This window comes from Amblyomma maculatum, chromosome 8 (assembly GCF_055883805.1).
Source record: "Amblyomma maculatum isolate TAMU_Amacu chromosome 8, ASM5588380v1, whole genome shotgun sequence".
Classification (NCBI taxonomy): Eukaryota; Metazoa; Arthropoda; class Arachnida; order Ixodida; family Ixodidae; genus Amblyomma; species Amblyomma maculatum.
In genome coordinates, this window is record NC_139351.1 from 95,681,389 (window position 1) to 95,742,336 (window position 60,948).

Genomic DNA, 60,948 nt, shown 5'->3' on the forward strand with positions numbered 1-60,948 from the left:
AGAACGACCCAGCATATGCTCTTTTCTGCTTTCTTTTAATCACTAATAATTTAATTTGTGCCTGTAATATGTCTCATACATATTTAATAGGATGCAGCCTTAAGCTACCACAATAAAATAATTACCACCCGACATAAAGCCCCACGTTAACGAAGCCGTACGCAATTGTCTGCATGGTCTAGAAGTATATAGCGTGTCTGAATCGGGATCGAGTGGTTCCGGAGGGTTCTATTGTAATCTCACCCTCCTACCCCAAAGGAGCTATTTGAAGTGGCAGCTCCTGCCAGCGCGGCCGTATCTAGTGCTCTTATGACGTCACAGAACAAGCCGACCAATCAGTGCTCGCAGTCTTGTCACCTTGAAACTACCAGCTGCCAGAGACGTATGACCATTATCTCGAAACAAAAGCTGTGGCGCGTTTTGCGTACGCCGCAGTTTGACTTTCAGCCGACCTTGCGGCCAAAGGCTTGCGGTTTGCTCGCCGCTCGCCTCTACAACTTCACACGTGTGGTGCACGTAGCGGTAGGCGCTCGATTCTTCATTTATGCGAAGCATATTGCTAGAGGTAAACCACAACCCTTCGTGACGGTTACACGCCGTGCAAAGAACGTGGAATGCTACGTCACACCACGTGATACGCTGACGTCACGACATAAGAGAGACGGGGGTCCAGCTCGCGCCGTCGGCTGCAGTTGCACGCCGTGCGGACCACGTGGTATGGTGACGTCACACCACGTGATACGCTGACGTCACGACAGAGGAGAGACGGGGGACCGGCTCGCGCCGTCGGCTGCGGTTGCACGCCGTGCGGACCACGTGGTATGGTGACGTCACACCACGTGATACGCTGACGTCACGACAGAGGAGAGACAGGGGTCCAGCTCGCGCCGTCGGCTGCGGTTGCACGCCGTGCGGACCACGTGGTATGGTGACGTCACACCACGTGATACGCTGACGTCACGACAGAGGAGAGACGGGGGACCGGCTCGCGCCGTCGGCTGCGCTTGCACGCCGTTCGGACCACGTGGTATGGTGACGTCATACCACGTGATACGCTTACGTCACGACAGAGGAGAGACGAGTTTAGCAATCAATATATGCTTCGCATCTGACCAGGCTTAACCGAGCTAAGCCTCAGCCATTTTTCTGCTGCTTCGCTTCTTCTTCTTCTACATTCCACACATCCTTTTTCACACACCTGGCAAACTTCATTCCACCGGTATCCACGGAGTGTCGCACGCGACGTCAACACCTAGCTATGTGCCTCACTGCGCATGAGCGGTGGCGTCACCGCAGCCTGGGTAGCCTCTCGAGCGCTCGCTAAGCCTAATTTGCTCATCCTGCCGACATCGCTCACCGTGAGGAAGCGACGCGTGGAGGAGAAGGTGCGGTAAGAACTACAGAGAAAGCAGTCGGTCTCGCCCACAACTCCTCTGCTTTCGCTTAGTATATCTTGGCATTGCTCAGTTAAACCATTCCGCCTATTTCACAAGGCCGCTCTGCGCATGCGCGCCTCCCCCCTGGTTGAAAACAAACCACCAAACCCAGCTGCGCGAGCGCATTTCTTGGCCTTCGCGATCTCGAAGGCCATGTGTAGTTAATATCCGTGACAGGCGTATGCGATAAGTGGCGTTAGCTGTAAAGAGCACTCACCGTCATTTCGCTGGCGCCAAGGGCGTTTTCAACCAGTAGCAGACGAATTTTCAACCATTCCCAGAGGGCGCCACATTTTGTGAAAAAGGCGGTTTTTCACTCACGACGCCCGCAACGCGGACGTCGGATTTTCCGGAGAATCGGGCCTTTATACATGGTATCGTGTTAAAAAACCAACGGAGTGAGTTCTTGGCAATAAACAGTAGTAAACTGCAAGCGTCCCGATGGAGGACCTGCTGACATTTTGCCTTTTACTCCAAAACGCTTCAAGGCTTTTAAGTTACGGCCTCATGGTGGGCGAATGACATGCGTGCATAAGAAAACCTGTCTAAAAAGTACGCTTGTCAAGCATTCCTTGTATATTGGAGAAGTACAGCGGTGTGGCTCATATGCTGAGAGGGAAAAAACAGCTTATATCGAACAGAGAATATAGCTGCCGCAATGAGAGAGAGCCGCTGTATCACTGGCCTCTCCTTGCCGCTCTATCACCGAGCGGGAAGCCACTTGAAGCCCGTTCATATCTGCCGTATGATATGGCCCATGCCGCAGCCCAATACAGATTGCTGATGGTTTTACGGTTCTTAGTTTGTTTGTCACGCCACGGTGAAAACGAAAGAAGGCGAAAGAATGCCGAGCTAGAGAAAATATCCCACAGGTCAGTGAAGCACTCGGTCTGGTCTTTCGGAAGTACGGCGTGCAAGTTGCCCACGTTCCAACGAGCAAGTTTAGGCACGGGCTCGTCAATGGGAAAGACCCGCTTCCTCTTAATACATATCCTGGGGTCGTGTACAAGATTCCGTGCGCAGATTGCGACCGCAGTTATGTCGGAGAATCAGGAAACTGGTGCGAATGGGTCCACAAAAATGACGTGGCGAAAGGGCACAGTGCTGCTAACGCTCTGGCCGAACACGGGCAAGAAACTGGACACGCCATCAAATGGGACGGGGCACGTGTGCTTGCCAGAGAACGGATCGCTTCTAGACGCTTGTATCTAGAGTCTGATGATTCAGACCACTCACGGCACACTTAATCGGATGCAAGGGATTCTACCATCTGATTACGCAAGGTCATTACGATGTATTTTGAAGTAGCTATAAACGCATGCTTTTTGTCTGGTGTCCCCCATTGTGAGCAAGGAAGCCGTAGGGCTTCTAAACGTCATTAAGTTTTCATTTAACTTTTGCGTACGCTATATTTCTTATCATTTTCAAGGACCTATAGGCTCATTCTGCACCGCTTGTTCGGCCAAAAATCTGTCGCACTTGCGTCGTCGTAACCCGAATTGAGAAATACGATGTCGAAGAAAATGTGCATGTGTTTCTTATCAGAACTGTGACGTAAGGCTTCTTATGCGGAGTTCAGAGTGGTGTCGTTCTATTTCGCTCCTCATTTAGCATCCATCTTATAGTCAAGATTGAGGCTAGTTTACGATAGGGATTCGAACCAGTGACATATATGTATACCTCTGACAAGTGTGGGGGTCCACTGAGCGATGAAATACTGCGCCTTCATTTCCACAACCAATGTTTTCACGAGAATGGGAAGCCAGAAGGCTGTTTTGACGATGGTTTAACCCAGAGATCATACAACAACGATTTTGTTTTGCCCCTGCCTTTAAACACGATGGAAAAGCTGGGAATTTTAGCCACACGCGCTCGAGGCTGTCACGAGCCGAGTGACAATGCCCCTTCATTTTTTTTATGATAGGCTCTAAAATTTATTTAAAGTAAGGCTGAGTTAGCACAGCACGACACTGACATCTCATTGTTTCGTCAAGATAACTACAGTGCTCCTAAGGTTAACATTGTAAAAAAGGAGTGAAAGAAATACCAACATTAGAGTGCAAATCCTATCTCGGTCAGTTTCACAGATGAGAGAAAGATGAAAAGAATGCACAAATATTAGGGGCCGCCTAAGTATTCTTAAGAGCTGATGGAACAGCTTTGCTGCACGGAGACTAATTGTTGCTGGTAAGTAATGGCCTTAATTAGTGGTGCGAATTAGTAGTGCTAAGTAATATTGTTACTGTGTAGTGCTACGTAGTAGTGCGATGTAGTAGAGGTCAGGAGAATAACTTAGTATTGCTTATTAACAGTGCTAATTAGTGGTCCTTAACTTTAGCCAAGTGCTACTATAAAATTATATGTATAGTTGCTACTGTGAGATTCTGTTGAGGCGCTGCCCGCACAGAACACGTAAACTATCACACGGAACGAACGCACCCCAAGTGTCACGACCGCTCAATGAATGACCTTAATTAGTGGCGTCAATTAGTGGTGCTGTGTTGTAATGCTACTTGCTAGTGCGATGTGCTAGAGGTAAGCAGACGTGCAACATAGTAGTGCTTATTAACAGTGCTAGTTATTGGTCTTTATTTTAGCCAAGTGCTGCTGTAAAATTATGTGATTGCTGTTCACTCTAAGACATGATGTAGTCTTACCGAGCCTCTAAACAATCGCATTGAACGACCATTCCTCACAGGCAGGGCCGTTCGATGAAAACGTACCTTGAGCTTTGCATCAGAGGCGTATACAGGTATACCACGACTGGCTTGCGACTGAAAGACCCATAATTCAATTCCCGCTCGACCACTTTTCCTTAAGGTGTTTCCTTAGGGGTTTTCTTAAGGAGTGTTTTTCTTAAGGTGCACTCCATATAGGGGATTGAAGTACATCCGGACATGGCATATCATATATTAATTGACTAATAAAGAATTGTTGTGACTGCGGGGTTTTCCGTGAACTTGTGCCTTAACGCTTGCGCGTTACAAACTCACCTTAACACGAGCAACGCACGGAAATTACATTTTAATTACAGTGTGTTCTTGTACGTAAATGTCAACACCCCTGTTGTTCTTTGTGTGCGTGTGTGGGTTGCTGTGCGCAGCAATGATTAAAGGCGTGGCCGGTTCGCTGGCAAGGAGGTCCACCGTCGTTGCTCTCCCCCACCAATGAAAACAGAAGACTTCCGCCGCCAAGACGAATACAGAGAGCGTGCAGCCGAACACGTAGGCGAGCAGGTAGTCCCTCAGCGACATGTCGAACGTGGCGACGCTTCTCTTGGGTTGCCGTGGAAACATGCGCCATACGTTTACCTCAAACAGCCCCGACTCTGCTATGGCCAAAATGAGACGCCGGTGCTGATGCCTGTGGGTCGTAAAAACAGATCGTTTCGGAAGCATTAGAAAACTGTCGATATCGCTGCTTGGGCAATCTCCAGCTTATTTGCGTAAAATACATTGTTCGCCTGACTTTTATACATACTGTTCATAAGCTACACATATTGCTTTTACTGCACTCATTATTACGGTGACAGCGCATCGCGGCTTTGTTCTTCATGTTTCGATTCTTTTTTTGTTAACGTTTCAGTTGTGTTGAATTTTTCTTCGTGTTTAGAGGACATCTGTCAGCACATCCTGAATTTCCAGGCTCAACAAGTGAATGCTTCCATTACTTTTTAACGATTAATTCCTTGACCCTGCTGCACATTCCCTGACAGTCTGGTAGGGTATTAGCAGCATGTTTAAATAAAAATGTTATAAATTAGCCTATAATTGTAAATTCGTACCCCTGAGCGCAGCCGCCACATTTGCTGCATAAAATTATAATCCTGTTCAGAAATCTTGACTATGAAGATAAATTATTTCTGATCCAGGTATGGCACCTGGCGTCATTAAACTTCACTATATATAATATCTGTAATTAATTAATTATTTATCGTATAGAATAAACATCCTAAAGTGAGACTAAACGTAAAGGGCAGAAATGCAGCCAAAGATGTGTTAAAATGCAATGCCCAACAATAGCAAAAAGGACACTTCATCCCAAAAAAGCATTAGGGAGCAATCCCGATATAGCTATGCTTATAATAGTCTACACATGCACATGGCATGACGGTTTTTGATATTTTTATTCTATAATTATCTCTTTTGCTGGAACACCGTCATCCTGCCCACTAAGACAGAATTTAAGAATCTTCCACACTTTGCGCTCCAGCCGCGGCTCTCCGGTTAAAACCTTTTCAATAAGATTAAAGTAGACAACCCTAGTTTACTGTGCGCAGCAGGGTTTACTCATACTTTCCCGACTGCGAAGCTGGGAACTCATAGTCGACTAGTGTCAGCACAGGGCTCTATGACACAAAATAGACACAATGTCTAAGACGCATAAGGAGGAGATAGATTGAAATCATGATTTTAGTCGCTAGTCCCTTTTGCTGCGTCTGTTGGCTGCTTTGCCAGTTAAAAAATTATCAAGTACAAAAATTCTATCTCTGCCGTCATATACATGGTAAGAACAAGTTGATTTTAAGCTTGAAGTAATTCGTCCCACCTGAGTGGAAATCTGCTGTGTGCTGCGGACCACGAAAAAGTTGTCAAGAAGCGATCTTCTCCAGCCATCAAATGTTCTTCAACCACACTCGATAGCAGGGGCTTAGTGCACATCATTACACCGACATGTGTACCACGCATAACTCTGGGCGTACAGTGCTGCCGAGGTTTATAGGTCGTACACTCTTTCCCGCATCTACGCAGGGCCCTACTGATCGACTCCAAATGGGGTACGTTCCACGCTGTCCTGAGTATCAACTGGGCCACGTAGTCCATCATGCACGGCAATATTTTGCCACTGTCGAGTTTCTCGGCGAAATCATCCAAGTGTCGTATTTCTGCCGTGTAATCCGGAACGCTTCGCGAAGCTGTAATTTCGGTCTGCAGGAAGTTTACCAGGAAAAATGCGCCAATCATCCAGGTGCCCAGAAGTACACACATGAATGCAGAGCTTGATTGTAATCCTGTTGATGGACTGCGGCCTAGAAGCGTGCTCACAAAGAAATCACCGGCAGCAGTCAAGCTGAAAGCTTCTTCGGGAAAGAGGCGGCGCTGTACGAAGAGTAGAAAAATGACCGCTACGGCCAAAGGTGACAAAGTTGCAGACAACTTGAAGAAAGCGTACCAATTCCTGGCAAATGAAGGACGCAACGGGCGCCTGCGACGAAGTGTCAGACAGTAAGAAATCGGCGGGTAGTTCGCATAAGCATAGTAGGAACAATATGGGAGGCAACTCGGAGGCACTTGGCCCAGGACGATATCCACGTGCCGGTCCAGAAGAAGCGAATCACTGCCGCCATAAGTTTTGCATAGTCGAGTCATTGAGTTGTTGAGCGCACGATAGGCCTCCAACGCAGATGTAGGAAACTGAAGGGTATTCACAACGCACTCGTTCATCGGCTTATCGTAAATGGCGTATCGGATTTTTTCATTCTTAGGGTACCGCAAGGAAGGTAACGCTTTCACTTCCAGAAACTCTTCAGCTGTTTTCAACGACCTCCTTTCATTGCAGCGCTTGTAGTCATCAAAAGGCGCGTTAATTTCGCGTTCGTTCACAGTGATAACGTGACACAGGGAATTGGACAGCTTAGACAGAACACCTGCATGGTCCCTGACGGCAAATAGCCACATGACGTTCGAATGGTTCCTCTGAAGATCAGCCACTGCGCGAACTAGTTGGTTCGATACAGAATCTTCTCTAGGCACAAGTACGATACTTGGCCTTGGGAAAAGGACCCCCTGCGTGAAGAATCGAGTGAGATTCTCGTAGCAATTTCTCCGTGTCAAGCAGGTCCACATCGTGATAGGAACTGGGAATACCGCCATCAGTGCGTTCGATTCGTTCGCCGTCTTTGTAGAACCAAGGACACCGACATGGGATTCCGGCACGTCCATTGCTTTTACCAGCTCCGTAATCAAAGGACTCACCGGGGCCGACATGACTGAGGCAAACAGATGGAGAAATATTGTAGCCTGGCAGCGTAGTCTCATTATCTGCTGCATTACTACGCTCTACAAGACCTATTTTCGCACAGCTATGAATACAATGCCCATCGTAGCCACAAACAGAAGTGGTTTCAGATGCTCTCATGCATGGAATGGCGTTAATCGCGGACTACATGTTCGAAAGACGCCGTGAAGTTCGTTTTTATTTTTGTTCGCTCTTACGTACGCGTGTTCTACTGTAATTTATTGCTTCAGGTGGCCTTATCGTGTGCACACCTACCAAGACGCCATAAGCGAATTGTCGTTGGCGGTTTAAACGACTCCCACGCCTGGGCGAACGACCAACATGTCGAGTCTTTATCTCTGATGGCACAGTGCTGATGGCTTTATTTCGTGATGCATTAACCGGAGTGCTATTTTTGTTTCAGTGTCAATAAAACTTGCGTGCTGGCTAGTTGGTTGCACGATTCTCTTATCTGCTGGTGTTGCATTGTTCATTACATACACAACAGAATCCACAGAAAGTCTTCCACAATGGCGAAGCGTACACTAAAAGGAGATTTATTTTCAGTATGCTGAAGTAAGAAGGAAACTTTCTACGACTACAGAAACAAAGGGAGGGCCAGAAAAAAAAACTTGAAGCAAAAGATGAGGGAAATATAAAAATAAAAACAAAATCTTGAGAAAACAAGAAAACTAGACAAAAACTTAACTATATAAAACACTCCCATCTGTATTTTCTTGGAGAAGCAGCTGCGCCTGCTGATGACTTCCGATGGCACACTAACGCGATCTCATCTTTTTTTTTTTTGTCGATATTTATTGCCTCAGTTCTCATTTCTGATCCGACGCCATTCTTAAAGTTCGATAATCTTTCTTTTCAGAGTATCCTGTGATCTAGCTAGCGCCGTGTATTCCTCGAACCTGGCCGCGCAAAGCTTGACAGATGAAGTTTTTCTGTGTAATCGTCACCGCAGCAGGAGTAATGATTCCTGCTGCGGTATCTTGAAAACCCATTGATCCCTATGCAGGAAGGAAGACACGTGAAACTGCTGGTGGTTTGGCTGCAGTTTAACCTAGTGTGCAGCGATAGTTTAATGCTCTCCACTGCGGCACGTCTTTATACCTATTTTCACTCCGATCTTCCTCCTTTTCGTTACGGCTTGGGTACGGTGAGGATAATTGTTGAAGGAAGATGGGAGTGCGGGTTCTTGTCCACGGAAAACAAGTGAGACAGTTACCCCGCCTTTCCATTCCTATAAATAAATCAGTTTTTTTAATCAGTTTAATTGTGGCAGATACTGCGTCTTTTCTTTCCTGTAAACCAATCTGAAACGCCGCTGATGCCTGCTGGACTCAGTCTGCTTATATATACGGTGTGGTGCAGCGTTCGAGGAAGCGCCAAATGAATGGCGTCGCACGGACGCCTGGATCGAACGCACCCGCAGGGTTCATGATGATGATAATGATGATGATGACAAAAACTTTACTCCAACAGATAAGGAGGCCTCCTTATCTGTTGCTGTGGAACAGGGACTTCGCTCCGCAGCAGGGCTTCCTAGGTGTCTCTACACTGTATATTAATGCGAAAGCATTACTTTGCTATGTTCACTGATTTATGTTTGCAGAACTTGCCCGCAAAAATAGTGTCCGCAGCAGTTGTAAGAATCGAAAAGTGGTGGAGGTTAGTGATTGGTGTCAGTCGATAAAGGGTGACGTAATGTTGTGTCCGAAAAAATAATTAGTACAATGTATGTATGTATGTATGTATGCATGTATGTATGTATGTATGTATGTATGTATGTATGTATGTATGTATGTATGTATGTATGTATGTATGTATGTATGTATGTATGTATGTATGTATGTATGTATGTATGTATGTATGTATGTATGTATGTATGTATGTATGTATGTATGTATGTATGTATGTATGTATGTATGTATGTATGTATGTATGTATGAACTTTATTGAGATGCCGGCAAACGTCGGTTTAATGCGTCGTGACGCTGGGCAAGCGTCGACTCAGGGTAATGTCATGCTATGCATTACCTCATTTTGACCCGTTTGTGGTGGGCCGTGAGGCTTGTGCTTTTCTAGTGCACCGCGGGCCTGCTGGACGGCCCATAGTTGAATGTCCTTGTCTGTGCTTTGTACAGCCCTTTGAAGTTCGGGCGGGTATGTCTCGGATGTAGCTTCGGTCGGAAACCTGGCACCGTCCCACATGATGTGTCATTGGCCCGCTGGACCCATTTGACATACACTGCACATGCACTGCACTGGCAACAAAGCAGTTTACAAAGCTTGATTTACAAAGCGTATTCGACAGTCAAACCACTCAACCATATTAGTACAAGCATCAAGACTCAGCATGAGGGTAGCGAGCTACAGTTACATCCAAGACTTCTCGACCAACCGCACAGCGGAACTGCACGCCGGAGACCTTAAGCTCCCCGAACAGAAGCATGGTAGCACGGGTACTCCGCAAGGTTCGGCCATCTCTCAATTGCTCTTCAACCTCGTCATGGTCGGAGTCCGCCATACGATCTACATCAATGGCATTACCCTGTGGGCGGCAGGCGGCAAAGGCGCCAGTATTGAGCAGCAGCTCCAAGAGGATGTTACTGCCATCAAGCAGCACCTTGACAGCACAGGCCTAGTGTGCTCGACTGCCAAATCCTAGCTGATAGTCCTCACACCATTACGACCGGGACGGAAACGCGCTCCTCCTCGGGAGTGCGATCACATAAAGATCGTGACTGCAACGGGGCAGCGAATCGCCGAAGTTCCCAAGATCAGGGTCCTGGGCCTGCTGCTAAACAAGAACGGCCGCAACGACGAGACCATCGACGTAAAACCGAATGGGGTATGACCACATTGCTCTGACCAGGCCACTGAGAAAGCCATACTTGGCAAACATCCTTTTTGTGTTAGCGTCAGTTCCTAAGAAGACGGTAGTTCAGGCGGTAGGGTTCGATATCGGAGCGTCCAGTAAAAACAAAACAGGGCAATCCCAGAGTGCATGAGATATGCCGCCTCGCTTTAGAGTCGTGCAGTGGGGGCACGTAATCATTTCATTCCCCGGGAGCTCCTTGCTTCCCGTCACCGGCAAGAGCGAATCACTGATATGAATGACAGATGCACTGACTTTTCAATTACTAACGAATTTGCCTCTATGGCCTGTGTGTGCCATGACAATCTTTCCCTTTAAGACGCTTATGCCTGCCATCTACCTTAAGGTACCCCTCTTCAAGCTGAACTCCTCGCGATTTGGGGAGCCTTTTCAGGTTTGCATTGCATCCGGAACTGATTCAATACGCATTCTTACTGATTCATATGAAACCGACAAGGAGATCGCTACTCCGGATTTGCAAGACGCAACTGCTACGGCCATACAGCGCCTCCTCCCACCAACCCGCGACCAGAACTGTCGTCGTTCAGTGGACTCCAGGTCACACGGACGAATCAGGGGGCAATGCGGTGGCCCACGCCGCGGCTGCCTTGGCAGGTGGTACGGCCACATTTATTTCCCCACCCCACTTGCTTCATCCTTACTCGACCTTGGGCGGGCAACACTTCCCTTCTCTTGCCCTTATGCACTATAATGGACCAGTCTTCGTAGCCTCAGTCAGCATCGAATGCAGGTGGCCATACCAGACCCACCATTTACGCGTAAGACCCATCTCACCTGATATCGGTAACTTACATGAAAATTCCGCCAATCACACACATGACGCCGTGAACACTTGTTAGATTCCTACAATGTGCAATCGTTATTTATTTCGAACACCTACTTAAGCTTCGCCATATACATAAAATAAATTCCAAGTTACGCAACAAAATGTAACCGCATTGTTTTCTTTTAAAACCATAAAAGAAGTTTTTTTTTTCTGGTGCACTTATGGTATTGCTTGTGTTAGTGCTATTTTATAGTGTACAGATAATAATGCCTCGTATTATTGTTGCTGTATTTACACTGTCACCACACTGCACTGCTTTTAATTATTGTTCCTGCCCTACCATAAATACTGTTTAACTAATTAGTGTAAGCTGCCCTGCAATGTCAAGTATAGAGGGGATATGAGAGCTCTTCCAAGCTTCTTTTGAGCAGCTTTCACTCCCAAACACTTCGAACATGTATGTAAGTATGATTGTTTGAAAATGAGAATGACTTCAAATTAATTTAATATTCACTGAAGACAACCGTTTGGCCAATCAATATGATGCATTTAAAGTCTTCCGTATGTACAGACCACAGACATAAAAGATGCGATGTGCGCAGTCGCTAGTTGTAATCACTGCACCCACGCGTTGCTTCAGTATTTGGTAGCGTCAGTGAATGATACAGAATCTGTTAAAGACTTCTGCACAAGATGCTTCAAGACCACCAGAGAAAAATATTTCTCTGACGGCACATATACTATGTATTTGTTATCATCGAAATTCCCGATCCATGGCTTGAATCAATTATAAATTACCCTTGGCTATCGTCCTCCCGAACTTCTTTCAAGGTAATATTACTTGGAAGATAATATCAACAATCTCGGGTGTATACATAGACACATTGTTGCCCTCTGATGTGTGCCGTAGAGCGCCCGTGGCCGCGCTATTCGGATGCCCGGATGGATGGATGTTAGGAGCGTCCCCTCTGAAACGAGGTGGCGATAGTCAGCACCATTCTCAACCTTTCTTGTTTATAACTTAGATAATTCGTCAGCTTTAACAACATTCCTTTTAGTCATGGGTTATTTTTAAATACCTTTAAATAATTTCGATTTAGATTCTATGCGTCCCCCCCCCCCCTCCAAGTCGAAATAATCTACAGAACCGTGTAAAAATATGACAAAATATTCTGTAGTTCTGTTGTAAACGTCAGATTTTTCTGCTGTTCTGTAATACTTTTCGATAGGTCTGTAGTTTTTCTGTAATATATTTATGTTGTCTGTAGTTCTGTAGCACTTTTATGTTGTAACTAAAGAAATTTCTGATGCCACTACAGAACGTTCCGTTGTCACAACAGGTTTCCCGTCAAACACCGCACAGAAATACTGTCGTAACAACAGAAAATTTTCTGTAGCTTTCTCCGACTGGGCCTCCCTTCTTATTATCTCCCAATCTTCCAAGCTTATCTTGCATACCGCTACCGCCGATTCGTTCACGCTTCCTTTGGTACCTTTAAACCCCAGGGCCTCGTCTAGTGTTGATTATGTCTGCATCGACATCTAGATGGATATTGCCACACCCCAGTATGAAATGTTTGTTTCTGGGCATCTACATCATATTGTACAAGTTTCATCTTCTTGAATAAACTTCCTTCTGTAGCTTCCCATTCTAAGGCATCCTGATCTAGCTTCAAAAAGAAGATAGCTATCTCTTGAGTTCCCATAGAAATTTTCCTTCTTAAGTCGAGTTTTCCATTTTCTATATATGTGTAGGTTCGGTTTCATTTCCATTCAGTTATTCCAGTTTTGAGCCTCTGTGTTCTTGACCTGCAGTTTAATGTTCTTTGTTTCTCAATTCTGCTTTCCTACATACACTGGCTAGTTTCCTGGTCCTTTTCCGCCGCTGTGAGTTGTCCACTGATTGTATATTTTCCTAAGGCGTTCTTCGAACACTTTGGCCAGTGCGCCCCTAGCGGCTGATCCTGTCCCTATTATATATTTTCGGCGAAGTGTCATTGCCGCTAAAAGTATTGAAGGACTCTGGTTCTACGATGGGCAGGCATCCGCTACTTTCTCAGCCCAATCTATGATTTTCTCCTGAAGATCAGGCATGGACATGGCAACCTGCCACTGCTGCCTTAAAGGAATATTTGACTGATTTTAGTTGGAGAGAGCGATTACAGCCCCACATGATATGGTCGAGGTTGGCTCTGGCCAAGCAGGAACGACAAGCTCATGAGGGATTGATAGCTGGGTGGACGAGAAGGCGGAAGGAAATGTGACTGTATGAAGCTAATACATTATAATTTCGCGATAATGAGAGGTTTTGCAGTGTGGATGAAGATACACAAGGTGACAGAGATGGTAATAGGGATATAAAGAAGGTGGTCCCGCGCAGCAAGCGAGATGAGGTAGCTTAGGGTGGGCTCCAGGACTGGCCGCGCCCGGACAAAGAAACTTCGGACGCAGGAGTGAGCCACCTGGTTACCACCTAGAGCCGCCGGTGCGGGGGATAAATGTAGGGTGATATGGTAGGTTAGAGGGTCTTATAAAATGAGAGACAGGGCTGGAAGCGATGTTTGATCCACAACGAAATTGGGGATGGGTTATAATATGGTGGTAATGTAAGGAGTGTTCGGAGCAAGAGGGAGGACCACCTAATTTGAACAACAGCCGTGTTAAAACAACTGCTGTCAACGTTGTTGATTTCACACTTATAGGTCAATGTAAAGTCTTCCGTCGCCCCATTGTGTATCATCGCCTAAACATTGCTAACCAAATCAGTGATCAATGGGAAGAGGTGCGACAGGAGAGGAAGGAAAAATTTTCCGAGATCACGGCAGAATCTGCACTGGACAGATACGTAAGCCTAAGCGGTACTTCTTTGTCCGCGAGATGTGTCAGCGGGATTCCACGAGTGAAATATATTGGGCCTTTCCTGTAAACCACTAAATTATCTCTAATTAATTACCTAATTACCCACCAAGAACCATTTGTCACTTCCACACCTTTCCTTGATGCTCAATCCGATGGTACCATTATTTTCCAATATATCAACTAGTTGCTCTTTTACAGTGCCGACAAAGTCATACCTGCCTACACATACATACAATGCTTTGAAAGAAAAATTCAAACAGTGTGCCACTATTTGAATATAAACACGGAGCTCTAATTACAGAGTCGTGAAGCAATACACTGAACTACAATATCAATTTACAAGCCTTAGAGAACAAAAACCAGCCAAGGGACGAGGACGAAGGAAGACGATGTACACACGGAAGCTGATACTTGGCCATTGTAACAGAAGCTGATACTTGGCAGAAGTCTCTGGGCCAGTACTTACAGCGACATCTCCAGTCCCTCGCGGTACAGGATCCTTTCAACGTTGTGAACGCGGCTGAAGTGGTTCAGGTACTCGGCAACGGCTTACCTGGAGCCAACTGCGGCTTCTCTATTGATATCGAAAACCTGTTTTATAGCATCCCTCATGACGAACTTTTTGTTGCAGTGCGTGAACTAATTGAACAGAACGGTGTGATCGCCTTCCAAAATGCATGTGGTGTCTCGGTTGACGTGTTTTTGGAACTGCTGACAGTCTACCTTTCATCCACCGTAGTAGTTTTTAAGGGCGCTCTGTTTATCCAGAAAAAGGGAATTTGTATTGGGGCTAGCGTAGCTCCTGTACTGTGCCACATCTTTTTAGCAAAGTTTGACAGCTTACTACTAGGCTCTCTTCTTGACGAACGCGTGTGCAAAATTTTTAGATATGTTGATGATTTTTTGATAATTTTAAAACTTCCACCGAATGACTCTTTTGATGAGGTTGTGAACGACCTCTTGAAGGCCTTTAAGGCTTGCACTAACACCCTTTATTTTACGTACAAGCTACCCAATGACCAAAAGATAAGATTTTTAGAACTTCAACTAACTTTTCTTGGCGATGGGCATGTCTGCTGGTGCTTTTTACCGAGAAGCAAGAAAGCGTTGTTACCGTACTCCTCCGCTCACTCTAAAATCGTTAAGAGAGGCATAGTTATGAATTGCTTTCGCAGTGCTCTAGAGAAAAGTTGCCACCACCAAATAAAGAGTAGCTTTTACAACCAGGTTGGCCGGCTGCTGGCCGCAGGATTCCCAAATGCACTTCTGAATGCTGTGGCAGAATCGCTGCTACAAAGAGTTAAGAGGGGCCATGAAAAAGTGTCCAAGCTTACTGAAGCTGAATGGAGTAAACTTGAGGTGATGCCGTACGTGCATGGAATTTCACATAATATCAAAAAAGTTGCTGCGAGGCAAGGCGTTAAGGTTGTCTTCTCTGCTCCTTGCAAGTTATCAAGTCTTTGTTCTCGTGTTGCTCATGGCAGATCTAAGGCCCCTGCATGCTCGACGCGACATGATGATTGTTATATTCCTTGTGCGGCACGTGTAATTTATAAGATCCCTCTAACATGTGAAAAAGTTTACATCGGCCAAACTGGCCGGTGTATTAATGACAGACTGCGAGAGCATCACAACTCTTTGTCACACATTAGCGGAGCTAAAAATTTGGCTCGCCATTGTAGGGATTGCGGTTGTTATCCGCTGTTTTCAAATGTCACATTTCTTGGTATGGGTAAGGGTAAGGTAGAGCGCGAAATTCTTGAAGCTTATCACATAAGTATGCAAGGAGATAATTGTATTAGCACAGCATCCATATCGTTGATGCAGAAAGAAATAAGTTATTTATCTCAAAGACCCTAGTACCTTGGCTATCTCCGAAGCGTTGCTGTTTTTTTTTAGTCACTTTTATGCTGTATGTTGGACGTCGAGCTGCGCATGCCTTGCTAGGTTTCTTGGGAAATGTTATTATTTCAATAAAGCACAGTTGTTAGTTCCAGCTTCCGTGTGTACATCGTCTTCCTTCGTCCTCGTCCCTTGGCTGGTTTTTGTTCTCTAAGACTATGTACCAACTGACCCAGATTTCAACCCTCCTTCAATTTACAAGTGACAACGAGGTTTCTCCGTGACGGGATAAACCGAAGGTTTCGAGTACAGGGGTATGCGGACCATGTTGGATCTCCGGAGAAGACCAACCAGCACACTGCCGGGATGTCATGCTCCCAGCAGTAGACACGGGCCACAACCGCATTCGAACTAAGAAAATATCGCACTAGTCTCAAGGCATACAAATAATTATAGTACGCACAATCCGCAAAGGGCGCATATCATACTCTTTATTTGCGATTTGCCTCCCTTGAATGCGACAATTTGTGTACCATGCGGTCCATTCGAGAGGCACTCTTCCCTCTGTGGCTACGAATGGCTACGAATTTATAGTCGCTGTTAAGGAGGGTAATCGGTCGCCAAGATGGGGGACTCGACGGCGTCATGCCCTCCTTCGTAATTAGAACGATACGGCCGACACTGAAAGAGGGTGGATTGGCTCCGCTCTGGAGGAAACAATTGCATGACGCTCTCCACGCGAGTTCGCCTGTTAATGCGCTGGCCAACGGCTCGAGCGTGTCCGAGGTCCGCGGCATCCTCAAGCGGCACGTTTGATGGTCCCGCTGAGAGTGATGCGGGTGAATTGTTCTCGAGGATGCGGTGATAACGCTCGAGCAGCATCTCGAGATATTCGCGCATCGCTAACGTAAGCGTCTCGCCGCCACGTACGATGCGCATACGGCGCGGAGCGTCCTTAAGCATGGTCGTAGTGCGGACACGCCGCGCCTTACCCGCGCACACAAGAACTTCACGCCAGCCTGTTTTCAGCGCGTCCCAGGTAGCAGGAGTTACGTCACTAACTGCTGCCACAGATAAGCACAACTCTCGGCGTATATCATCAATGCACTGTTCATCGTGGAGTGCCGCTGCATCTATGCGCTACATCGGGAGGCTGTTTGCACGGCCCGAGGCTGCCCGCAGAATAACCATAACCGGGAAGTGATTACTTAGTTTAAGGCCTGATGGGAAAGGCAATGCCTCACACTGTAGCAAATCAGGTGCCATGACAGTGGGGATGTAAACTCGATCTATTCAGCTCGTGCTCTGGCCCTTGACTCGTGTTGGCTCGAAATTGTATCTGTGAAGAGTTACCCACGCTTCCTCTAAGCGTTATGATCGCACTAACTTTCCAAGTTCCTTCGCGCGGTAATTGGGGGCACCCTGATGTCGCAAACACAAAAAAGAACTCGCCTAATTACACTGCTCTCTGTACCACCGATTCTTTCCCTTGCAAGCACGTTATAAAGAAGCCAGCGCGCAAACAAACTACAACTTAACTCACATTTCCAGGTGACCGATATTGAATTCTCATTAAGTGCTTACACTTGCTAGCCTCTGTTGCGCTGAGCTCAATTTGCTTCGTTAAATTGTTAATTGCAGTGCGCCTAGACTGGCACCCAAACACCCAAAGTAAATACTTTCTCTACTCTTGGGGATATAAACATTGCCATAACGCCAGTGCATCGCAATGTTGTATTTTCATTAACACAGTGGGGTGAAAATTACGGGGATACCTTTCTAAGAATGTGAAGGCGAAAGCCTAGCTGGACGTTGTTATCTGTTGTGGAAGCGCTTCTTATATTTTCCGCTAATCTGCAAAGTTATGCATATTACCTCTCTAAAGTGAAGTTCCACGTGTACTATACACACAAAGAATCAAAGGCATCTACATTCTTATCGCGAAATTCGGCCCCTACTCGAGAGCAGCACTAGGGTTTCACTTTTGTAGCGAGAGGCGCACTACTCTTAAGAGCAGCGCATTTCGCCGTGTGTAAGACACACCACTAGTGCGCATGCGCTGAAACCGGAGAGGAGCAACAGGTTGGTTGGTTGTACAACTTTTATTTCCCCCGGAAAAGGGCGCCCTCTTGTGTTGTTGTCGTTGTGGCTGTAGGAAGAAGGAAAAGAAAATGCACGGGCCTGCTACTGGCTCTGTAGCTGAGCCACCTCCGCTTCCTCGTGCGGACAGAAGAGAAAAATAAGAACGAAGGAAAAAGAACAGGGAGAGAGAGACGCGCGCCGCAACAACCGTTGTCCACCACCGAAGCGGTGGCGGGTGCAATGATGGCCTACAACAGATAAATATTCGGTGGCAGGCAAGCCCCCGCCGCAAGCGGTGTTGATCCTACCGTCCCAGCCCCGTAGGGCCAGGAACTGCCACCCTTCACCCCCTCCAACATGCTGGATGCTAGGCAATGGCTCAAGGTCATTATGTGCCTTCTCGGAGCACCGCCAAAAAAAAGAAAATAATAATGATAATAATAATAATTGGTTCACAGAAAGGGAAAGGCGCAGTATCTGTCAAAAAGCTTAGCAGACATTCTGCCCTCGATGATAAAATTATGGTCTACAGGAAAGCCCGGAAAAGCAAGCGCTGAGAGGAATAGGTAGATTTTTGTAAACAAAGCATGTAACAAACTCTAAAGTCCCTCGGAAAGGTCATAGTTCAAATCGACTTCGGACATCGTGTTTTTGCTAGAATGCGGGCAGTAGTGCAGCAGCACTAAAAAAAACAGAAGACATGCATCGCAACAGAGGTCATCCACCCCTGAAGCGCCGATGAGTGCAATGACGGCATGCACAACTGATACAAAGTTCAACTGATACAAATTCACCGCCGGCAGAGAGCCTCCACCGCAAAGGGTGAATGTCCCTAGGTTTCCAGGTTAATGATGCACTCGAAGGAAGCCAAGTTGTCGAATTACCTGAATTATCTATCTCACTTCCCTTTCTTGCACCCGGCATTGTCACAAGAGAGAGGTTGAAGGGTGGCTGTTCCTGGCCCTACGGGGCTGGGACGATAGGTCAGTGCCGCTTGCGGTGGGGCTAGCCAGCCACCGAATTTTTATTTGTTGTAGGCTGTCATTGCACCCGCCACCGCTTAGATGGTGGACGACGGCTGTTGCTGCGCGCGTCTTTCTCTCCCTCTTAATTTTCTTTCTTATCTACTTTCTCTCTTCTGTCCGCACGAGGCAGAGGAGGTGGCTCAGCTACAGAGCCAGTAGCAGGCCCGTGCATTTTCTTTTCCCCAATCGAACTAGAGAGGACTGGGAGGCGGCCCTGCTCGGCTGTCAAGACCTCAAGGCTCAAAAGGCCTTGGTTCAACGGACGCGGGCGGCGTTGGTTTCCAAAGGGGTCCCGGAATAGGGGCTCCACCTAGTATTGTGAGGGGAGGAGACCAATACGTCTCTAACCCAAACACCTCTCTGTAACCAATTAATTGTTAATAAATGTTTTAACCACCACCACCTGAAAGAAACACCGGCGGCTACACATCTGTTATGACCTACTCCACCTAGATAGTAATTGAAACCATGCGATCAAGGATTCAGAAACGAGCATTAGTATAACATTTCTTCACCGGGTGACAACATATTGCTTTAGGGCAATAAATCATGTAAAACCAAGCAATGTGTAATATTGTCGGTGATAACATATTCTTGCGGCTCGCGCATATGCCGCTTGATTCGCATTGATTGTCAGCGAAATTTTTTAACAGTGTGATGAAACCCATTGAACAAACTGCGCTATTGACTGTGCAAATCATTTCCTCTTAGATGCAGTCAATAACTAATCAAGACATGCCAACCTAGCAAGCCTATTTTATCCTTCTGAAAAACAGTTGTACTGAACGATAGAAGCAAGACTACTTGAACCCACCCGGCAGTCTGAAACCGGTAGCCTTTAAAAGCTCTGCTATTTCTTTCTTTGACATTCTCGGTTCTTCTTTACTTAGGCTCGTAAACTGTTTCCTCGAGAGCGGAGCCGTTGTAGGCCGTCATTGCACCCGCCACCGTTTCGGTGGTAGACGACCGCTGTTGTTGCGGCGCGCGTCTTTCTCTCCCTCTTCCTTTCTTCTCTATTTTCTCTTCTGTCCGCACGAGGCAGCGGAGGGATGGTGCAGTGGTAAGACGCCCGACCACTGTGCCGGAGTACCCGGGTTCGAACCCGATCTCGGCAGCTGCGTTTCGATGGAGGCGAAACGAAGAGGCGTCGCGCGCTGTGCGATGTCCGCGCACGTTAAAGATCCCCAGGTGGTCGAAATTACTCCGTAGCCCTCCACTACGGCTCCTCTTTCTCTCTTTCCACTTTCACTCCCATCTTCCTCCCTTCCCTTACGTAGCGGTTGCGGTTTTCACAGAGAAACAAGTGAGACAGTTACCGCGCCTTTCCCTTCCTATGAATAAATCAGGCAGCGGAGGTGGCTCAGCCGCAGAGCCAGTACCAGGCCCTTGCATTTTTGTTTTTCTTTCTTCCTACAGCCATAACAACAACTCTGGTTGGACGGCGTTGCAAGCAGCGTCTCGTGTCCGACAAATGAACGGCACGCAGCAGGGCGGACGCCGGTAGACCGACGCGAAACATTTTTTTGCGTGCTTTTAGTTTCGAACCGCCCAACGTTATGGCGTTTCCAGAATACAGGGTTGCCACAACTGCCACCTGCTAAACCTGATAGTGAATAGGGTCTATACATTTGGGTGAACACCACAAAATTGTGGACGCCCACACTTAAGGTCAAGGTCATTTTAAAGGCATATTGTCACACGAATATCGTAGTAACGGTTTGGCTTCCATTGTAAATTGGTTTATGCGCAGTATCTGTCAAAGTCACTTGAAGGTGAAACTGGCGCTACGCTGACTACCTACCATAGTGAAGCTAAATACGCCATACCCACCACTATCAAACCCGGCATTGATTTCTCAGCAGCAGCATGATACACAAGCCCGCGCACAAACAACACGCAGCTATATGCATATATTTCCAAAGGATCAATCGTGAACTCGTTGGATCCTTACGTGTGAGGACCTAGATGCACTGAGCTCGATGTGTTTTATGAAATTGTTAATTGGAGTTCACCCAGACTACACCAAACCGCCCAAAACAAATATTTTTGCTACTCGTAGTGACGCAGGCATTGCCATAACGCCAGGCGCAACTCAATGCTGTATTTCGGTTAACATGGAGGGTCTTGCGTCTGTTTATTCTTATAGATTAGGAAATCCAGGTTCTCGAATGACCTGAGACTTCTGTTGGACTCCCCTGATGGGGCATGGGACAGGTAGGTCTCCGCTGATTGCGGCGGGGTCTAGCCTGCCACCGAATTTTTATCTGTTGTGTAGTGGTGGCGGGTGCAAACCCCCACCGCTTCGGTGGTGGACGACGGCTGTTGTTCCGGCGTGCGTCTTTCCCTCTTTCTTTTCTTTCTTCTCTATTTTTACTTCTGTCTGCACAAGGTAGCGGAGGTGGCTCAGCTACAGAGCCAGTAGCAGACCCGAGCATTTTCTTTTCCATCTTGCTACAGCCACAACAACAACAACAACAAGACTTTTTCACACCGGCCTTTGACATAGCGCTCCCTAGGCGGCTGAGGGTCCTATCTACCAACGCAATAAATACGCGATAGCGTAAGGCCAGTGTCGCAGGAAATCCAGTGCCGGCGTTATTTTCACTGTCCGTTGTACGCGAAAATCCACAATGAATGAAAGAAATAAAAATAAAGAAAAGTACTCCGAACATATCGATTCGATTTCCAGGCTTTGGGATTGAGACACGAGCATGCACCTATACATCAGATTTTTTTATTCCCAGTTTTGGCATGGGACGGCTACAAAATGTAATGGCAAAACACGTCATCAACGCATTTACTGACGTGGCACGTTTACATTTTTTTTCAACAGCCCCATTTTATCAAGCACTCCAATCGATGGTGGCTGGTCAGGAAGTACTGGATGCACTTCTATGAACCGTATACGACACTTTCAACGAAGTACTCACGTACTGATCGCACTTTGGTACCCACGTTGTTGTACTGCATCCTCGTTTTCTACAAAATATGGAGGCGGCAGGGGTGAATAACATCAAAAGAAATGTAATCTGTTTGTACAGGTAAGAACACCAAATATATCCACAATGAATTAAAGGAATGAAAATGAAAACATGGGGATTCAAAGGTGTAAAAATGCTCAGAATGAAGAGCCAAATGCTTGGTAGGGCTAATTAAAGAAATTTACAGCGCCCATATTGATCAAATAATTGATTGGAACCATAGAAAAACACGTGATGTAAAAAATGATAAATTGGCAAAAGAGGGTTTAAAGGTATCAAAATGCGCACAATGAAAGGTCAATTCTTGATGACGCTGATGAAGAGATTTTAGTGTGTAAAATGATAAATAAAATTAGTGAAATAATTGAAAAAGAAGCGAAAAGTGCAAAGTGAAAAACGTTGGTCAGCGTCGGTGTCCTTATTCTCGTTAAATTCAGACTAAAAAAAGTTGGCAGAGGCAGGCACAGATCTGAGCTAGCGTTCGTGATGCTCCCTCCCGTCAGGCGCCGTGTGCATGCGCAGGACGACGTCGGAGTGGCAGCGCCTCTGCCTCCGATTGTTAGCATAGCTTTCCGAGAAGTTCGTATGAAATTTACTGTTGTCTAAGTTCAACGTCCAAGAAAGATAACAGCTGCCCGCAGTGCACGAAAATTAAAGCAAATAAAATGAGTTCGGGAAAAAAGCAGAGGCGTGACAGCTGCAAAGCTGCTGTTCAATCGTATCTACTTGGTGCGACTATGCAGGCTTTGAGACGTAGTATTGATAAGGCTTTCACGTAATAAACGTCTTGGTGGTAAGCGATGCTCTTGGGTTCTGAATGATCGCAGTACGAAGGAATAACTGTTAATATGATTGTTGCTAGTATCGCACCTTTCCTTGTCCTCCCATACACGTACTACAGTGCGTGCGTGTGTATATACAAGTACTTGCATACTCGGGGACAACCTTCCGTGGCAATGGAGTCAAAGCTACGGGGGCGGAGCTTTACTGTGTTACTACGCCATGTAGTTCAAGTACCTTGCCTCGGCATGTCGGCAACGCGCACGACGTACGCTGTCAAAAACAGACGCATATTGCGAACGCGCGCAGAAATGGGCGGAGAAAAGCAGCAGACGCATCCCATCAGACAGCCATCGACATGAAAGTTGCGTATTAAACTCTCGCTGTGCTGGCTTGTACTGCAGTATACGCCTGATACAATAATAAGGTTAATTGTTCCGTAATAGTATAACATTCCAGAGCATCACCTGCGAAATTTCTGGAGGCACTATATTCTTGTGCGGAGCGAGCTGGCGCGTTTCGGCTCCGTAGCTTCCACCACATTGCCACAGAAAGTTGTCCCTGGAAGACAATAAATTCCCTCTGCTATGTCGCCGCTCACTAATGTTTAATAAAACTTTTTCTAAACACCCTCTTTACGTCGCAAGACGTCGACCCGGAGGAGGATTTTCGAGAAGCTGTCGACTCCTTCTGTGGGCCTCTTCCTCAACTTCCAGAAGACGCATGTTCAGCACTTAATGAGCCGGCAACTTTGGAGGAGCTGCGTTTTGCATTAGGCGCCATGAACCAGTCGACCGCACCCGATCCTAACGGACTAGTAGCCGGTCTTTATTCCACTTTCTTTGACATTCTAAGTCCTTCATTACTTAGGCTCGTAAATTGTTTCCTTAAGAGCGGAGCCAAGCCAACCTTGTTCAGTGTCGGCCGTATTCTAATTCCGAAGGAGGGCATGGCACCGTCGAGTCCCTCATCGTGGTGACCGATTACCCTCCTTAACACCGACTATAAACTCGTAGCTACATTGCTCGTCCGTAGGGTGCTAATCTACCTGCAGGATTTGGTTAGCCCATACCAGTCCTCTGGGTTACCTGGACGATCGGTGTTCGCTTGACTGACACTGACGAGAGACGTCTTCGAATACGCCTATGACAAACGGATCACTGGAGCTTTCGTTTCCTTGGACCAGGCGAAGGGATTCGACTGCGTAGAACATGGTTACTTGTTCGCCGTGCTCCGCTCATTTGGTTGTCCTGACGAATTCGTTCAGCTCTTACGCGGCCTTTACACATACCTTAGCAGTTAACTAGTACTGAATGACCAAATTGCCGGCAGCTTTCCGATTACGCGTGGAGTGCGTCAGGGGTGCCCGCTCTCGCCGGTAGTCCTCATACTTTCGCTCGACCCGCTGCTGCGTAGGATCGCCGCGGTCAGGCGTATTCGAGGTTTCCCATTAGTAGGACAGAAGATTGTCGTTGTATCTGCATACGTGGGCGACATATCACTCTTCGTGTGTGAAAAATGAGTTTAATTGTTTTTTTTTTACATCTTTTCAGGATACGCAGCTTAATTGCAGAGCAGCTCAACACGAAGGAAAGTAAAGCACTCAGATTCGGTCAGTTCAGGGGCCCTTTAGCCACCGACGTTCCGTTTGTGGACGCAGTGCGTATACTTGACTTGCTGTTTGAGCCAAGCGGGGTTTCTCCCCGTACCTGGGACTTAGTTCTCTCGCGAGCAATGCACGCTCTTTCTGATGCAGCGCGTTTGAACCTCACGCTCAATGCTAAAGTCAGTGTCGTCAAGAAACGAGCTTGCGCTTTCACCCTTTATGTGGCGCGTATCGCGACAATCCCGCGCAGTGTGACGAACAGACTCGCGTCCCTTATAGGGACTTTTGTTTAGGATGGCAGGACAGCGCTAGTCGCCCGTCACATCCTACACCTTCCGAGGAGCAGGGAAGGCCTTGGCCGCCGTGCATCCCGACAGTGGCTCGAGTACTCGCGTTAAGGCTGGTGGAGAGGCTATTGGCTGACGAGTCTTACTCTGGTCGCTCGCTCATCCTGTACTGGATAAGCACGGCGCGTCGTGTGCTTACACCCTGATATTATCTCGGTCCCCAAGCGGACAGACCTCTGCCGTTTTACCTCGAGGTTGCCGAGACAAAGTCGACTCTTGATGCAGACCTGCCAGATGTTAGGCGACCTACCAGCTATACGCATCAGCGAACTAGTTGCCGTTCGCAGGCTTTCAGCTGATGAGCAACGAGAGACCGCTGTCCCCAAATGGCGAGCGTGGGCAGCTTGTCGGCTGCCAAATGAAGTGCGACATTTTGACTGGCTTAGGCACTGGGGCGTCCTCCCCACGAGACAGCGCATTGCGAAATGGGGTATTGCACCCAATGACCAGTGTGCCAACTGCGGTGCTCCCGAGAGCCTCTCACATGTTTTTTTTTTTTTTTTAATGTGTAGCTTTAAGAACAATGTGGCGGCTCGCGTATAGAATGTTTAACGACCGCATGAACCCCGGCGTCAGGCGCCGGCGCAACCCTTTTGTACACCTGGTGTTCACTGTGGTTTTGTTTGTGTTGTGGCGTCGCAGGTGCCTCACTGAGGCGCGCCGCACTCCCGCCCGCGCAATGTACCCAGCCTTGCAGAGGCTGCGCCTCGTCGTCTGGAAGTATCTGTCTGGACATTTAGAAACGGACGGCGAGACGCGGTTTCTGTGGCGCTGGCACACGCGCTTCTATGTTGTACGGGGGAGCAGACTTGAGATGCCTATTGCACTTTATTAGAACCCCCTCCCCCCCTTGTATTGTTTTGATTGATTGATTAAAACATTATTTTCCACCGATTTAGGAAGCCCCCTACTCCCCGCTCCTGGCACGCAGGCCTGAAAAACGGGGGCTGGAACTTCCTCAACTAAGGACTGGCGAATATACATTGGTTATTCGCGGCCTCAGCCGCCAGGCGGACGGCTTTTTGGTGGTCAGAGAGGACGTCGCTTCGCAGCAGGGTTACCCAGGCTTCTCTATTTTTAATGTTGTTCCTAGCGCCCGGAGACTTAGGGCATTCCTAAAATATATGGTCGAGGGTCTCCCTCGCTTCGCAAGCTTTACATTTATCATTTTTTCTCTCATCTATCTGGGTGTGAAACAAACAGACAGGGTTTGGGAAATTTCCGGCTTGTAATCGGCGCCAGGCTGTGGCCTTTTTATTATTTAAACTAGGATCCCGTGGCGGCATCAGACGTCTTCCTAATCTGTAATTTTCGGTTATTTCTTTATAGGTTTGCAAACGTTCGTCCATCTGCTGGCAGTCGGGCGGCTCCGCGTTTGCCCGGAAGTTGAGATCCCGTGCTGAATCATGGGCCGCCTCGTTGCCGGGGACGGACGTGTGTGCTAAGGCCAAATTAGAGTGATTTTGCGATCGATTTTAGCTACAGCTGTTAAAATTCGTGCGGCTTCTTGCGAGACCCTGCCTTTTTCGACATTTCAGAGAGCAAGTTTACTGTCACTAAATATCAATTTTTCCCTCTCTGGGGAATCACGATTTTCAGTCTGTTATGTATATGTACCATAGCTTTAGTCTGTGAGTAATGTGCGTTTTTGTTGTGGCTTTAGGAAGAAGGAAAAGAAAATGCACGGGCCTGCTACCGGTAGTGAACCACCTCCGCTGCCTCGTGCAGACAGAAGAGAGCCACCCGATTGATTTATAGGAAGGGAAAGGCGCGGTAACTGTCTCACTAATTTTCTGTGTACACCTGAACCACGCCGTAAGGGAAGGGAGGAAGGTGGGAGTGAAAGTGGAAAGAGAGAAAGAGGGGCCGTAGTGGAGGGCTGAATTTCGACCACCTGGGGATTTTTAACGTGAACTGACATCGCACAGCACACGGACGCCTCTTCGTTTCGCCTCCATCGAAACGCGGGAACATCTTGCACGACTGTTGTGTGGCGCGCACGTTCTGGCACCTAGTGACGCGCATGTTTCATGCAAGGATGGAGTCGCACGGACGCCACAGGGACAGTTTCATAGAGCTTGTCATGTGCATAGACATGTATGTGCTTCCGCAGCTTCCGCAAAAAGCCTGGCTGTTTTGCGGAAACTCCCGCAAAAAGCCATGTTTCCAATGCTCTAGAGGCTAAAAACAATGCTGTGCACATATTTAAATGAAGAATTGATAACAGTGGGGGAGAAAGAATTCCTCCGACGATTTTCTACCATGTTTATTATTGCAAACGGCAGAGTGACCGCACCCATCCTTCCGTACTAGAAGGTAGGTGAGTGTTCTTGAATGCCATGATGCCCGATTCGAGAGACTAATGCTGCACAAGTGATAATATTGTAAAGAGCATATATGACGGGTATATTCTGTGTATGTGCATAAGCAATACTTGCCAGACCAATAAGTGTCCCAGAGAAATGTTCTTGAGTTTTGTAGATTGTTACAGAAAATAAAATTATCTTAAGAGTATATGGAATTGGCACAAAGGTTTATCCATAGAGAAAGAAAATATAAAGATAGGACACTCGTCTGAAACTGGTCTCAGGAAGTACAGTCGTGAGAAAAAGTGGTATACAACACTCAGCCAGTGACAGAGCTCGGAAAAACTGCATCGAAATACCATATAGCTACATCGTAAGTGCCCCGCCGGGGTGGTGCAGTGGTAAGACGCCCGACTACTGTGCCGGAGTCCCCGGGTTCGAACCCGACCACGGCGGCTGCGTGCTCTGCGATGTGAGCGCGCGTTAAAAATCCCCAGGTGGTCGAAATTACTCCGTAGCCCTCCACTACGGCTCCCCTTTCTCTCTTCCCACTTTCAATCCCACCTTTCTCCCTTCCCTTACGGCGCGGTACAGGTGTCCCCAGAGCAAGTGGGACAGTTACTGCGCCTTTCCTTTCCTGTGAACCAATTATTATTATCATTATTATTATTACTACATCGTAAGCGACAGCGACGCCGACACAAGCATGCAGATAAAATGGGGCATCACCACTATTATTTTGATCTTAGACAGCTGTTGCTAGATAAAGTTGGGAGGCAGTTTTCTCGAGCTCCGCCATCAGCTGAGTGCTGTATACCACTTTTGCTCACGACTGTACGTCACAACTACGCAGGCGTCTAGCATTCTGGCCAACGCCATAGGGCACAAAAAGGAAAAAAAAAATGTTTTTAAATTCAAGCGTGCAACTTTCCTGTTAAATAATTATGTATGCTTTAAGGCTGCTATTTTAGCACACATATCAAGATGTAATTTATTGAAGAAACATGCAAGACTGCTGGTCATCTGCTTTATCAGCTCGGTCTTGCTGTAGTGCCCCAAACGACTTTTCGCTTGCTGGGCAACAGAATAGACAAGTTTTTCTGCTTGAAAACACCGACATAGAGTCAGCACAGGCTAGTGTTGTGATTTTTACATCGCAGTGAGAAAGGGAAAGGCGCGGTAACTGTCTCACTTGTTTTCTGTGGACACCGCAACCGCGCCGCAAGGGAAATGAGGAAGATGGGAGTGAAAGTGGAAAAGGAGAAAGAGGAGCCGTAGTGGAGGGCTTCGGAGTAATTTCGACCACCTGGGGATCTTTAACGTGCGCTGACATCGCACAGCACACGGACGTCTCTTCGTTTCGCCTCCGTCGAAACGCAGCCGCCGAGTATGGTATTTAAAGCGCGCCGCACATGCAGTTTTGATTAAAAAAGTAAGAGGATGGGGGGAGGGGGCATCAGGGGCCAGAGCCCAAATACATAAAGCATGCAGGTATTTCGTAGTGTAGCTTAAGGCCAATGTCGTGCGCATTCATAAAGCCGCGAGTCTGTTAATTTAACAATTGCGGGCAGATTGGAAAGGGAAGGGAGGAAGGTGGGATTGAAAGTGGACAGAGAAAAGGGGATGGCTTATTGGAGGCCTCCGGAGTAATGTCGACCACCTGGGGACCTTTAACGTGCGTTGACACCGCACAGCACACAGACGCCTTTCCGTTTCATCTCGTTCGAAACGCAGCCGCCGGCGGTCGGGATCACACCCGGGTACTCCGGCGCAGTAGTCGGGCGTCTTACCAGTGCACCACCACGGCGGCGTCGAGGGGCATTAATAATAATAATGATAGTTGGTTCACAGGAAGGGAAAGGCGCAGTATCTGTCACACTTGTTTTCTGTGGACACCTGAACCGCACCGTAGGGGAAGGGAGGAAGGTGGGAGTGAAAGTGGACAGAGGGGAATAATTATAATAATAATAATAATAATAATAATAATAATAATAATAATAATAATAATAATAATAATAATAATAATAATAATAATAATAATAATAATAATAATAATAATAATTGGTTCACAGGAAGGGAAAGATGCAGTATCTGTCACACTTGTGTCTGTGGACGCCTGAACCGTGCAGTAAGGGAAGGGAGGAAGGTGGGTGTGAGGTTTTCGGGAAAGGAAGGCGCAATATATTTTAGGTGGACACTACAGAATCTTGGATAGCCACACATTTATTGGGTCAACGTAACTTGATATCAAATTTAGTGCTACGTGGTGAAGCTTTCGCTTCAAATGTAAATTACCGTGCAGGGTGCGAACCGGAAAGCAGCGTTAATACGCGGAAATGCTGGTTTCTTTTTTTAGAACGCAGCTCTTTGGCGCCCGTTCCTCTGTTTCGCGTCGTCGTCGCCGCTGTCACTCGTAAACTCGTAACCAGCTGCACTATAGTTCCACTTTCACTCCCACTTTCCATTATTCCCTTACGGCGTGATACCGGTGTCCAAAAAAAAAAGTGTGACAGATACTATGCCTTTCCATTCCTGTGAATCAAATATGAAAGGCACGCTTCACAGCTCAAGTGGAAGACGTGACCACGCATGGTACATACTGCAAACATAAGTGATCCGGACTGTCAAACTAGCTGTATATATGCAAACTACATCAAAATATGATGCTTTTCACTGTAAGTGTGTCAATTCTCGGTTACTACACATGTTACCCTGCAGTTCGGTGTGGGCGCTCACTCAAAGAGAAAAACATATTTTGATGTAGTTTTTGATATACAGCTAGTTTGATAACCCGGACCTCTAGCCGATCGTTCCATGGCTTTCGAGGAAGGCCAGGCCCGGATCTAGCCCACCCTCAATTTTGCTTTAAAACATACTGCTAGAAATTCGATGAGATATGCCTGCTAAGTTTGGCTACAGCGTTTTCAAGTCAGTTTGAGTTGTTTGCGAAGGTTCTCGTCTGAAGCATTTGGCATGTTGTTGTGGTTATTGTTGTTGTGGCTGTAGGAAGAAGGAAAAGAAAATGCACGGGCCTGCTACTGGATCTGTAGCTGAGCCACCTCCACTACAGAAAAAATAAGGAAGTACGAAAAGGAACAGGGAGAAAAAGACGCGCGCCGCAACAACAACCGTCGTCCACCACCGAACCAGTGGCGGGTGCAATGACGGCCTACAACAGATAAAATTCGGTGGCTGGCTAGTCCCCGCCGCAAGCGGTGTTAACCTATCCCAGCCCCTTAGGGCCAGGAACTGCCACCCTCATGTGGCATTAGTCCCTTCGCCGCGCAACGTTCCTGTGGGTCCACGTTCACACATATTTCGTCACGAAACACTCCACTAACAGTTCTTAACTTGAATGAAGAGAGCAATTAAGTCATCGCGAGCTTGCGGGAGGCAGAGCGTGTGGCATTAGTCTCTTTGCCGCGCAACGTTTCTGTGGACCCATGCGCTGCCTCCCGCAAGCTCGCGATGACTTAATTGCGCTCTTCATTCAAGTCAAGAACTGTTAGTGGAGTATTTCGTGACGAAATATGTGTGAAAAATGAAAAACGTTGTCTGTAATTGTACATGCATACCTTGCTCGAGATCTTTACCTTAATCTATCAAAATAGGTGAAGCAGCTGATGAGCTGCGATCAAATTTCGCATTAGGAAGTAACGTAATCGTCGGAAATTTGCACAGTGGATCCCCGGGCACTGCGGTATTGAGGGCAACGAACGTGCCGACGAGCTCGCGACCGCAACACATGAACTTCCTCCTAGCGACCAGCAACTCGCTTTGGAGGACGTTTGTGCGGTAATCGACGACCACCTCCGGACGCAGCACCCCGACCCACGCATCGCAAGAGGTGAGCGCATTCACAGTGTCAGCGGCCGCTTGCTGACTCGGCTGTAACGCGAAATGATCCTTGGATGTGTGTGGCACGCATTGGATGTGGTGGCCTGGGAAACGACGGATGCACCACGGACTCGCCACCAGTGACGTGTGTGACGGCTGTGGTGCGGTAGAGACTCTCGAACATCGTCTACTCTGCGCCGCGCTGGCCGAACCACGACGTCAGTTGCTGGCGGCTTACAGAGCGCTGGGGGTAATGCAGGACAGCGTAGCTGTGCTCCTGTGGCCGCCGGGCAGTGCGCGCGTCCACGAGCGAACACACGTAGCCTGTGAATATATCGAACGGGCGGGCCTGATGACCCGCCTATTTCACCTCGCCAAATAGTGCGCGCTGTGACCGAACGCTCCGAGTGTGCTATTCCGGACGATAACGACCGATCGCCCCACGTCGGCCATCAGTGTTTTGTATACAGTGTGCACGCGCGTGTGTCATGAACAGTTGCATGGACGTAGAACTATTGTGGAGGCCCGCCCGATGTTCCGAGTCAGGTTTCCACAGAACCAAAAGTGACAGATACTCCGCCTTTCAATTCCTGTGAACCAATTATGAAAGGCACGCTTCTTCCCTTCTTCCTCCCTCTCTCCCCTTATAGAGCCCCATATTTCGAGCTAATTTTAGTGTCGTTGAAGAACATACTATTCAATATAAATATTAGCATAAATAAACTATGACTTAGAGGCACAAATCCCGTGAGACGCTCAGAATCAAACTTTTCTTTTACAGTTACATAAAAAGAATACCTTATTTGCGATTTATAAGAAACGTGCTCACGAATACAAAAATAATGGTGCCGGAATGAACAGATGGCGACATTTATTTTAATTGATAACGAGTTAACTAGCGCAGATTGTTGCGATGAAATCTATACTTGCTACTTGCCCCAATCGCACTAACAGGTGCAACTCCCACGACTCTGTCACACTTCTTGGTATGTCCCGAGTCCAAATTTCTTGATTCGAGAGAGTGGCAACAATTAGTTGGCACTGTCTCTGTAAACAGGGTATGGAGAGTTACCGACTGCTAAATCAGTTCGTATCAAAAAGAAACGTAAAACAAGATGTTCGAAGTTGATTAAGAATAGATGCTGTGCACGAGTTGCGTTGAAGCATGTTTCCCACTTCCAGAATGCGGCGTCGTGCGCTACGACGGCTCGGCAAACGCCGCCTGGTGTGATGGCGGAGAGTCAAGACTGCCGTCGATGTGGCTGGGGGCCACCACGGTAAAGACGTTAGTGTTCACAGCAGCGGCGGAGGTTGCGCTGCCCCTGATCCTGGAGTCGAAGTTCATGCCTGCGAACAGTGCTAGCGCTGTGAAAGCGCTGATCACCTCCAGGAGGAGGAAGACCGCTGACCAGCCGTAGTACTCCGCAACCAAGCTCAGGGGAAGGCCGGACATCACTCCGCCCACTGCGTGTGAAGTGGAAAACATGAAGCTATGTTTGCATTTTGTAAAGTTTATATTTATTTGATTCATCGTGACGTTAATACTGGCTAGACCTGAAGGAGACAAGCGACCGATCACAGACGCGGCCGGTCTGGACGCAACCCTGCCATGATGGATAATACAGGAGCATTGCAGCGACTTATCTTGCGTAGAAGTCGATAAAGAAATGGCGGCTTGTAGCTTTATTTGTAGCTGGAAAATATATTATCCATTGACTCTACTCTTAGTGTTGAGCCAGCATCATCTCCAAAGTGAGTGGACAAATACACAATGAAGCCATAGCTTTCGAGTCGTTTTGGCAAAACAAAAAGGGGGGATGTTGGGACCTGTCGATGTTCAACGCGACACAAGAGACAAGGATGATCAAAGAGGAATTCCCTGGTGATGAAGCCATAGCTTTCGAGTCGTTTTGGCAAAACAAAAAGGGGGGATGTTGGGACCTGTCGATGTTCAACGCGACACAAGAGACAAGGATGATCAAAGAGGAATTCCCTGGTGATGACTGTGCTAATACAGTTTTTACATCGTCATGCAGCGCTCGTATCTTTTACTTCTGTCCCGTCCTTGTGTGTCGCGGTGCATTTCGAAGCGTTAACGTACAAACAGGCCCGGCTAATTGTCTCAGTGTGACGAAATATATCTCCAGGAGACGGCTCCTTGTTTAGGAACTGTTTTCGAGCATGCGAGTTTACAAGCAACAGGTCTTTAGAATTGTATTGATCGAGTTCACTAACGCAATTCACTAACTAAAGCAATCGCACAATTGTTTAATTTAAAAATGTAATTTCTTCTTTCAATAATAGAATGCACAACTCAGAATAGTTACGCAAAAGAGGTAGCCGAACTATCCCACGAGACAAATTAATGTATAAACATGACATGGGTATAATACGCTACTTGTGTGTTGCATACAAATATCGCACTAGCGCTGTAGGCAGTATTGTACTTCCCCACTGCAGTATAAGGGCTGCCTTTTAGAACATATAGAGAACATGCATTTTAAGTAGCATAAGGACGAACTCATGCTGCTGACAATTGGCGCTAGACTTCACTCTAGCTTCGCCTTCGCTACTAACACCAATGAGCCTTGATGTAGTCGCAAGCCACATATTCCCGCGGTCGCATCCAGTCAACTCGGGTCACAGACTGCACTCGTTCATGCCACAACCGCCACACAGCTTCTTTGCCGAGGTAAAAACAGCGATGAGAAAACACGTCATGCATACCAAACATCATCGTCGTGCACCGTCATTCGTTGGCGGCTCCGGAACGGCCATGTGATATGGCCATTTAGTTTATTCAATTGGCACAATGACCGTATTTCCGGCATAATAAGCGGGACGTCATACAACGTAGCCCGCGTCACCGGGTATACCCGACCAATATGGCACAAGCCCGAATGAAATTAAAGAAAATTTACGTCCAACCGCTAACGTACTACCACTGTCCTTATGAAAAGCGCCGCATACAAAGCCGTTTTAAGGCGAAAGCCTTTAATGTCTCATGCTGTTGTGGACAAAATATGTCCCGCTTTTGCGGCGGCTCTGATTGGCCGAGGCGGGATGACGTCATAGAGGTATCGACCAATCACAGAGCACCATCACAGTACGAGCGAATGTGCGCCTTATATGGCCATATGCCAGCCAATAATCAAATACTAATTAATTAGCATGTAATTCAATAAATAATTACTAGATAATTATTAGGCGGGATGACGTCATAGAGGTATCGACCAATCAAAGGGCACCATCACAGTATGAGCCAATGCGCGCCTTATATGGCCATATGCCAACCAATAATCAAATACTAATTAATTAGCGTATAATTGAATAAATAATTACTAAATATTTATTGGGTATTTATTTATTTATTAATTACTAAATAAATTATTAATTAGTACCAGTTGCGTAGCAGAATGCGGCACTTTCACTACTTTAGTCAAAGTCCCTCGCAATTTTTTTGTGGATAAATTGCGAACAGGCATGCATAGGCATTAAGTAAGAAGAAGGCGCTCTTCGCTCGACTGCTACGGGAACCCTAAGCCTCAAATTATTCTAGATTGTGGTTTAGGTTTGTAGAATACAGCCAGGCGCCCGAAAGCCGGAAACTAACTAAGACAGTGTACAAGTGGCGGCTTGTACAACTAAACTACATGGATGAAAGGCAGAACTTCAATATATGTATCTGCGTTTTTAACAGCGAAAATCCTTCTAACGCATAGACAACGTTTCGCGTGATATGACGCGCTTATTTTTGAACTCTTTATTTTCCCATCCAGCATACTGAGGAGCCGTAGTGTTACGTAAAGCCTGAGATTGACTTCAGGGAGGCCGCTTCAGTAATCGAGATTGAACGGCGAGAGGGAGGTGAGGTTGCAGTGCCAAATTTCGGGAAGCCGTAGTACACTTTCTTTTATCTTCCAGAACATAATCTGCGGACAAAGAAATAGAAAGAATTTCTTAGAGTAAAATAGTCTCATATAGAGTGAAGCCTTGAACTGGTGAATATCTGATTTGTGGTGGCAGCCGTCTTTCGCCTCATTATATACTGGCTCCAATTGGTTTGGCTTACCAGATTTAACGTCCAAAATCAAATCACGTTACAAGGAACGCCGCGGTAGAGGGCTCCGGACCATTTCAATCTCCTAGGGTTCTTTGACGTGAACTGGCATCGCACAGCACATGGGCGTCTTGCTTTTCGCCTTCATCGAAAAGCGGCCGCCGCGTCCGGCCTTTGACCTCACGTCTTTGGGTTCGAAATCTAGTGACTGCTTCTGCGGCGGTTCGTCTTCATTTTTTTTTTTTTTCAGGGAGGGGGCCCAGGTAAAGAAACCAAACTTTACTCCTTTAAATAGGGCTGTTCTTTATAAGGAACAACATTTGTTTGCTATGATGGGCGTACAGATGAGTTAAGGCGAGAGCTTTTATAGCTCGTTAAGTCGAAGAGCCATCGGTATCGTAGCAGTAGTATTTGTAGTTGTCGGCTCCCCATGTCGTAAATAACCGCGGTGGCTACGTAAAGCAAGCATACGAAGGTAATTTGTTTCTGTTGTGATTGACGATTATTTCATCTGTGACATGCGATTGAGTTTAATTGAAATTCCTAATACTTCCATAATTGCTGAGTAAAGAAATGATAAATTTGGAAAAAGTGCATGAAAGATGCTCAGAAGAAAAAAACAATGCTGGGTGATGCTAATTTTTAAAATGTATAAGGAATGCAATTGATCAATTATTTGAAATTAGTTAAAACCGACAAAGGCGTCAAACTGCTCACAATGAAAAGGCAATGTTTGCTGATTTTAAAAAATAAAATGCAAGAAAATTAAAATATGCAAAACTAAAAAAATGAAATTATCCTTGTGTTTGAAACGCTGTCATGTCATCAGTTCCTAATGGCTTTTCACAACTTTGAACTCTTCCCTTGATTTTGACATAAAAGAAAGAACAGCACAAAATATGTCTCTCTAAATGCCGCGGGTGACATTTTGTTCCAGCGGGCTTCACCACACAACGAAGGGGCAAATCAAACCTTTTTCCGCTTTGTCTCATCTCTAAGCGTGCCAGCTTTACTGCCACAAATCTCCACGGACGCCAACATTGAGTCGTATAGCCAAAGACTGTCAATTATGCACGTTGTAGAAATCCGAAAGCAAAAGCAAGCCAAGCCAAGTACCAAGCCACGAGTAAAAGCGAGCAAAAGAATCCAGAAGGGAAGAGTGATTAGAGTAGAACAAAGAGAAGAAGACGGAAGCCGATGCTAGTAAAAGATTGGTTTGGTTTAGGTTTTTAGGGTTTAACGACCCAAAACAACTCAGGCAATGAGAGACGTTGTGGCGGAGGATTTGAAATTTCGACCACCTGGTGCTCTTTAGCCCCTGGAATTAGGGAGAAAAGGTAGAAAGCGGGAAGACATGTCTTTTCTCTCCGAATGCTTCAACTAAAAAGTATCCCAGTTAGCCTGTAATGTTTGCCCTTTGCTTTCCCATCGGTACTACTCACGGCTTCCGCCGAAGGCTACGATGGCGTGCGAGGTTCCCGACAGGTGCGGTGGCACGCACTCGGAGGCCACCACTCCAAAGATGGCCATGGCCCCGTACAGGCATGCGCCCAGGACCAGACCGATGACACCGATGAGCAGCTGCATGTATTGCATATTAGAAACAGTGGATGATGAATTATTGCCATAGGCTCCGTATTGTTTCTCTCATGCATCTGTGATTTCTCTGATTGTGATAAAGCACAAGTATCAAACACGTCCTCGGGAGCTGGCAAACATCTTTTCCTTTCTTTTGTATATAAATAACCACTACCACCACCACCTGTAGCCTTTCCGGTATTGTCGCATGATCCGACGGTCCCAAAGATTGCGGAATTTGTTCGAAAATTCTGTTTCAGCCACAACCTGTTTTCTTCTGACGCGAGGATGTTGTTAGCACCACTAAGAAAAAAATAGCTGTGTTTAGCTTGTGGTTAAACCTAGAGTTACACGAGAGCTATCTGCATGGCTACGCTTAGGTCCAGCTTGAAAGTAAAGATATGGCTTTGCACATAGTTTACTCCATGGTTTCAGCTTTATTTATGCCATAAGGAGCACTTTCGACCACTAAAGTGCGATGAGGCGAAAGCCTCTATCGCGCGGTGTTCCGAAGCCCTCCACTACGGCACCTCTTTCTCTCTGTTCTCACTCCGACCTTCGCGATGACGCGATAGCGTACGCTACCAGCCAAAAAGCCCCGCCTCAAACGAGCCATATGAACGTGTCTACGTGGCCTAAGAATAATGTGAATGCAAAGGTTTTTGCAGGCTAATTGTGATCTCACCCTCCCATATGAAAGGACAGACCCGAGTTGGCAGCTCCTGCCAAGCGTAATGTCAGGAAGCCCTACGTCAAGTTGGTGCTCGGCCATGTCAGCTGCCAGCTAGCGCCTTCCACGACTTCTTTATTCGCTCCTCGGGCGGGCACGGCGGAATCGCGAGACTCTGGCCAATGTAGCGCTCGCTACAAAATTGTCCGCCGGCATCGGCGGCCTCGACCGCCATTTGAAGCCTGGCAACATTGAAAAAGCATGAGCATGCACCTGGCTGATAGAAGTTGGCAAGTGATATGACCGGACACTGAAAAATCAGAGGTGCAATGGCGCCTCGGCGCTCATTTCTTTCTCGCTCATAGAAGTCGCCGGATGTGTGATTGGTCTGTGAGTTGTCGGACGTCACGAGACTAGATGACACGGTCGAGTTGGAAGGAGCTCTCTTCTCGTGCAGCTTCTTGTGCAGCTCCGTGCAACAGAAATGTCTACAGCTATAGGACTCGCAATGGGGTCTCAGGTAATTAAAAGGAAATTGCCATGGCGTAATAAATGCCAGAAGAGGGCAAATACGGGCTGGTTTGCACATGCTCAAGAATCGTGTAAAACCGCGCTAGGTGAGACGACCCACGTGAATGACAGACACATGCACGTGACCCGTCTCACCTAGCGCTGTTTTACTCGATTCTTAAGTGTAATAAATGATTTAGAAACGAGCATTAATGTCGCTGTCATTAGTTTACATAGGCGATAATTTGTTAAAGTAGCATGCTGTAGAAAAGAAACGTTCTTCTCGTGAATATCCTTGATCGCGTCGGCTTTTTTCCACCCCACGTCATCCGCTGATCGCTTTTCACGACATCACGCCGGCATGTTTCCCAGCGTCTCTTCGTGCGAGTAAATCGTAACCAAGACCGACTGAAATACAGACCTGCACAGATAGCACTGCTCCAGCGCGCACCTTCTAGTTCATAACCTTCGCCGCAAGGAAACGAACACTACGGGTAGCCTAGCGCTACTGTAAACCTGTCAATAAGAAGGGTCTATTAGTTCTGTCATTTTTCTTCATCGTTATCGTTTAATTATCTGTCCACGCAGTAATGCGCAAGCACCTCTTCTGCGCATGTGCAGCGAGTAACTGCAGTGCCTTCGCACAAAACGGAATCGAGGTATGTCTTCTGGTGAGAGAAAAACATAAAAATAAACACTCTCCGCTAAAATACAAAAGGGCAAAATTTTTGAAGTATAACTCGGACAAAGACCTTTTTTTTTTTAATTTGGGTAGAGTTTGTTTATATTAATTTGTGATTTGATGATGATGAAAATGACAAACGAACAGGTCAACCGAGCGCCCTCAACGGCGAAAAAGGAAACGAAAGTTAGCGCACGCGGTCCCATAGGACCCTGCTTTTTGTGCAGGTCTGTATTTCAGTCGGTCTTGATCGTAACTGTACCCCACTCCGCCTCCCTTACCCCGTATGCCCGTATACAATGATACATGCTAAATCAAAATAACATTTATGAGATGCTGTCCCATACGCCTCTGTGTCACTAAGCATGATTTAATTGTTGCGCAACAATTCTTATACGAAGGGTACAATTTTCGGTAATGAAGTATCAGTATAGTGATCAGATGCCTAAGCGTTTTCATCCCTTATATTAAGACCAAAAAATGACTACCTAAAACACACAGTGTTCAATCAATAATCCATTATAGTATTTCAAGACCATTTTGAAGATGCACTTTTTGAAGCACTAAGACGGCACAAATGAAATAAAGGTGAATGATGGTAACCAGGTAGCCATTAAGTTAATTCTTGCAGTTAACGTTTTAACTGAAAAGAAAGAAAGAAAGAAAGAAAGAAAGAAAGAAAGAAAGAAAGAAAGAAAGAAAGAAAGAAAGAAAGAAAGAAAGAAAGAAAGAAAGAAAGAAAGAAAGAAAGAAAGAAAGAAAGAAAGAAAGAAAGAAAGAAAGAAAGAAAGAAAGAAAGAAAGAAAGAAAGAACCGCAGAAGCGCAGGTGGACGTCTGAACCCTACCGTAAAGGAAAGAAAGGTGGGAGTGAAAGAAAGAGGTGTGGCAGAGGAGAGCGCCGGAATAATTTAGTCCATCTGGGGTCCTTTAAAGAGAACTAACAGCGCATAGTACACACACGCCTTTGCGTGTCGACTCCATCGAAACGTGGCCGAAGTGGTCGGGTTCGAAACAGAGTATATTCTGGTTGGGTACTTAAGCAAATATAAATTGCATCATTGTGTAGCATTGATTAGGTGCTCGCGAGAGCAGGTATAATATCAGATTTTGGTTAAATACTGGGAATAATTTGCATCCAAATATGGTACATTGTGCAATACATCGTTGGACTGACAAGCTCCATCGTTACGCCATTTCTTAGTCATATTTGCAAGCTATTCATAACAGATCTTACGCTCTTGTTGAGCCCCAAAAATTGAAATACGAACATCACTTCAGTGGAGAGTTCTCGCACACGAGGAGACAGCTGTCAGGAGAGCGAAAAAGTCTTTTATAGCAAAAACAAAAGTATCTCGCAGTGGAGCATAGTTTTATGCTAAATAAAACAATTAGTGCCCGGCTGCAGAAGAGATCGAACTCTGCACGTCCCACTTGCATTCTCAAGCAGCACGTCCGCCGCTTGTGGGTGCGCTGTTGTCTGCGAGTGACAGGTTTGGTTTGGTTTGGCATGTGGGGTTTAACGTCCCAAAGCGACTCAGGCTATGAGCGACGCCGTAGTGGAGGTCTCCGGAAATTTAGACCCCCTGGGTTCTTTAACGTGCACTGACATCGCACAGCACACGGGCGCCTTGCTTTTCGCCTCCATCGAAAAGCGGCCTCCGAGGTCGGGATTCGATCCCGCATCCTTGGGAACAGTAGTCGAGCCTCGTAAACACGGCGCCACCCCGGCGGGATTTCTCTATTAGTTTGCTATATGGGGCTGCTCACTCGTCTAAAATGCGCGCGAAAATGGGCCCGCTGCGGGCGTCAGCACGATGTTCCGACGACTTCGTCCGTCAGACCAGCTGAAGAAGATTTATTTTTAGTTTTGCTCTTTTTTTATCGTGCTTCGTTTCACAAGCTTTATCACTAACAGGTGACCTCAGAGCCAGCCTTGTATTTGCTTCCACCGTGCAATCACACGCTAGTGTCTACATGCAGCTGTTGAACCGGATTAATACGTTTCAGCAGCGCAGCACGTTGTAGAATGCGGCACAAAACAAGCGTATATCGTATTAAAAGCCGAAATTAAGAGTTGTGATTATATTGTGATTGTATTGTGATTATATTGTGATTAATGTGTAACCCAAAGAGGAACGCAGAACTGAGGGGAGATGGAAATATATAAGCTTCGAGAAAGGAATGCAGGGTATGTGGAGGTAACCAACTTAGCCCATCGCGCGTGCGCGTTTTAGAACCCCTCTATTTCGTAACTAACGGAAACAAATTGTGCCAATTCCAATGGTCATGAGCTCGACGGAGCGCACGTACTCGAAACTTCTACTTGAGTGTAACAAAATTATTGTTTGGTCTAATAAAATGCTATATCATTTATTCACTTGTTAAGAGAGAAAATCAAGCCTTTATTGCAAGTGAACTCCCGGTACAATTTTTATTGTCTAAACAGAAATTTTCAAGGCGTAAAGTCGGAGTTGTATGTCCTCTGCACATTATCTAATAGGAGCAGAGTACCTCAGGCCTAGCGGTATTTTTTTCATCACTAAAAATGTAGAATTCTTAAGTTCGACGACCGAAGAAGATTCTCCCTTCAAAGCACGCGCGGTTGATTTAGTTACTCATATTTTAACCCAGATTTCAAACCTTTTTTTTTTTCTAAATTCGCCTCCTTCCATTGCTAGCTGCACTGATTTAACATTATTATTATTATTTAATAGTATTTCAGGTGGGAACATGACTATTCCCGAAAGTATCTTATTCTGTTAATCTCACGATCGAAAAGTATACCCTACAACTTGAGCAGCGTACGCTGCCCCTATAAAGGAGTGTGCTAGACAACATAGTACTCCCCTCTTACTCCCTTATGCGGTAATTCGTGCTCAGAATGTACATTATCAAGCGTAAGCTGAACACCCTTTGATTTTTCTCACTCCATCTCTCCTTACACAGCTACATTAGCTTTCTGTTCACCCTTCCAATTTAAAGCCGCTCAGTGCGACCAGTTTGTGTAGTTATATAAAAGATACAGATGGTAAACAAGATTCATGCGGAATTACGAGAGAGCGTTAGATTTATACACTTTTATACACAGCTACAGAACTATGTTATAACCTATGCAAAAAATGACAAAGACACAAATGCTAGTTTTTTAATCATATATTGTGCGGTGAAAATTTCCTCTAGGTGAATCAGACCTCTTTAGATGTCCCGTAGCCGTCGATACCCACTATAAAAAAGCTACAAAAACTACTAAAATAAGACAAAATATTTGTAGTTCTGTCGTAAACACCAGGATTTTCTGTAATTTTGTAGAACTTTCCTGTAGTTCTATTTATCGTACTCCTCGATCTGTAGTCGTGTAGTGCTTTTCTATTGTCAGTACAGAAAATTCTGACGTTATTACAGACATTTATGACGCCACAACAGGTTCATTGTCGAATACCGCACAGTTGCAACAACAGAAAATCTGTACTTTTTTCCGACTGGGCAGTTCCTCTAAGCGAAGTTTTCGAGCTGAATGAGATCATTGTAGCCTCTTGTTCAGGGAATGGGACACTCCCATGACAGTTCTCAGAGGCATGCTTGCAATTTTTTGAAGCGGCGAGGTTCATACGGAGGGTGCAAGGGTCCCGTGAATTAGATTCCCGTCTCCCTTTATGTTGAAGGAGCTGCACAGTTGGCAACCCGACCATGGCGTCATATCTCGTGACGTCACTCAGCCTTCCGACCAATCGCACGTCGACGACGTCCATGAGCTAGTGGGAGATGTGCACCGATGCGCCGTAGCGCCTGAGACTTAATTATCGGGGCCTGGTCATGTAACCCGCTAACTTCCATCCGCCAGGGGTATGCGGTGCCTGGTCATGTCAACCGTTAACTTCCATCTGCCAGGGGTATGCGGTGCCTTGTCATGTCAACCGTTAACTTCCATTTGCCAGGGGTATGCGGTGCCTGATCATGTCAACCGTTAACTTCCATCCGCCAGGGGTATGCGGTGCCTGGTCATGTCAACCGTTAACTTCCATCTGCCAGGGGTATGCGGTGCCTGGTCATGTCAACCGTTAACTTCCATCTGCTAGAGGTATGTCCGTGATTTTCCGAGGCTGCCAGCCTTCAAACGGTCGCTGCCACTGCCGACGGAGAATTTTATTTTACAAGGAGATACTAACGCTCTTGCGTTATAATATGCTTGCGTCATCCCCGCCAAATACTGTGCAGCTAGACTGGGTTTTTTTTTCGTTATGTAATAGACTAACAAAAGCACTTATGCGAACTTTATCCAATATAAAATTCATCGAATGAGAAGTAAAAAAGCGAAACTAAGTCACTGACCTACCGCGGCGGGGCGTCTGCTATCGGCATTGCCGCTTCCTGTCGGACTGCGAGCTCGTTATAAAGCGACATCGGTCGCCCTGACACGGGACCCTGGTACGATACTTGGAAGCATTCAGACATTCAGAAAAAAATTATGACGTCGTGATTGGGGCACAGTGGATGGCTGCAGTAGTAATGTCTGTGTCGTCGCCGGTTTTTCTAAAAGCTTCTAAATTTTTCGTGCCTCGATTAAGTCATGTGACGCACCAACTCGAATAACAGATTCGTTGAGCCATGTACAGGTGAACGCGCGGAAAAAAAGAAGTGGAGACCAAAGCTGGAGTTCCTGATGCAACTAAACACGACAGATGGGGTTTACGTCAAACGAAATAATTTATGAATTTGTCGCTCCGAAACATTTCAGCTGTTACATCCTTCACAAACACAATATCCCAGGATATAAGTAACTAACGCCATCTGCCGGCCACGCATAGCAATTTTCATATAACGCAACGAAGACGTTTTCATTTGGTAGTGAAAAAAATGAGATGCAGTTAGACGATGCGTGATCATGTTGATATTGGTTGAATGCTCTCCCAACCGTTCCAAAACATGGTCCCTGCACTCGCACTCAGACAATTAAAAGATTCGTATAGTATTGGCGACCTGAATTTTGTAACCTCAATGCCATGTTGTAACTAAAGGCGGCAGGTTATAATTGGTGGGTTTCGCGCAAGAAAAGTTGAATTGAGTCTTTGTAGCACGACTTCCCTTCTAGGGCAGCGGATTCGCGATTATTCGTGCTCGAATGGGACATTGTGATCCAATTGCACGTAGTTGAATTTCAAACAAGCCGTTTTGGGGCACGTTTTGTTCAAAGCTGTCTTAAAGCCCTCAATTTTCATTTGGTGACGAATACTAGGCCTTTGAATACCTTACAATCAGTAAAGGGGCCAAAATTAAAGGGGTGCACCCAAGTCTCCTTACGTACGGAAAAGCGAAAGCATTCCAAGTTCCATACCTAGTTATTCCTACGGTCACAACTTATTGTCTAGACATATTGCTGCGAAACATCAGCTCGTTATTGCTGACATTCTGTTTCGACGTCAGATGTTATTTTGGCGCCCACAACCTCTCGTCTAGAAATTTTATCGGATGCTAGCGTAACATAATCTGTATCATGACTATATCGATCACGTGACTAGTTATACCCGATCACGTTATTGGTCTATGACGTTATTAACTTGTACTTACTGTAACTTCCATTATCACTAACCATCAATCATTATCCCTTCCTGACGACGCCCTATGTTTACCGTAATTGGTTATCTAAATTTCAATTGAAGTGCGTTAAGAATCTTATCTATATTATCATGACTAACTAGTAATCCGTGAAAAACGATGCTATGACCTATCTCTTTATCGTTAATGCTCGTGTCAAATTCCTAATTATTGTTACCGTCGTTCTCATGATTGCTATCTGATGTGCACATCTTACATTCATGCATCCTGTCCACACCACCCATTAGCCAAGAAATTATTGATCACAATAAGTGCGCCATTACGAAGCTAAGAAGCAAACCGTGCCGCCGGTGCACGTCATGGCAAAAAACTTGGTGACGTTACTACTTCGCAATCACACAATTACCTCCCAACTGAGCAGGATGAAGAACATGTGAGATCACCCGCCAGCCAGTGACACCGCCGTGGTGGTGCAGTGGTTAAGGCACTCGACTACTGTGGCCAAGGATGTGGGATCGAACCCCGGCCTCGGCGGCAGCTTTTCGATGGAGGCGAAAAGCAAGGCGACCGTGTGATGTGCGATGTCAGTGCACGTTAAAGAACCCCAGGTGGTCGAAATTTCTGGAGTCCTCCACTACGGTGTCTCTCATAGCCTAAGCTGTTTTGGGACGGTACACCTCCCCAAACCAAACCAGACACTTTAAGCTGCGTAATGCAAGGGAACCTTACGATTATGTAAACCTGAAAATGAATATTCTCTAGCAGAAGAGGGGGGAAAGGGGGAGATGCGATTCTACGCCAGCAATGCACAGTTAACTATTCCATAACAAACCAAGAAAGCGTGTATCTTTCGAAACAGAAGGACGGCACGAAGTGGACAACACATGCACTTCTTCGCTCCGTTTTCTGTTTGCGAGTACTGCAAGCGTCGTCGCACGCCCCCCCCCCCCCCCCCCCGCCCTCCTTCCTAAGCAACCCTGACACTGCTGCTGCCATGAAATGATTGGGATCAAAGCGCAGCTTCAGTAGCACTTGGAAGCGAACGCAAGATGACACTGCGCGAGAACCTACCTCCGACGAGTGTTCCGTGATGCTGTAACCAAAGACGTGGAAAGCCACGGTGGCTCCTGCGACTAACACCACTGACACTGGAACTCTGGGACTCGCCCCGCTGGTGTCGCCCTGCATTCGTGCGCATATGTTCATTCATTAATTCTAGTACGCACGACTTCAGCATATATAAAAAATTAGAGGGGGCACTTTGGACCACTAAAGTGCAATGAGACGAAAGCCTTTTAGCGCGGTAGAAGCGCCTGAAGCGGATTTGATGCACACGACCTTTCTTTTTTTACATCGTGCCAACACTTTTTCCCCACGACTCATATCGCGCCGCCACCTACTCCCATGACGTCACGTTGTTGCTAGGATGCGCCATGACGTCAACGGCGGCGATCTCCATGAAAACGGCGTTGGCATGACTCTAGACAAAGATAAGATAACGTAAACTGGTTCATAGGAAAGGAAAAGCTATAGTATCTGTCACACACCTATGTGGACACTTGAACCGCAGAAATGGGCTCGGCATGGCTGTCAGGATGAGCTATAGTATGACAGGCTTTGCCGACAGACTGACAACGATGAGCCATTAAAGGCTTTCGCCTTAAAAACGAGGCAAGGCTATGACCAACTCAGTTAACAGGGCCCACAAGCAGGAACGGTATCGTGCGTGGAAATGAGCTTCGGTTGCTTTAGCGTGTTCGCATTATAGCAGCCTCATCGTAAAGAAATGACGACGTCCGGCGTAGTGTCAATTTGCCACCTCCCAGCCGTGGAATATGGAGAGAGGAAATTTCTCTCTCCACGTGTAAGGGAGAAGAGGCAGAAGCCTTAAGTTAGCTACCCCAGGAAGAGCCCAAAAATGAAAAAAAAAAAGATCGACTCAGCAAAGATAATAGTGAATGACTCGGACAAAATGAAAATGTCTTCGAATGACTGAAAAAGGAAAGCTATGACTGAGAATGACTATGAGTGGCTTAGCAAAAAAGAAGATGGCTCAGCTGTAACCCTCGTTACCTCATTCGGTATCTGTTTTAGTGTCTTGTTTCCTGAAACACGACAGATATTACTATTTTAAAGAGTTTGTTTTTAATTAAAGCTAACCGTGGTACTAGTAAATGAACTAGAAAGAGCGGGGCTAATTTTACTTCAACCTCTATGTACCTATACCGAACGGCGTTACAGAGGGGGCAATGAAACAAAAATAATAAATGGATGGGACGCAGGATTGAAGCACGGACAGCAACGGCCATAAGAAATACAGCCGCTTCTAATAATCAAGGTCGCTTAGTGAATTTCGTATTCCAGGTGCACCGATGTTATCCCACGCCAGCTTACTGTGAGGTAGTCACGGCAGAAGTATTTTGGGGGGGTTTATTTCGCTTGGTTTTCCATGGTTTAAGGTCTCGAAACGAATGAGCAAACAAATGCAGGGAAAATGAGAGGCTTCGCTGTGAGATAGCAAAGGATGGGAGCGAAGGGCCACTGACACAAAATGAAAGCACAGGGAATGTTTTATTATTATTATTATTATTATTATTATTATTCTTATTATTATTATTATTATTATTATTATTATTATTATTATTATTATTATTATTATTATTAGTGTGAAGTATAAATGAAATGTAGAGGTAAATGTTTACAGTGTAGAAGAAAAAAGAACACACGTCGACGGTGAGATCCGAACTCACGATCTCTGAATTTCGTGTCCGGGGCTCTATCCCCGAGCTATGGCGATGGCTGTTCTATCTTCCATTTTATTAGGCATGCATTCGTGTTGCGTGCTATCTATGCTTGAGAGTGTTCGCTAGCGCCACCCTCCTCCAGAGTAGCGGACGTGGACACGGGACGCGTTTTTTTTCTTCTAATTTCTCGTCAATAATTTCTGTTTAATTATAATTCACAATTACAAAAAATATATGCTTTCTTTTCTGTCAGTGGCTGTCGGCTCTTTTGCTATGCCAAGCGAATCAGGTTATTGATCGTTTTATATGCTCACTTTCAATGTGATAGTTGATGGTTACAGATAATGGTCAAAATGAGTCGTAAATTAGTTTTTTGTAAGAAAGTGTCTAAGTGTTTGATAGGAGAGCGTTAATGCCTCCCGTTTGGCCGTTCCCTTTGCGGTGTTAAAGGTACTACCATGTCTACTCTTAAGTGTCCTCTTATTCTTTTCCCGTTGAGCGCAACAGCTGGAGTCGGCATAGCATCGAGAAACCAACTTCCCTCCTGCGTTGTGCCTAGAAACTTACATCACGTATGGTTGTCATTAACGTGAATTAAGCATCGGCATATGTCTCAAAAGACTTCACTTCATACCGTAATTTGGCTTCACGTAAAAAAAAAATTTCTATAAATATAAGTCGGGATTATAAATGATTGGTCGCCAGTCAGGCAGACTAGGGCACGAAGGCACTATGTAAGACTTCGACATAAGTGGCGATTTGCAGGTATGTCGTGTTGTAACACATAAAGGGATATCCTACTAGCGTATGCTAATGAATATGCAGCTAATTAAAGAAGTTCTAATTACGGCATGCAGGAGTAATTAAGAGTGTAACAAATGCACGTTGACGTTTATCTTCGATGGGCGTGGCCTAGTGACGCCGTTATGAGGTGACACCGGCAATCTTACCAGAACACCATGCAAATGTGATGTACGCTGCCGCCTCATCAGATGGCGCACGAGCGGGATAAAGTTGCTCTACGGAACCTGCGTTCGCTTGGCATGCTTCTTCGTAGATTCAGCGTTCTGTGCTCGGAGGTGGCTTTCGTGGTATCAACTGCGCATCTTCGTTCGATTTCTAAGTGCGGAAGAGATCCAGAGGACCCAGAGGGGAGCTTAAGTTATCCCACCTCCCCCCTTTTTATGCAATGACACTTCAAATCACATCGCATAGACATGTGCACTGTAGATAAAGTAATAAAAAAGAGACGGGGGACCAGTCACTAACAGTTCGCAAGGTGTATGAGTGTGCCCGAGCCGGCATCTTAGTGAACATGCTAGCGGTTGTCTATCCCGTTGCTCCAGTATAGAACACACAGAAAGGACAACTTAAAATACTAATTCATAAAGCTTGTGCAGGAAATCCATTGGGACATCACCGTATATTGCTTGGGAGAATGACTGATAAATGCAAAGCAAAACAGCGCAAACTTCACAATGGACAGAGAAGGGCAGACGAGACACAGGCGCTGACTAACAACTGAAGGTTTATTGTTCTGACACCTCGGTATACATACAGCAAGCATCAAAAACAAGAACAACAACAAAGCCCGATAGACACTCATCTCAGCCAGACATCAAGCAGGAGCACCATGATCATCCAACTCCCGATAGGAAAAGCAACTCCTTATCTAGAAGGGCTATGGAGGGATGCTTACACAGCGGTCTTTTAGGTTTGCAATTTTTTCGGCCTCGATTATTTCTCGCGTGGTCTTGTCACCGCACCTGCGCAGCACGCTCGTGTTACGCAAATCAGGTGTGCATTTACAATCTCGGCGGTGCACACCCAGATGGCCCGAGATCCGCTCTGTCACATTGTAGTTGTGCTCCAATAATCTTTTATTAAGACATCTGCCGGTTTGGCCTATGTACGCATGGCCACAAGACAAAGGGATCGAATAAACGACGCCTTCCGCACACGAGACGAATCGGTCGCGATGGTTTGTGGTGCAGCCGATGTGTTTTCAACCCATCCCATTCACTCGCTTGCAAAGACTTGACAAGCGGTCCGGAGCCGAAAAAACAACATCTACTCCAACCCTTCTTCCTATCTTTCTCAAGTTATGTGAAATCCCGAGCGCGTAGGGAATGACTGCGATCTTCTTATCCCTGTCTCTACTGACTGTTTCTTTAGTTTTTAACATAGCCTCCGCTACTGAGGATAATAGCGCCGGTGGATAACCAGCCTGAACTAGTCGGCGCGTCTGGTTTAAAAAGCTATCTTCCAGCTTGTGGTTGCACGATTTCATGACTGAATTGTAGAAGCAAGAATTGATGATGCTGCGCTTAACCAACTTCGAGTGCGCTGAAGTAAATGGCAGAATGGGTTTTTTGGCGCGAGGCTCAAAGGCCCAGCACACATGATTGGGGTTGAAATATAGTCCTAGTTCTAAAAACCGTATGAATCCATTAGTAGGCAGTTCGTGCGTGACAATTAAAGGGCTCAGAATGCTTGAAAAACTACGAACAACATTGGCAGCTTCGGACGGGAAGGCGTCCTGTTCGCACTCTAGGAACACAAGATAATCGTCGACAAATCGAAAAATCTGCTTCACAGTGCTGCAATCAAAGAACCTGCGTAACGCCCGGTCTTGCATGGCTAAGTATAGATCACTGAGGACCGGTGCAATGGACGAGCCTATACAGATACCATTTGTTTGAATGAAAACCGAACCGTTCCATTCCGCGTAGGTCGATGTCAAATAAGTGGACAGTAGCTCGAGAAAGCAGTCAGTAGAAATGCTAGTCGCGTTCTGGAATTTTACAGCTCCATGCTGGTCAATGCAGTCCTTGATGCAATTGATCAAGTCGTCATGAGGTATGGCATAGTATAGGTCTTTTATATCAATGGAAAAACCTAACAACGCTCTTTCGGAGTTTCCTTTTAAAAACGTCACCACAGGTTCTGCATTCTTTACCAAAAAAGGGTCGTCAATAGTTAGTAGCTTAAGTTGCCTTTGTAAGAATGATGCAACAGATTTTTGCCAAGTCCCAGCTTCAGAAACAATGACACGGAATGGATGATCGACCTTATGGGTTTTAACCGAGAAAAACATTTCTAAGCACAAATACTTGTTGCTGTTCACTGCACTACATACCTTCTCGAGATTCAGGCGTTTACACAGTTTCATGGCCCTGCTTTTTACCTTCTTCAAGGACACGTTGCTGCATACATCAAAGGACGAACCTATGGCTTCAAGGGCTTTAGCCATGTAGTCGCCTTTCGGTAAAACTGCGAAACTGCGTCGTTTATTCGATCCCTTTGTCTTGTGGCCATGCGTACATAGGCCAAACCGGCAGATGTCTTAATAAAAGATTATTGGAGCACAACTACAATGTGACAGAGCGGATCTCAGGCCATCTGGGTGTGCACTGCCGAGATTGTAAATGCACACCTGATTTGCGTAACACGAGCGTGCTGCGCAGGTGCGGTGACAAGACCACGCGAGAAATAATCGAGGCCGAAAAAATTGCAAACCTAAAAGACAGCTGTGTAAGCATTCCCTCCATAGCCCTTCTAGATAAGGAGTTGCTTTTCCTATCGGGAGTTGGATGATCATGGTGCTCCTGCTTGATGTCTGGCTTAGATGAGTGTCTATCAGGCTTTGTTGTTGTTCTTGTTTTTGATGCTTGCTGTATATATACCGAGGTGTCAGAACAATAAACCTTCAGTTGTTAGTCAGCGCCTGTGTCTCGTCTGCCCTTCTCTGTCCATTGTGAAGTTTGCGCTGTTTTGCTCTGTGATGAACCAACTAGCTCGAGATGTTTTCTTCATGATAAATGCAACCCTTGTATTTATAAGTTTATAAAAAGTTTTATGAGCTTATATTTTATAAAAAAGATAAGTTTTCTGCCAGAGTATACTGTCATTACAGTGCGGTGATCTACTTTTATAAGCTGAGTCTACTTGTGTTCTGCCCTCTGTAAGTGCATGCAAAACAGTGATTACACTGCGAATGGCTCACATCTTATGTAGAAATTTTCGGTGGGAAAACCACACGAAACTATTTTGTCGCGGACAAAGAGCATTTATTAACTACGCCGTAGACCCATGCTAAAAGATACACGTCGACCTCTTCAAAATATTTGACATTTATTTAAAACCTTAATCGCTTCTGCTATTTACGCTAAATGTCATCGCACTTGCAATTAACTTTAAAATACCAGTCGAAGTTCTCCCTTCTTTTCAGCTAGCCTTTTAATCAAGAAGACCAACCTTGTTCGCGTGCCAGAGCAGAAGCCAATCCGTTATATAGCCGGCTATGATGCCACCCAGGAATCCGCCGCATTCGATACAGCTCATGAAGGCGTTGGCTGCGGGAGCGGAAAAGGACGTCTGTTTATTAAGTTATTTCACAATACAGCAGATCAAAATGTAATCGGCTCAGGCAGAAAAGTCATGAACCCACAAGCGAAGTACCGTACATGCAAACAAGCTATAGCGTTGTATATATACTCTCAAGAAAAACGTCTTGCAGACGAAGAGATAACAGAAAGTAAAACATCACGGAAGAATTAACAAGGTAATTAGTGCCAAAGCATAACCCGCAAACCATAAATCTGGCTAACATGTACCGTCTTTGTCAAAAGTGTAGAGCCCAGGGAGGCTGCTTTTGAGCCATGCAGTCACTCAGAGATATTGATAGTGTTAATGAATAATAATAATTACTAATATAATTATCACAAAAGGACTAAAAATGACTACGAAACGACCAATATGACAAACGACGACTTGTAATGACAGCAACTAACTGAAAATGAGTAAATATGCTTAGCTATGAGTGGTAATGACTACAATTACTAGACATGACTCAACAAGAGTCCGGACTATCAGTATCTCAAATGATGACTTGTATGGCCGCAGCTGACTGGAAATGAGTAAATATGCTTAGCTATGAGTGGTAATGGCTACCAACGACTAGGCATGACTCAGCCTGGCTTATCGTGACTACGAAACGACCAATTACTATGTCAAACCACGACTTGAAATGACCACAACTGACTAGAGAGGAAGGGTAGGCTTTTGCCGTTCTCCTCTTAATAGACATCTAAAAGACCCTCTATTTTTTACACAAGCAGCTCGATAGACAATAAACAATAGCTGAAGGTTTCGTGGAGGTACTTAACTTCCGATCTGGCTCCCTCGGCCATGCACTGAAATATGTCAGTGAAAGCTTAGTAGTAACGGAACAATTAAGATCGATAGATATGGTGTGGCATACGCATTGATATAATTGTTATGAAAGCGTGTACAAGCAGAAAGCGAGCATCAGCATCAAAACATATACTCTGGCGCTAAAACGGTGTTTCATTTCGTAATGCGATGTATACCTGATTGATTTTCATCATCGCGATAATCGCTTTTTATGGTTTTCCGGCAACAGTCAAGTCATACTTTCCCGATGACGCAATATGTCTGAACCAACTGGACTTTGAAGCAGCGCGGCAACAAAGCAACACTGAAAAAACACCGCTATATTTCTTCAAGTCTCTCCGCATCATGCATGTGTTCTATAGGTGGATACAACAAAGTCTGCAACAGACACGCACAGTTCCTCCACGACAAAACTGTAGTCCGCTGCTAAACTTTTCTTCCACATCACAGGCTTTTGATGTTTTTATCTTGTTTGTAATGGTCAAATTTAAAACACTGATTTCGTTGACTTCTGAGTGGAGTAATGCACACGCCGCGTGCCTGGTCCATAGTTTGCAACTGCTGTATTTTTTTTTATTAGCGGCATAACTATTGCACGTCGCGTGGCGAAGAACATCGTTTCATGCAGTTACCACTTGACTCTGCTTTGCTGAGAAGGATACTCCTTGCAATTACTGCAGATTGAACCGCAAATAGATGCAGAGGCAATGGTTAAACACAGCTCAAGACCGAAGCAACAATTGTAGTTCCTAGAATGCCATCTAAAGGTGTCGACCGATTGTCATGACGCCAAGGTCAACCGCTTTGCCACTACTAGCGCTCCGAGTGGCTGGCAGGCTGTCACCGTGAAAGCCACGCGAAGACGACGACAAACAAGGACACCACTATAGCGCGCATTGCGACTGAGAGTGACGTCATGCCACCAGGATCTTGAAGGCCTCATTGGAGGAACACCTGTCGTTTCTTTCTTGAGTTGCATCCGACCTATATTTATCCAAAACTGGAGATTCCACATTGCTGTCTGTGCTGCTGTCCTCTGCTTAATACACTGAAATACTGTCCAGGAAGAAGAACTTCTTCAAAGTTTATAGTATTTTTATACGTTACTAGCCCTGCGATCGTTTCTAGTGCGCGTGGCTGCGGACAGCACCAAGAGACAGTTTCAAATGACCCGCGTACCGGCGAACTGCGACTGCTTGAGGTCCTGTATCAGGTACAACTGACCCCAGTCGACTGCTCCCGTGCGTGCGAAGAACATAGTCAGGTACGCGGCCGACAGGAGCCAGATGAAGGGACTATTCAGCAAGTGCACGGTTCTCGCCTCCTCCTCTTGTTCTTCTGGGCTCCCTAGCGGTGACTCTGACGTAGGGAGAGAGGGTGTTCGGGAGAAATTAAACATTTAAGGAGAGTTACTAAGAACTCTTTTACTTTGCAATGATGCTGCGAGACTGCGACCCTAATCATTATCATCATCATTGTAATGATCCTACAGGTTGTGGCATTATAAAAAGGGCAGGAGAAGGCACTGTAACTAATGCCGACGGTCAATATAAAACGAACAAGTTACTAGAAATTTTATAACTACAAACAAAAGAAAAAAATGAAAAATTACAGATCAAAAGCATACAGATTCGAGGCATCCACAATACGTATACGCGAAATATTAGCAGGGTGTCTAATGAAACGAGAGCAGAATAAACGTGGTAAACGCAGTAACGATTAACCATGTCGAGTCCTTAGCGTTTCCGGTCAAAGCTTTATAGCGGGTAGGTCTATGATTGGGCTGGGACAGGTAGGTCACCGTCGTTTGCGGCGGGGGCTAGCCTGTCCGAATTTTTATCTGTTGTAGGCCGTCATTGCACAAGCCACCGCTTCGGTGTTGGACGACGGCTGCTGTTGCGACGCGCGTCTTTCTCTCCCTCTTTTCTATTTCTTCTCTATTTTCTCTTCTGTCTGCACGAGGCAGCGAGGGTGGCTCAGCTACAGAGCCAGTAGCAGGCCCGTGCATTTTCTTTTCCTTCTTCCTGCAGCCACAACAACAACAACAACAACAAGAAAACGATGAATGATTGCTGTCGCTAATATTATTTGCTATCAAATCGTACACTCGTCACACACTGCCCGAAATTAACTTTTGGAACAACGTTCGAATGCTTTGTCAGGGAAAAGAAGAGGAGGAGGAATAACTTTATTTTCGGTTGAAGCATTTTAAGTGTGCGGTATCCAACCACGTCAAGTGGCCAAGAGGCCTTGGCCTTTGGCCACTTCCAGGGCTTGTTTGCTAGCCCGGACTTCATCGTCTGGCTCCGGTTGCCGGGCATGCCGCATTTTTTTTTCGTTTAGCAGTGCGAACGAGCGAACACGCATACAACAACAATATATAGAAGATCCTAATGTTAAGTCGCTATATTCATCACAAATTGCGATGCACTGGCAACTTGTTTCACCTTTCGCAGGATGCGAGCCGGCTTCCGGACGATTCAGACTGCGCTGTGGGCTCTCACTGACGATCAGACCAACATCGGCCGGCTTGTTGACGATCGTGAACAAAGATAGGCAGCCCATGATCGCGCATAGTAAACCTGCAAAACAGAGTACAAAAGTGGCTGGTAAGAATTAAGCATAAATCCACACTGGTCTCTGTATGCAGTCTACGAAAGTTTCCATTCCCAGCGGCGCATTAGTGAATGATCTTTGGGAGCGCCTTCTTTAGCTACAAAGTATGCACTGTTTCGAAAGTCCAAAGGCATTGAATACCACAATTAGCAGGGCACGCCAAATCGCTCCAACTTCAAGCCAGAATACATCGCTTTGTAGTTTGTGTCACTTCAGCAGTTTGACACACGTTTTGCCTAAAGGAAGGACCATACCAAAGTTGGTAAAGTGAAAAGTTGTATTTTTTACGCCATTGATGTCTCTGTACCATACCACTTTCCAAATGAAAAACAAATTTTTTCGCGCTTGTTGAAAACGACCCCTTAGATGCGAAATTCACTACGAAGTCATCTTCATGTCATGAACATCAATCTTCAGCCGCTTTATTTACATATCATATCAACGTTTACCCCGCCGGGGTGGCGCAGTGGTTACGGCGCTCGAGTACTGTTCCCAAGGACGCGGGATCGAATCCCGGCCTCGACGGCAGCTTTTCGGGGGAGGAGAAAAGCAAGGCGCCCATGTGCTGTGTGATGTCAGTGCACGTTAAAGAACCTCAGGTGGTCGAAATTTCCGGAGTCCTCCACTACGGCGTCTCCATAGCCTGAGTTGCTTTGGGACGTTAAACCCTACAAACCAGACCAAACCTCATATCAACGTTTGGTTTCCAGGTGCTTGCGTTGACGAAGTGTTCATTACAGCTCTTAAAATGTAAGGTTTGGTTTGGTTTGCGGGGTTTAACATCCAGAGCGACTCAGGCTATGAGAGACGCCGTAGTGGAGGACTCCGGAAATTTCGACCACCTGGAGTTCTTTAACGTGCACATAATACGACGAACATGGCGCCACTATTGTACTTGTCTCCTTGGCGCCGCAAAGATTAATAGGACACTTATTCTGACCCCGAGATGAGAATATAACGTTCTTTCCCCATTTCCCCCCGAAACCAGCCTTTGTGCCGTCCCCTAAAAATAAAGGACTTTCAATCAAACAGTAAGTTTACTAATAGTTGAATGGTTAAATATTCGTAACTACCAGTTAAATGCTTACCAATATAATTTCAAAATGCGTTTGCAGCCTGTGCCCTTTAAAATGATATGTGCAAGAGTTTCCGAATTATTCTAGACCTGAGGGATTTTATTAAAGTACACTTTGTCTTGCCTCTGGCAGAGGCAATTTGTCGGTAAACAGGAAATGACTTCGAAATGTACACAGTGCTGGTTTTCCGGCTTTTTTTAAGCTAAAGAATTATGAGACACAACGGAGCTTTATGATTCCGACTGTCTTCAATACAATAGTGGTTCATTGGTCGTGGCCTGAATGCTTCCTTTCCTTTGAGTAAAACTGCACAAATATCGTGTTTCTGATGAGATAAATAAAAAAACATCTGCCGCATTCTCTTAATTACACGTATTTTAACCCATCTCCTGCAGTTCTACACTTTTTAGGCGCGGTGGCGAATCACGGTAGCGGATCGCGGATCACAATAAGCTAAAACTCTTTATTATCAACTAAATGCACTGTCATTATCATTGCTAATGACATCATTGCCATTATCCCTAACTGCAGCGTCATTGTCATCACTACTACTCTTCTCACAGTAGAAAAGGAGAATTACGATGTGTTTCACGATCCAGGGCGTGGCGCAGTTGGTTAAAACTCTAGGCTGGGGATCCGAGGGGCGGAGGTTCGATTCCCCGTGGAGACCGGATTTTTATTTTTCTGATGGCGTTAGTTTTAATTGTGGGTGATTATGTCATTTAATTTACAGCTATAATGTGACGAATGAACGAACGACGACAGTATGAGCCATTAAAGGTTCATCTGAAGCCAGCAGTCAGGGTGGTGCCTGTTCAGATGGGCCTTCAGCTGTGATAGGTTGAAAGGCACGTAACGTGCTGACAGGCAGCGCTGCACGTGCATGCTGTTACCCGTGGCAGTGATGCTCGCTCGCCAGCTGTAGGACAGCATCAGGTACGACGACAGGAATGGAGCTATGCTCAAGGAAATGTTCGATGAAGCCGAGAGCACTCCATACAGTGTCCCAAATTGGGCTTGTCGAAACCACTGTAAGAAAGAAGAGTGACAGAAAATTAAGGTACCTTGTACTCATCGGTGAAACCTTACAGTTAACCAATATTTCGGTGTAAATTGCCTTGCACGGGATGTCATACGGACGACGCTTGTTGCGATAAGCACAGTACATAAATTCACAGCCATTCACGGTGGTATATATTGCTCTATCGAAGAGCACTATCATCATCATCATCATCAGCCTGACTATCCACTGCAGGGCGAAGGTCTTTCCCATATTTCTCCAATTAACCCGATTCTGTGCTAGCTGCATCCACTTGACCCCTGCAAAGTTCTTAACCTCATCCGCCCACCTAACTTTCTGCCGCCCCCTGCTACGCTTTCCTTCCCTTGGAGTCCAGTTTGTTACCTTAAGCAACCATCGGTTATCCTCTCTTTGCACTACATGTCCTGCCCATGCCCATTTCTTCTTAATTTCCATAGAATGTCAGTAACTTGAGTTATTTCTCTGACCCACTCAGAGCCCTATTCGCTACTGCATATCACTGCTCGGCTAGCGGCTCATAATGATGATGATGATGATGATGAGCGGAAATTACGAGCTGTTTTCAGCTCGTAACTGGGGCGGGGAATATATGTTATCCGTAGAACATGTAGACGAGCAGACCCCAAGGAAAGCGAAACACGGCCAGGAACTGTGGAATATCTTGTGGACCAGTGAAATTGGCAAGTTTGTATGGAGATGCAACTACAGCTCATCTCAAGATAATAATGATAATAATAATAATAATAATAATATTATTATTATTATTATTATTATTATTATTATTATTATTATTATTATTATTATTATTATTATTATTATTATTATTATTATTATTATTATTATTATTATTATTATTATAAATGATAGTGCAAACTAAAACATCCAAAGACCACTGAGAGGACTATTTACGGTCTTAACAATTGACTGCTGATGGTTTTGCTGACCTGCTGCAGAACCTTGATGAGAGCGGGCCATCCGCAGCCCTGCGAACATCCGTTGAGGAACCATAACCCAGCTAGCGGGTAGGCCGACACGGACGATGCGGCGAGCACGAAGGTGAAGCCGGCGGAGAGCAACAGACCGGCGGCGAACATGAGCCGGGAACTGACGCTGTCTGAGAGCACGCCACACAGGAACTTGCTGCCGGCATAAGCCAGGTTCTGGCTGCTCAGGATCATGCCTGCGTGTGATTGCGATAGCTCGGGAATGTGAACCATTGGGCAACAATACGCTCACATTGTGGAAGTTATACAATCACCAAAGCGCCGATCTGTAATCGTGAGAGTCAGTCAGTTTACAGAGTTGTAACGAAACAGTGAAATATCACGAACGATGGGCGCATTAAAAAATGTTATGGTCCAGTAATATGGAGGTGAAGCAAGAATCATAAGAAGATTGACTTAATTCGAGACATATGCACAGGTACTACAGCTACGTATCGCGGCATAGGCTGGCTTCAAAGTGCTGCTTTTCAGCTATCTGTGGGAAAAAAGGCGAATAGCTGTCTATATATAGAGGAGCCAAATAAAAATAGCCTTCATTACCCTGCAATTTGTCCGTACATAGTCGGTGAGTAGTCCGTATATGCGCTGTCGAGCAGCAATTAATGCGCACATATATTAAATGGTAGCTTATACAGCTCGTTCGAGCAAAGAGCCCATTCCATTTAAGATAATTTCTAAGGACAGAGCTGAAGGTCTAATAAGGCTTGAAACTTACATCTAACCGAATGTGCAGCATCTATCACACTTTCTCCGTGAACACCTAAACCACACTGTAAAGGTAATTTCCAAGCCTGATTTGACCTTCAACGCTGCGTTCTAGAAATAGAAAATGACCTCTAACGAATTGATTTATATAGGAAAGAAAGGCGCGGCAGCTGACTTCAAGGACACTTGCACCGCGCTGTAGAGGTCATTTTCAAGCGTTATTTGACCTTCAGCTCTGCATGCGACAACTGGGGCTTTGATCCAAGTACCTGGGTTCGATCCCGACCGCCGGCGGCTGCGTTTCGATGGAGGCGAACCAGACAGGCGTCGTGCGCTGTGCGATTCAGTGCACGTTGTTGTTGCGATTATAGGAAGAAAAAGAAAATGCAGGGGCTGCTACTGGCTCTGTAGCTGAGCCACCTCCACTGCTTAGAGAAGGTGGTGGAGCCACCATTGCGGTAGTGGACGATGGCTGTTGCGACGCGCGTCTTTTCTCCCTCTTCTTTTCCTTTCTTCTCTATTTTCTCTTCTGTCCGCACGAGGCAGCGGAGGTGGCTCAGTTACAGAGCGAGTAGCAAGCCCGTGCATTTTAATTCCCATCTTCCTTCAGTCGCAACAACAAACAACAACATCGAACAGCACACGGATGCCTCTTCGTTTGCCTGAATTTCACTCTCACCTTCCTCCATAATGGCGGCGTGGTTGAGATCTACTAAAAGTATGGCAAGTACTGCATCTTTCCTTGCCTATAAACCAATTTAATGAATTTATTTTTAAGCTCTACCTTATACAGCTTGTTTGGTAAAAAAATGCTGTTGGCACCGAGTGTCGGAAATAATCGGGGGTTGCGTAAAAAATCATATCGTTAGCGTAAGTAGGACGAAGGGGGGGATGGGGAGGTAGGGGGATTCTCTGCTGGACAATAAAAGTTTATTCTCTCGCACGCATTATCGTGGTAATTTCTGGTTCTAGCGATTGGTGATTGATTGGTTTATTAATGAAATTATTGTGAATAATTTATGAGTTAGAGATGAAGAAAATGGAAAAAAAAAGGGTTCAGAGGCTTCCGAATGGAAACGAATTCTTGATCATGCTAATTAAAAAATTTAGTCTATAATTGATAAATTAATAATGAAATAATTGAGAAAATAAAAAAACGCATTCAAATGCTCAGAAGGATTGCCAATGTCTACTGATGAAAATAAAGATAAAAGGAAGAAAAGAAAATACCAAAGAAACAAAAGGAAAAACATCGTCTGTGACGGCTTTTTTCTTTACTCTGCACCTTTATTAAATATTTTATTTCTATTTCATTAACCCATCTACAAAGCAGCGGCTCCGCTGGACGTCAAGTTAGTGAGCGGACAACTGTTGGTGTTAGACCCTTCTGAAGTTGTATTTATTGCTACTGCAGTGATTGTGATAAAAATGAAAACAATCCAGCAATTTAAGCTGCTAATATTTTCTTCATGGAAACCGAATTAGTTTGCAATTTTGTATGTAGAGGACGGTCGGCTGATCCTTGTCAAATAAATTATTAGCGTCCAATTGTATTTACTTGTCGGAACCTCCAAAGTTCCACACTTCAAATTGGATGATCTAGTTGGAAAGGTAAAACAAAGTGAACTGCTCAGCTGGGAGTAGGTAAGCCCATTAAGATATCGATTTGTGCAGTTGAGTGCAATTATTCCACTTAGATCAAAATGAAATAATAGTTATTTTTTCTTGGTTAAACACATTGCAATTGTAAGATTTATTCCTTAAAAAATTAGGGCAGGAGCAATGTTGTAGTAAAAATTCTGCTTCGGCAAGGAGACAGAAAATCCTCCCTCTTTCTTTATAATAATTTTTAAACTAATCATGCAGGCGCATAAATTGGATATGCCGGGAGGATTAAGCCGCACGATTTCAATGAAACCAGCTTCCAAATTTTGGTTAAATGAGATTCACCATGTATAGTTCAAGTCTTCTGCATAATTGGAAGCTTTGATAATCAAGCAATGGCTTCTCACAAACACACTTAAGAGTTTGCTTGGCATGTTTGTAGATACGCCTGCTTTTCAAAGGACCATCTGAACGATATGAACCAAAAATATGATCACAAGAGGCAGAATGTTCCTACAATTTCGTGATTCTAAATACTGTTTCAGGCTTTTGCCGTAGTGTTCATTAAGCGATTGCCAAAAATATTGCATCAAGCGACTGAAATTTATTACGTTGTTTGAAGTAATCGGAAAGGAAGATATGTAGTACCGGCTTCATCTCTGCGCAGTCCGTCGGTGAGCAGTGCGGGCAGTACAAACGCGACGCTTTTGCGATTATAGCCATAGAAGGCGTAACCAAAGAACAAGGTTGTGAATATCATCTTCTGGTATCCCTTTACCTCCATTCTGCCATTCGCAATGTTCTTAGTAACTGTCCCAGTACTCCCGGCAATAAAGAGGGACAAAATACTTGCTCGGTGAGCTCGTCTTCCTGCTTCTTCTTCTTCTTCTTCTTCTTCTTCCTTGGTAAATGGCATATACTCACAATGGGGGATTGGTCAGGGCTCAGTGTGGACAGCCAAATGTGCTGCAGATACTGGATTAGTGTACTAAATCACCCAAGTAGCCAACGTTAACATTGCAGGTAGCACCAAATATTAAAATAATGTTATAAAAGTGTTATGTAAGTTCCGTGAATAGTGTCTAGTGTTTTGTGATGTAAAATAACATTAGTAGAACATTCAGAAGGAAT

The 60,948-nt window shown here is 45.7% G+C and overlaps 1 protein-coding gene across 1 annotated transcript; it reads right to left on the reverse strand.

Moving 5' to 3' along the window:
- Positions 1-31,973: 31,973 nt before the first annotated feature.
- On the reverse strand, positions 31,974-60,601 carry LOC146181883 (glucose-6-phosphate exchanger SLC37A4-like). The gene is made up of 9 exons (XM_084575862.1): positions 60,466-60,601; positions 57,448-57,683; positions 56,355-56,490; positions 54,256-54,351; positions 52,949-53,107; positions 50,831-50,928; positions 44,901-45,011; positions 36,278-36,416; positions 31,974-32,239 (listed from the first exon to the last, which is right to left on the reverse strand). The coding sequence occupies exons 1-9, from the start codon at positions 60,599-60,601 to the stop codon at positions 31,974-31,976; spliced, it is 1,377 nt and encodes a 458-aa protein (XP_084431988.1).
- Positions 60,602-60,948: the final 347 nt, after the last annotated feature.

What these genes read in the sequence shown, in the direction of transcription:
- LOC146181883 (XM_084575862.1), bottom strand. Translation starts at nt 60,601, where the DNA reads ATGGAGGTAAAGGGATACCAGAAGATGATATTCACAACCTTGTTCTTT. An exon ending in AGCGAGCATCACTGCCACGG is followed by an intron (nt 54,352 to 56,354) that starts GTAACAGCATGC and finishes TCTGTTTTGCAG; the next exon opens with GTTTACTATGCGCGATCATG. An exon ending in CAGTGAGAGCCCACAGCGCA is followed by an intron (nt 53,108 to 54,255) that starts GTCTGAATCGTC and finishes TAGGGAGCCCAG; the next exon opens with AAGAACAAGAGGAGGAGGCG.